Source organism: Henckelia pumila, chromosome 4, assembly GCF_033568475.1.
Source record: "Henckelia pumila isolate YLH828 chromosome 4, ASM3356847v2, whole genome shotgun sequence".
Classification (NCBI taxonomy): Eukaryota; Viridiplantae; Streptophyta; class Magnoliopsida; order Lamiales; family Gesneriaceae; genus Henckelia; species Henckelia pumila.
Window position 1 is genome coordinate 176,474,482 of NC_133123.1, and position 72,089 is coordinate 176,546,570.

Sequence of the window (72,089 nt, forward strand, 5' to 3'; positions counted from 1 at the left end):
AAAATATTTTGATGTTGTATGTGAATTTGTGGTAGCAAAATGAAACAGATAATGTAGGGTTTTGAATTTTCGGGTTGAACTCCGGAAGTTCCTTCCCAAAATATGTGCTCAAGAATGGAGGGTTTTGGATTTCCTGGATGAGCTCCGGAAGTGCCTTACCAAAATACGTGCTCAACGTAGGGTTTTAGATTTTCGAGTTGAGCTTCGAAAGTGCCTTCCCAAAACTATGTGCTCAAACGAAGGTTGCCATAAATGCATGCACTTCATTACCTAAGATGTCAAGTTTTCACTACATGTTCATGTTATGTCATAAATTTAAATCTCAAGCTTTTTATGAAAAGTTTTATATGTAGTTACGATGATATCGATGCCTTAATTGATGACTTTGTTGGTGGACCTGAGGAGGAGTAGGGGGTCGGTCTAATGAGCGATGCATGAGTGCGAGGCATAAGGATGAGAATTCATCAAACAATTATTTTGTTTTGAAGTTTGTTGAGAGAAAAATAAATAAAAAAACAAGTTTTATTATTATTTTTGATGGCCATGTTTGTCAAAGTTTGAAGAATTTTTATTTTATTATTTATGTTGCACTTTTTAATACCCTTATTTATTGAAGAAGATGTTTGCCTCGGCAAAATTTTTAATTTTCGCAAATTTTAAGTACAAATGTTTGAGTGGCATTCCGATAGAAATGTTGGGACGTTACAGCTAGGTATCAGAGAAATTTGCTCTGGGATTTATTGCACGCATGCATACCCACCACGACCCTATGCTTCGTCTTCATGTATGTATGTTTTTAATGTTATGGATTGTTTAAGATGCATGATAGTATATACGATTTAAGAGTTATGCATGTTGCAAGTATGTTGTTTATATTTAAAACGTGATTGAGTATTTGGACTATGTTGGACATCAGGAACATGACTACCCGTAGGAATTCGAACAATGATAGTGATTAGAACAATTAGTTTCTGGCCGGGTTGGCAAATCTGTTGCAAGAACAGAGTAGGACACAAGGGACACAGATTCAGCAGCTAATCCAGGCGCAGAAAGGTGGCAGGAATAACAATTAGCCCGGAATAACCAATCCGATCTTTAAACATTTTAAGGATCTAGGGCCACCAAAGTTCAAAGGAGGGGCTGATCCCATTGTAACCGAGGAGTGGGTGTAGTTGGTGGAGTCCATTCTTGATTACATGCAGCTCAGCGATGCAGATCGTGTGAGGTGAGCTATCTTTATGTTCCGGGATGATGCCCGGGTTTGGTGGAAGAGAACCTGTTCTACTGTGGATATGACTAATTTGACTTGGAATTGATTCAGAGATGTGTTCTATGAGAATTACTTTACTGTCAGTACCAGAACCAGACTTTCCAGGGAGTTTCTGGAGCTCCGCCAAGGGAGCATGTCCATTGTTGAGTATGTGAAAAAGTTTGAAAGAGGGCGATACTTTGTGCCCATGATCTCTGGAAATCCCGCAGAGGAGCTGAAGCATTTCAAGGAGGGTTTGAATGCCTCCATTCATCGTGACGTGAGATTAAGTGGGGAAACCACTTACCGAGCAATAGTCGACGAGGCTATGCTATCTGAGACAGACAAGAATGGAATTATTAAAGAATCACAGGTGAAGAGAGTTAGCTACCAAGGAAGAGACCAACAGGGGCCTAGTTAGAAGAGGCCGTACCAAGATCCAGCCCAGAGGAGACCGCTACAACAGCTGCACCAAAACCCCAATCAGGCACGACCTCGGGACAGAATCAGTTGACCACCAATGCTCCAAAGCCGGCGAATGTACCTATCTGTCAAAAATGTGGGAATCCACACTCAGGTCAGTTCATGTGGGGGACTAATGCTTGCTTTCTATGCAAGAAGCAGGGATACCATCAGAAGGACTGCCCTCATTCTAAGGAGCCAATCAAGGGGAGAGTTTTTACGATGACCCAGGTTAAGGTGGATCCAGACTCTGCTATCGTCACAGGTATGATTACTATTTCTCCAAGATTGCTCTACCATTGACATCTCTAACCCGGAAAGGCGTCAAGTTCATGTGGTTAGAGTAGTGTGAGAAAAGTTTCGTAGAGTTGAAGGAAAGATTAATGTCAGCACCAGTGCTAGCTATTCCAGAAGGCACATGTCGTTTTGTGGTTTATATCGATGCTTCTAAGAATGGATTAGGGGTTGTTTTGATGCAGGATGACAAGGTGATAGCTTATGCATCATGACAGCTTAATATTCATGAGAAAAACTACCCGACTCATGATCTTGAGTTGGCTGCAGTTGTATTTTCTTTGAAGCTATGGAGACACTATTTGTATGGTGAGAAGTGCCAGATTTTCACCTACCACAAGAGCCTAAAGTACTTATTCACTCAAAAAGAGTTGCATATGAGGTAGAGGCGATGGTTGGAAATGGTGAAGGACTACGACTGTGAAATTAGCTATCACCCAGGTAAGTCTAATGTAGTAGCAGATGCATTGAGTCGCAAATCTGCGACATTGAACCAGTTGACAATTCAAAAGAAGTTAATTGCAGATTTTGAGCAGATGAAATTGGAGGTATCTGAACCAATGGAGGTAGGCACTCTATCAGCCTTAACAGAAGTTCCAAGTTTGTTTGATAGAACTCGAGTAGGCCAAGCTTCTGATGAACAGTTGATGGAGTGGAGAAATAGAGATGAGGCTAAGGGTGGTACACTGTATATCGTCAAAGATGGAATTTTTCATCACAAAGATAGGAATTTGGTGCCAGCAGTAGACTCACTGAGAGTAGAGGGGATGACTGAAGCCCATACATTTCCGTGTTCCCTTCATCCAGGGAGTATGAAGATGTATAAGTACATTCATTCCTTATATTGGTGGCCATGTATGAAGAAGTATATTGTAAGATTTGTTAGTGAATGTTTGACATGTCAGCAGGTGAAGATTGAGCACCAGAAGCCAGTAAGACTTCTGTAACAGTTGCCTATAAGCGCATGGAAGTAGGAAGATGTCACTATTGATTTCGTGGTAGGATTTCAAGTTACACCGCATAGAATGAACTCGATTTGGGTGATAGTTGACAGGTTAATGAAGTCAGCACATTTTCTTACTGTCAGGAAAAATTTCTCGATGAATCAGTATGCAGAGCTGTACATTCGGGAAATTGTCAGATTTCATGGAGTTAAAGCGAGAATAGTGCGTGACAGAGATCCTAAGTTCACCTCGAACTTTTGGGGAAGTTTACACAGTGGTTTGGGAACGAAGTTAGCTTTCAACACAAATTTCCACTCTTAGACGGATTGTCAGTCAGAACGAGTGATCCAGATACTCAAAGACATGTTGAGGGCTTGTATGATCGACTTTGGAGGGAATTGGGAGTCGAAATTGCCCTTAGTGGAGTTCACTTATAACAATAGTTATCAAGCAACTATTGTCATGGCTCCGTATGAGGCATTTGTATGGGAGGATAAGTAGGATTCCCTTGAATTGGGATGAATTTGGAGAATAAGCTATTTTGGGGCCGGAGATAGTGACTCAGACAGTGGATTTGATAGCCAAGATGAGATACAAAATGTTGACAGCTCAAAGTCGACGAAGAGTTATGCCGATCAACAACGTAGGGATTTGGAGTTTTTAAGTAGGTGACCATGTGTTCTTGAAGTTGTCACCATGGAAGGGTGTTATGAGGTTTGAGAAGAGAGGTAAATTGTGTTCGAGATACATAGGACCTTTCGAGATCCTAGAGAAAGTTGGGGCTCGATCTTATCGAGTAGCTTTACCACCAAACTTGGAGGGTGTGCATAATGTTTTCCTTATCTCTATGCTAAGGAAGTATGTGGCAAATCCCTTGCATGTTAATCACCATGAGCCAGTGGAATGGACACTAGATTTGTCCTACGAAGAGATGCTTGTTCAAATCTTGGACATACATGTTCGTAGATTGAGTAATAGAGAGATCCCAATGGTGAAAGTCCTATGGCTCAACCAATTGGTTGAGGAAGCTACCTGGGAAACTGAGCAGGATATGCGAGCATGCTATCCTGAGCTGTTTGGTAAGTTGAATTTCGAGGACAAAATTCTTTTAATGAGGGTAGAGTTGTAAGGTCCAAAAATTTCACTAGCTTAATCAGGATAAACTAATTTAATTATATGATTTAATTCATGTTATTTTAGAAAAAAATTATTTGTTATGTGATTTATTTGAATGCTTGAAATTTTATGTGATGTGTATGATTTTAAAGTTTTCAGGTTGGTATTTAATTTTGGGTCGTAGGAACAAGTCTAGCCTTTGAACGAGTTAAGAAAAATGTTTTATTTAAATAAATTTAAGTTGGTGCAATGTGTTTTATTAATTGGGAGAGGTAAAATTTTTAAATACTTTTAATTGTAACTAATGGTCCGTGTTGAAAACCCATTAGTCACAATATAATTCAAGCGTTCAGTTCTTTTCTTTCTTTCATTTTGAACACTTCCACTTCCTTTTCTCCCAAAGTCTTTTCTCGCGTTCCAAACGCTGCGTCCAAGGCTAGGGTTTGTTTGTCTCAAGGCTAGATCGTCCTTCCGCCCAGGTTAATTCCAATCAAACATATCAGGCAAGTTTTTTTTTCAGTTTTTAAACCCATTCAAGACTATAAATATTTTAAAGGTTAACCCTAGGTGGTTTTAAGATGATCGATGCATGTTTTGTTGGAAAACGCGGCTCTCTGATCAATCACGATTGATACCCGGTGCAGCGGAAGTTTAAAATTTTTATCATGGAACAATTCCATGGTGTGGGTATCAACCATTCAACGATTAAATTATTGTGTGTGTAAAATTCAAATAACAATTAATTAAATTTTACCTCCAATCTCGCAACGAGATTAATGGACACCAACAGATTTGATCTGCTCTTGTTGTCTCTCCCTGGAACCGATGAACTCCTTCAATCAGGTCCACGAACAGAGGTTTAATCCCTCTGATAGATTGCACTAGAAAATCTATCAGAAGTTTTCTGCGAAGAGAATAAACGAATCTGATTCGCTATTCCTTACTGCGATTCAAAATCACAGACCGGAATTTTCTCGGGCAGAGCAAGGCAGGGGTTCGGCCGATTATTCTAGAGGAGAGGCTAGGGTTTCGATTTTTCTCTCTCAAAATAATGAGCTGATGTGTGTAATTTCTGTACTGAAATAACTTATTTATAATGCAGGCCACTAACACCTTAGGGCCCATTAATCATAAGCAGGGGCCCGACAAGCAAAGCCCGCTCGTTCAGAAATTAATATAAAATTCATCGTGACTCCGATTGATGAACTGATTTCACCAATGTGCACAGAAACCATTTCTGCACATTTTAAAGTCAAAATAAATTTTCCTGAATCCGAATTCAGTGGTTTCCAAAAATGTCCATCCCTATGTCATTTTAGGAAATCCTACTCCCTTACTCTTATTTAAGAAGTCCAACTCCTTAGTTCATTAAATTTAACTCTTTAAATTTAACTATCTCAACGGGGATTAAAACTCCATTACACTGTGTGACCCTCAATGGTTCAGGGATACAGCTAGCCGTGGGCTCACAACTCCTTGTGACTCGGAACAACACTTTCCGACTTGCCCAACGAATCATGGTAAAGCGCCTAGCAACATCGCCCCATGATTCCCTAGGTATCTCTGATAGTGCCTACAAGAACCAGTAGATTTTGGTTAGCGTACAGTACGGTCCCTTCATCCAAATATCCCGATCGAATCAACAACCATTGGTATATCGAGAGTCGCTCAAGATTCGATAACTATGCAATACATCTTGAAGATCAAATTAGTGACATCGCATGTGCTACTAAGAAACCATTTCTTAAATCACATCAAGTACTCTGGCCAGAGATTCGTCACACTAATATCTCCTCAGATCGCATAGGATATCCATACTCGCAAGTATGTGGTGAATCCTTGACAACAATGCATTGACTCCTATATGTGTCGTAACTGTACCCAATCTCGACACCTGATGACCCCCATAGAGTCGGTAAACGAGTCAAAGCACAGCACTAGCATATAGAGTCTCCATGATGTTTCAAGTCGTAAGGACTAATGGTGTACAACCAAAACCGCGGACTTAATCCACTCGATAAGTGATAACCACTTGGAAAGTCCGGATAGGGTAGTTCGATTATTCATCCTATGAATATCCATTTGCATGCTTCGAACATCTCCATGTTCCCTACCAATGAAACGTGGTACTCCGCATCGCAAATGCTAGTCTCAAACTCGAGCGATCCTTATCCTTATTATCGGACGGCTCAATCGACTAGGAACGGTTTTAGAACATACAGTGACTATAAGATGTATTTCATGATAGACATCTCCATGTTCTACCACATCTTACATACACTATAGTATATTCAAGGTCTTTATCAAAACAACAATAGTATATCATAATATAACAATATGAAGTAATATAAAGTCATTGCCATAAAAGTGTAAATAATATTAAACAAAAGATTGTTTATACAAAGAGTCATCAAAGCCCATAGCCACACAGTTGGCTCACTGGGCACCCACTCTTACATGTTTCTTGTAAAATTTCATGAGTATGATGTTTAAAAGTGATGTGTGAGGTGTTCTTGATGTCTAAGATGTAAATGTATCGAGGGTTTTATGGATTTTGAAACATAGTTGCAAAATTTTGATTTTAGTAGTTTTTGGGACAAATATTTTTTCTTGTTTTGAAGTTTTCCAGTCCAGGAATGATTTTTTTTCAAGTGTAAAATATTTGATGGTGAAAGAGAGTCGTTTAGATCAGAAAATCAGAAAGGGAGGGTGTATGAGCGACTGTGCGTCGCTGCTTAGGAATACCGACAGCAAGCCTCTCGCTTAAACGCAACTTGTTGCCGCTCGAGTGAGAGCGTTAACGCATGGCTCGCTCGAGCGGCAAGTTCCTACGCTCGAGCGAGCAGGGCTTTGTCTCAAATTTTAACTTTTCATGTGTTCAGTCCAAAATTCAAGTTTTTGACTTTTAAAGCTATTTTAAGAATTTTTAAGATGTTCCATCGGAAAAATTTTCAAATTTGAATGTCCAGGATGGACGGAACAACTCACGTTGATCGATTATGCTAAGTATTTCATGTTTATGTGATTTTTCCCCATGAAAGATATTTTATCATGAAATGTTTTGAATTATTTTATACATGATGTTTATCACGAAGTTTAAGAGCATGGTATGATGAAGTATGGAACACATGAGAAGTATGAAGATATGAGGGATGCACAAAAATATTTTGATGTTGTATGTGAATTTGTGGTAGCAAAACAAAACAGATAATGTAGGGTTTTGGATTTCCGGGTTGAGCTTCGGAAGTTCCTTTCCAAAACATGTGCTCAAGAATGCAGGGTTTCGGATTTCGGGGATGAGCTTCGGAAGTGCCTTACCAAAATACGTGCTCAACGCAGGGTTTTGGATTTTTGGGTTGAGCTCCGAAAGTGCCTTCCCAAACTATGTGCTCAACGACGGTTGCCATAAATTCATGCACTTCATTACCTAAGATGTCAAGTTTTCACTACATGTTCATGTCATGTCATAAATTTAAATCTCAATCTTTTTATGAAAAGTTTTATATGCAGTTTCTTGCTGAGTCTTTAGACTTACTATACTTGAATGATTTAGGTAACGATGATATCGATGCCTTAATTGATGACTTTGTTGGTGGACATGAGGAGGAGCAGGGGATCGGTCCATTGGGCGATGCATGTGTTCGAGGCATAAGGATGAGAATTCATCAAACATTTATTTTGTTTTGAAGGTTTTTGTAGCGACCCTACCCGGATCCGCTACCTAATCAGAGTTAAGAGCATAATTAAACATGCATTAAATAAATCACTGCGGAAGACTTAAATAAAAACAGACCGACAGAATACAACCGGTTAAACCAATTCGATTTATACAACCCAATCGAATAAATAGCCTAAAGGCAAAACCTACAGCTAATCCTGCTGTCTTCACTGGTCACTGGCTACTCCAAGCTCCGTGTGCTCATTCCTGCACCTACACCTGCCCCGTCGAATGGGGTGTCCAAATACACAGAAAATACTGGACGTGAGCTCTAAGCTCAATACGAAAGCACTGGGTAAAACATACAAATATGATGCATGCAAATGATAGGGTATCCATATCTGGGATAACTATATATAACTGCTCAGTAAAGGCGCCTAGGACATGAGTTGTACAACCCAGGGAGCAAACCCTGTCGACACTGCTCATTCCTATAGGACGTGGATTGTGTCCCCAGATTCTAATCACCCTGACCCGTCAGTCACTGGGCACTAGATATCACCCGTCCAGACAGGGCTGAGCGGCCCTACATGGCTCATCTCACAAGATGGACAGACACAATATTATATGCACATGTTGTATAATAATATGACACACAAATGCAACATATAAGCATGCAAAACCCGCTGGCTATCTCAGTCTGTACTTATGTACCTTACTACAGGCAGTCCTAGCAGTCCCACTCTAGGTTCTCAGCCTATCATCAACTCTACAATGCAAATATCCATGCATCATTATTTAAGCTCTAAAAGCCTTAACTAAGATATTGCATACTCCTAAATAATTTAAGGAGACCATAGCTATACCTACGTCCATCGTCAGCCCACTGATGGCAACTATCCCGCAACTAGGGCACACCCCTGCTGCAGCTCCACAGCCTCGAGCACTGCTCCACTACACGAGCACTGCTCCTCTACTATGTCAGACACTGTCTGACTATGCTAGAATATTTTCCTTACTCCAACTCTAAAATAAGAGTACCCAAAGCCCTAAAATAGAGCCACGTGGGCGAAGGAGAGGATTGAAAGAGTGGGTGCCCGGTGAGCCAACTTGTGGCTAAGGGCTTTTATGACTCTATGTATAAACAACCTTTTGTTTAATATAATTTACATTTTTATAATGGAATTTACTTTATCTTTTATCATATTATTATGTTGTGACATACTATAAGATGTTTAGATGAAGACCTTGAATATACTATAGTGTATGTAAGATGTGGTAGCACATGGGGATGGCTATCATGAAACACATCTTAAAGTCACTGTATATTCTAAACAGTTCCTAGTCAATTGAGCCGTCCGTTAATAAGGATAAGGATCGCTCGAGATTGAGACTAGCGTTTGCGATGCCGAGTACCACGTTTCATTGGTATGGAACATAGAGATGTTCAAAGCATGCAAATGGATATTCATATAATGAATGATTGAACTACCCTATACGGACTTTCCAAGTGGTTATCACTTATCGAGTGGATAAAGTCCGCGGTTTTGGTTGTACACCATTAGTCCTTACTACTTGAAACATCATTGAGACTCTATATGCTAGTACTTTACTTTGACTCGTTTACCGACTCTATTGGGGTCATCAGGTGTTGGGATTGGGTACAGTTACGACACATATAGGAGTCGATGCTTTGTTGTCAAGGATTCACCACATACTTGCGAGTGTGGATATCCTATGCAATCTGAGGAGATATTAGTGTGACGAATCTCTGGCCAGAGTACATGATGTGTTTTAGGTTACTTGGTTTCCTAGTAGCACATGCGATGTCACTATTTGATCTTCAAGATGTATTGCATAGTTATCGAATCTTGAACGACTCTCGATTTACCAATGGTTGTTGATTCGATCGGGATATATGGATGAAGGGACCGTACTGTACGCTAACCAAAATCTATTGGTTCTTGCAGGAACTATCAGTGATACCTAGGGAATCATGGGGCGATGTTGCTAGGCGCTCTTACCATGATTCGATGGGCAAGTCGGAAATTGTTGTTCTGAGTCACAAGGAGTTGTGAGCCCACGGCTAGTTGTATCCCTGAACCATTGAGGGTCACACAAGTAATGGATTTCTAATCCCCGTTGAGATAATTAAATTTAAAGAGTTAAATTTAGTGAATAAAGAAGTGGGACTTCTTATTTAAAAGTAGAGGGAGTAAGATTTCCTAAAATGACACAGTGATGGACATTTTTGGAAACCACTGAATTCGGATTCAGAAAATTTATCTTGACTTTAAAAGATGCAGAAATGGTTTCTGTGCACATTGGTGAAATTGGTTTATCAATCTGAGTCACGATGAATTTTATATTAATTTCTGAACATGCGGGCTTTGCTTGTCAGGCTTGAACTTATGACTAATGGGCCCTAAGCTGTTAGCAGCCCACATTATAAATAAGTTATTGCAGTACAGAAATTAAACAACATAGGTCATAATTTTCGAAAACCCTAGAGCACTCTCTCTAGAGAATTCGGCCGCCCCCCTCCCCTACTGTGTTCGAAAATTCAGTCTTTGAATTTTTGAATTTGCAGACTGATTTAACAGATCATATCTGTTCTATCTCTTCGTAGAAACTTCTGATAGACTTTCTAGTGCAGTCTATCAGAGGGATTAAATTTCTGTTCGTGGACCTTATTGAAGAATTGTTCGTTCATCAGTTCCTGGGATATACAACAAGAGCAGTTTAATCTGTTGGTGTCCATAATCTCGCTTCGAGATTTTAAGGTAAAATTTAAATTGTTTAAATTTTATATATTATCAATTTTAATCGTAGGAATTTGATACCCATATGGAATCGTTCCATATAAATTTTTAAAACTTCCGCTGCACCGGGTATCACTTTCTTTTTCAATCCGGAGAACGACCGTGTTCCAACAGTGGTATCAGAGCCAGGTTGCTCTCGGATCATACGATTAAAATTTTATCAAAATTGTACCATGCCTCAATTTTCAAATAATAAATAAAAAAAAAAAAATTTTTTGGGGTGGGGCTGCCGGCTGCCCGGAAGGGCAGCGGGCAGCCGCCGCCCGCCGGCCGGCGCGCAGCAAAGGCTGCGCGCCGCTGGGCTAGGGCAACAGTTGCCTTAGCCCATCATCCAGCTGGGCCGCGTAAGGCGGTCCAGCAGCCTGGCGGCTGGGCCAGGGCAAATGTTGCCCTAGCCCAGCGCGCAACTGGGCCGCAGGTGGCGGCCTAGTGGCCCAGCAGTTGGGCTAGGGCAAATGTTGCCCTAGCCCAGCGCGCAACTGGGCCGCAGGTGGCGGCCCAGTAGCCCAGCAGCTGGGCTAGGGCAACTGTTGCCCTAGCCCAGCGCTCGGCTGGGCCGAAAGCTAGGCTGGGCAGGGCGGGCTGCCCGGGATTGTCCCGGGCAGCCCCAAAAAAATTAAATTTAAATTTTTTTATTATTTTATAATTTTAGAAATTATAAATTTTAAACCAATTGAAAATTGTTTGGATTAGTCCATGAGGCAATGGGTCAAAATTGTTTGAGCCCAAAATTTTAAGAAAATTAATTTTTGGATAAATTTTGAATTTTGGAAATTTATAAATTTAATCCAATAAATTAAATCTTTAATTAATAATTTTGGTACAATTGATAATAAAATATGCTTTTATGTATAAAATTTGATTTTATATTTAAAATATGATTTTATGGATAAACTAGATAAAATATGATTTTGTATATAAAATAAGATTTTATATGTGAAATATGATTTTATCTATTTAAATTTATTGCCACTGCATGTTATCCAATTAAATTAATTTGGAATTAAATATTATTGGATAAGGATGATCGATTGCCATGACCAATATTATAGGTGTATGTTCGGTTGTTTACATTTGGCTTTATTATTGATTGTTGGGTTTTATTAATGGGCCTGGTTTATGGCCCAAATTTGATTTTATCATTTGTAATAAAAGTGAGCCTGGTTTATGGCCCGTTCCCACCCCTATAATGTATCCCTTTATTTGTCATAGTAATTTATTGTAAATTCACTAGAAATAGTGGGAGATTTTGAAGATGGAGGTGGGACCAGCAAGAAATGATAAAGACTGAAGAAATGTAAATTGGAAGCACAATGTAATAGGATTGCATTGCATACTTGCATATCACCTAGGATTGGACTTAGACTCGTGATTGACAACCACGGGTCGATTAGTAATGAAATCGATCATCCTAAAATATAATATATGATATTATCGTTGTATGCATGTTTAGACTAAATTGTATGAATCCCGCAAGCATACAAATTTTAAATGATGAGACAAATTTTCAAAATTAAAATCCCTCATTTTAAATATGATTTAAAATTGATATCAAGATAAATAAAGGAAATTTAAATATTGTTTAAATGTTCCTACCTTCCATCAACGATCAATGTATGAGATACTACCCGCGAATACGGTCCGGCTCATATTATTGGGGGGGCCCGTTCGTCGGAAAGCTGTACATTGGATCGACACATGTTGTAAGTTGGATGAAACTCTCATGGGATTGGCTCATATTATTGGGGATCCACATGGCGACCGTCCATCACAACTTAATATTGATGGGTCATCTTGACATGTCACAATAAACGGCGTCATATTATTGGGCCCTTATTGGACATGAGGTAAAAACATGGAGGTTACTTTGGAAGCAATTGGGCTCTACCTTTTGAAAATTATGGTTGGCTGATATTATTCGGGACTATAGTTTGTCAATTGGACTCCATGTTCCCACTAAAGAAAATGTTTCTCGTTTTCACTAGAGGGTAGTGAAATCGATAAAATAATGGGAGTGAGATTCATAAAATAAATTTCGCCTATTTTATGTCTTAGTAAATTAATTAAACAATCACTGATTATTGTCTGTTTTCTTTTCAGTATTTCATTAAGATGAATTTGCGCAATCCACTATTCTCTATTCTCGAACAAAACAAACTGACTGGCACAAACTATACGGAATGGTTCCGTAAGTTGAAGATTGTCTTGACCTCGGAGAAGATGTTCTACGTGTTAGAAAAATCTCCTCCGAAGGAAGCACCAGCTGATATAAGTCCGGAAGAGTTGGCCAAACTTGATAAATGGTGGGACCATGATATCAAGGCCAAATGCTATATGCAAGCTTCGATGTCTGATGAACTCCAGAGGCGATTTGAGGATACCGTGAATGCTGCTAAAATTCACGTACAACTCAAAGAACTTTTTGGGGCTCAATCGAGAGCTGAAAGGTTCGCTACTGTAAAAGAGTTAATGACGTGTCGCATGCGTGAAGGGACTTCGGTCCGTGATCATGGGGTACACGTGATTTGGCTCATTCAGAAGTTGGTAACGCTTGAATTGGTATTGGAGCATGAACTCAATGTGGACTTATTACTTCTCTCTCTTCCTTCATCGTTTGACGGTTTTGTGGTGAATTTCAATATGAACAAGATAGAGGCCTCCCTTGAAGAGATGGTCAATATGCTTGTAACTTATGAAGCCACTTTAAAGAAGGATAAACCGGTTCTCTTGGTGGGCTCCTCTTCTTCTGCTAAGAAGGGGCCAAGTACAAAGCGTAAGAAACGTTCTGCCCCATCCAAGAAAACCGGACCCGAGAAGAAGAACAAGACAAAGGCTTCAAACATGGAAAAGTCCAAGGATGTTTGCCATCACTGCAAGAAACCCTGTCATTGAAAACGTAACTGCAAGGAATATCTAGAGCAGTTGCGAACTGCAAAGGGTATGTTTTATATTGAAATAAATGTTTCACTTAATACTACTTCTTGGGTATTGGATACTGGATGTGGATCTCACATTTGCAATGATTTGCAGGTGATGACAAGAAGTCGCAAGCTTAGAATGGGTGAGACCCAGCTGAGGCTCGGAAATGGTTCTAGAGTTGAAGCCAAAGCTATGGGAGACGTTTATTTAATTTTGCAGAACGATTTTAAGTTACTTTTGAGAGATGTTTTATTTGTTCCAGACTTGATTAAAAACATTATTTCTGTTTCTATGCTTGATAGAGATGATTTTTCTTGCAATTTTGTGAATGGGATTGCAATATTTACAAGAATGAATGTTTTATTGGAAATGGACAACTTGAAAACGATCTATATAACTTAAAATTAAAAGACGTTCCAATAAATTATGTTGATAAACCGGTAACAACGAACAAAAGGAAAATCGATAGTCAAAACCCGGCAAACCTTTGGCATGCTAGGCTAGGTCATATTTCATCAAGGAGGATGAACAAGCTAGTGGGAGAGGGCATGTTTGATATGTCTGATATTAACTCTCTACCTACTTGTGAGTCCTGCTTGAAAGGAAAAATGACTAAATCTCCTTTCAAAGGAAAACCTGAGCGTAGTCAAAATCTATTGGATTTGATCCATACGGATGTTTGCGGACCATTTAGTATTGGTACAAAATTTGGTCACACCTACTTCATTACCTTTACTCATGATTATTCTAGGTATGGGTACTTATATTTGATGAAATATAAGTCTGAATCATTTGAAAATTTCAAAGAATTCAAGGCTGAAGTAGAAAACAAACTAGGTAAGAGGATTAGAGCACTTCGATCGGATTGAGGTGGAGAATACTTGAGTACCGAGTTTTTTGAGCTATCTAAAAGAGAATGGGATTCTCTCTCAGTGGACTCCTCATATGACACCTCAGCTTAATGGTGTTTCGGAGCGCCACAATCGAACTTTGTTGGACATGGTTTGATCCATGATGAGCTTCACTGAGCTCCCACCTTCGTTTTGGGGCTATGCTCTTGAAACGGCGGTATTGTTGTTGAACAACGTTCACACTAAAGCAGTGAACAAAACACCATACGAGTTATGGAATGGCAAAGCTCCTAAGTATTCGTACTTGAGGATTTGGGGATGTCCTGCTTACGTGAAGCAGACAGTGGGAGATAAGTTGGATAGTCGATCCACCTTATGTTATTTTGTAGGGTATTCGAAGAATTCAATCGGATATTATTTCTATCATCCTACTAAAACAAAAGTGTTTGTTTCAAGGAATGCCACCTTCTTGGAGAATGAGTTCTTATTGGATAAGAAAGGCAAGATGATGGAACTCAAAAAAATTCGAGAAGAACCCGAGATACAAAATAATGATCCTACACCTCAGGAACCATTGATTGACACGCCTATTACTAGAAGATCCGAGAGGACTTCTAGGCCTCCTATTAGATATGGTTTTCTTCTTGAAGGGGATCAAAGTGAACCCGACATTGGATGTGATCCAAGAAACTTCAAGGAAGCAATTTCTGATGCAGATTCGAATTTATGGCTTGAAGCTATGCCGTCGAAAATAGATTCGATGCATACAAACCAAGTTTGGACTTTAGTAGATCCTCCCGATGGAATTGTTCCAATAGGGTGTAAATGGATCTATAAGAGAAAACTTGGGCCTGATGGAAAGGTACTGACCTACAAGGCACGATTGGTGGCAAAAGGTTATACTCAAAGACAAGGAGTTGACTATGATGAAACTTTTTCACCAGTCGCAATGTTCAAGTCCATAAGAATTTTTATTGCCATAGCAGCATGGTATGACTATGAGATATGGCAAATAGATGTGAAGACTGCATTTCTTAATGGAAACATTAAGGAAGAAATCTATATGATGCAGCCTGAGGGATTCACATCCATGGGAAGCGAGCATAAGGTATGCAAGCTTCAGAGATCGATCTATGGTCTCAAACAAGCATCAAGAAGTTGGAACCAAAAATTTGATGAAACAATAAAGGATTTTGGTTTCATCAAGAACCCGGAGGAACCGTGCGTGTACAAGAAAGTAGTTAAGGATGCTGTGACATTCTTAGTACTTTATGTTGATGACATCTTACTCATTGGGAATGATGTAGGGATGTTACAGTGAACAAAGATATGGTTATAAGGTAGATTCTCGATGAAGGATTTGGGTGAGGCGTCCTATATTCTAGGGATACAGATCTATAGAGATAGATCTAAGAGAATGATAGGACTTACTCAAGCTACCTACATCGACACTATATTGAAAAGGTTTTCAATGGATGAGTCCAAGAGAGGACATCTACCTATGTGTCATGGAGTCTCTCTATCCAAGTCTTTGTGTCCCAAGACTGACGAAGAGATAGAGAAAATGACACACATACCATATGCGTCAGCCATAGGGAGTATCATGTATGGGATGATATCCACCAGACCGGATGTGGCATTTGCTCTGAGTGTCACGAGCAGATATCAAGCCAATCCCGGTCAAATGCATTGAAAAGCCGTGAAGGATATTCTTAAGTACTTGAGAAGAACTAAGAATGTATTCATGGTTTATGGAGGAAGAGAACTAAAATTGGAAGGCTATACCGACTCTAGCTTCCAAAGTGACGTGGATGACTCGAAGTCAACCTCTGGATTTGTGTTCATGCTCAATGGGGTGTTGTCTCTTGGAAGATTTCCAAGCAGGACACCACAGCGGATTCCACCACTGAGGCAGAATACATTGCGGCATCAGCTGCTGCTAAAGAGGCCGTTTGGATGAGGAATTTCGTCCAAGAGTTGGGCGTTATTCCTGAAGCTGTTGGTCCAGTCCCGGTGTACTGTGACAACACGGGTGTCGTTGCTCAGGCAAAGGAACCAAGGTCTCATCAAAGATCCAAACACATACTGAGGAAATACCACATCATCCGGGAGATCGTGGAAAGAGGAGACATCACTGTCGAGAGAGTGGCCTCTGCAGACAATATCGCTGATCCACTTACTAAGCCCTTGCCAGGACCATTATTTGACAAACATCGCGAAGCAATGGGACTACGTAGTATGACTAGTTGGCTTTAGGGCAAGTGGGAGATTGAAAGAGTGGGTGCCCGGTGAGCCAACTTGTGGCTAAGGGCTTTTATGACTCTATGTATAAACAACCTTTTGTTTAATATAATTTACATTTTTATAATGGCATTTACTTTATCTTTTATCATATTATTATGTTGTGACATACTATAAGATGTTTAGATGAAGACCTTGAATATACTATAGTGTATGTAAGATGTGGTAGCACATGGGGATGGCTATCATGAAACACATCTTAAAGTCACTGTATATTCTAAACAGTTCCTAGTCAATTGAGCCGTCCGTTAATAAGGATAAGGATCGCTCGAGATTGAGACTAGCGTTTGCGATGCCGAGTACCACATTTCATTGGTATGGAACATAGAGATGTTCAAAGCATGAAAATGGATATTCATATGATGAATGATTGAACTACCCTATCCGGACTTTCCAAGTGGTTATCACTTATCGAGTGGATAAAGTCCGCGGTTTTGGTTGTACACCATTAGTCCTTACTACTTGAAACATCATTGAGACTCTATATGCTAGTACTTTACTTTGACTCGTTTACCGACTCTATTGGGGTCATCAGGTGTCGGGATTGGGTACAGTTACGACACATATAGGAGTCGATGCTTTGTTGTCAAGGATTCACCACATACTTGCGAGTGTGGATATCCTATGCAATCTGAGGAGATATTATTGTGACGAATCTCTGGCCAGAGTACATGATGTGTTTTAGGTTACTTGGTTTCCTAGTAGCACATGCGATGTCACTATTTGATCTTCAAGATGTATTGCATAGTTATCGAATCTCGAACGACTCTCGATTTACCAATGGTTGTTGATTCGATCGGGATATATGGATGAAGGGACCGTACTGTACGCTAACCAAAATCTATTGGTTCTTGCAGGCACTATCAGTGATACCTAAGGAATCATGGGGCGATGTTGCTAGGCGCTCTTACCATGATTCGATGGGCAAGTCGGAAATTGTTGTTCCGAGTCATAAGGAGTTGTGAGCCCACGGCTAGCTGTATCCCTGAACCATTGAGGGTCACACAAGTAATGGATTTTTAATCCCCGTTGAGATAGTTAAATTTAAAGAGTTAAATTTAATGAACAAAGAAGTGGGACTTCTTATTTAAGAGTAGAGGAGTAAGATTTCCTAAAATGACATAGGGATGGGCATTTTTGGAAATCACTGAATTCGGATTCAGAAAATTTATCTTGACTTTAAAAGGTGCAGAAATGGTTTCTGTGCACATTGGTGAAATTGGTTTATCAATCTGAGTCACGATGAATTTTATATTAATTTCTGAACATGCGGGCTTTGCTTGTCAGGCTTGAACTTATGACTAATTGGCCCTAAGCTGTTAGCAGCCCACATTATAAATAAGTTATTGTAGTACAAAAATTAAACAACATAGGTCATAATTTTCGAAAACCCTAGAGCACTCTCTCTAGAGAATTCGGCCGCCCCCCTCCCCTACTGTGTTCGAAAATTCAGTCTGTGAATTTTTGAATTTGCAGACTGATTTAACAGATCATATCTGTTCTATCTCTTCGTAGAAACTTCTGATAGACTTTCTAGTGCAGTCTATCAGAGGGATTAAATTTCTGTTCGTGGACCTGATTGAAGAATTGTTCGTTCATCAGTTCCTGGGATATACAACAAGAGCAGTTTAATCTATTGGTGTCCATAATCTCGCTTCGAGAATTTAAGGTAAAATTTATATTGTTTAAATATTATATATTATCAATTTTAATCGTAGGAATTTGATACCCATATGGAATCATTCCATATAAATTTTTAAAACTTCCGCTGCACCGGGTATCACTTTCTTTTTCAATCCGGAGAACGACCGTGTTCCAACAAGGATTTCGGAATTTGCACCAAATGAGGATCTCGGACCTCATATTTCTAGAACACGTTCGGGTCGTCCGAACTGCTTCGAGCCATCCGATTGTCTCATCGGATCGTCCGATCTCCGCCATGTGTCAATCCAATTGCATGCAACCATGCACCTGTCCGATACACTGTTCGGATGGCCCAAAGCCACCCTTTGGGTCGTCCGAACTTACCCTGAATGACGTCACTGATGACATAATATATAGGACAGCTGGCTGGGTCATGGTTCGGATCGTCTGAACCCACTTCAGATCGTCCGAAGCCTTCAGAGCCTCCGAAGCCTGACTCCGTCCATGTTCGGATCCTCCGAACCCAAATTCGGAGCGTCCGAACCCCTCGAACCTTACCCACCATTTTCGAGTATTCTGAATCCATTTCTGGACTCCGTTAACCCATTTGGAATTTCCTTAATTATGTTTTACTTAATCTAAACATGATTACATGATTAATTATTCATTAATCGTTAATTCTGGATACGGGTCACTACAGTTTTTGAGAGAAAAATAAATAAAAAAACAAGTTTTATTTTTTTTTTTGATGGCCATGTTTGTGAAAGTTTGAAGAATTTTTATTTCATTATTTATGTGGCATTTTTAATACCCTTATTTATTGAAGAAGATGTTTGCTTCTGCAAAATTTTTAATTTCCGCAAATTTGAAGTACAAATATTTGAGTGACATTCCGATAGAAATGTTGGGACGTTACAGCTAGGTATCAGAGCAATTCGCTCTGGGAGTTATCACACGCATGCATACTCGCCACGACCTTATTGAAAGAGTAGGTGCCCGGTGAGCCAACTTGTGGCTAAGGGCTTTGATGACTCTATGTATAAACAATATTTTGTTTAATATAATTTACACTTTTATAATGGCAATGACTTTATCTTTCTTCATATTGTTATATTGTGATATACTATTGTTGTTTTGATAAAGACCTTGAATATACTATAGTGTATGTAAGATGTGGTAGTGCATGGGGATGACTATCATGAAACACATCTTATAGTCACTGTATATTCTAAACAGTTCCTAGTCGATTGAGCCGTCCGTTAATAAGGATAAGGATCGCTCGAGATTGAGACTAGCATTTGCGATGCCGAGTACCACGTTTCATTGGTATGGAACATAGAGATGTTCAAAGCATGCAAATGGATATTCATACGATGAATGATCGAACTACCCTATCCGGACTTTCCAAGTGGTTATCACTTATCGAGTGGATAAAGTCCGCAGTTTTGGTTGTACACCATTAGTCCTTACTACTTGAAACATCATTGAGACTCTATATGCTAGTACTGTACTTTGACTCGTTTACCGACTCTATTGGGGTCATCCGGTGTCGGGATTGGGTACAGTTACGACACATATAGGAGTCGATGCTTTGTTGTCAAGGATTCACCACATACTTGCGAGTGTGGATATCCTATGCAATCTGAGGAGATATTAGTGTGACGAATCTCTGGCCAGAGTACATGATGTGTTTTAAGAAATGGTTTCTTAGTAGCACATGCGATGTCACTATTTGATCTTCAAGATGTATTGCATAGTTATCGAATCTCGAACAACTCTCGATTTACCAATGGTTGTTGATTCGATCGTGATATATGGATGAAGGGACCGTACTGTACGCTAACCAAAATCTATTGGTTCTTGCAGGCACTATCAGTGATACCTAGGGAATCATGGGACGATGTTGCTAGGCGCTCTTACCATGATTCGATGGGTAAGTCGAAAATTGTTGTTCCGAGTCACAAGGAGTTGTGAGCCCACGGCTAGCTGTATCCCTGAACCATTGAGGGTCACACAAGTAATGGATTTTTAATCCCCGTTGAGATAGTTAAATTTAAAGAGTTAAATTTAATGAACAAAGAAGTGGGACTTCTTATTTAAGAGTAGAGGAGTAAGATTTCCTAAAATGACATAGGGATGGGCATTTTTGGAAATCACTGAATTCGGATTCAGAAAATTTATCTTGACTTTAAAAGGTGCAGAAATGGTTTCTGTGCACATTGGTGAAATTGGTTTATCAATCTGAGTCACGATAAATTTTATATTAATTTCTGAACATGCAGGCTTTGCTTGTCAGGCTTGAACTTATGACTAATGGGCCCTAAGCTGTTAGCAGCTCACATTATAAATAAGTTATTGCAGTACAGAAATTACACAACAGAGGTCACAATTTTCGAAAACCCTAGCTGTTTTTCTCTCTAAGTGGCCGCCCCCCTCTCCCTCTCTGCTCGAAAATTCCAGCCTGTGAATTTTGAATTTGCAGTCTGGTTTAACGGATCAAATTCGTTAATTCTCTTTGTAGAAACTTCTGATAGATTTTCTAGTGCAATCTATCAGAGGGATTCGAATTCTGTTCGTGGAACTGATTGAATAATTGTTCGTCCATCAATTCCTGGGATATACAACAAGAGCAGAGCAATCTGTTGGTGTCCATAATCTCGTTTCGAGATTGGAGGTAAAAATTTAATTGTGATTTAATTTTTACACGCACAATTTAATCGTAAAGTTTTGATACTCATTATGGAATCGTTCCATATAAAATTTTTAAACTTCCGCTGCACCGGATATCAATTTTGATTGATCTGATCGCCGTTCTCCAACACTTATGCTTCGTCTTCATGTATGTAAGTTTTAAATGTTATGGATTGTTAAAGATGCATGATAGTTTGTACGATTTAAGAGTTATGAATGTTGCAATTATGTTGTTTATGTTTAAAACGTGATTGAGTATTTGGACTATGTTGAACATCAGGAACATGACTGCCCGTAGGAATCCGAACAATGAGAGTGATCAGAACAATTAGTTTCTGGCCGGGTTGGCAAATCTGTTGCAATAACAGAGTAGGACCCAAGGGACACAGATTCAGCAGCTAAATAGGCGCAGGAAGGTGGCAGGAATAACAATCATCCCGGAATAACCAATCCGATCTTTAAATAGTTTAAGGATCTTGGGCCACCGGATTTCAAAGGAGGGGCTGATCCCATTGTAGCCGAGGAGTGGGTGCAGTCGGTGGAGACCATTTTTGATTACATGCAGCTCAGCGATGCAGATCGTGTGAGGTGCACTATATTTATGTTCCGGGATGATGCCCGGGTTTGGTGGCAGGGAACCCATTCTGCTGTGGATATGACTACTTTGACTTGGAACGGATTCAGAGATGTGTTCTATGAGAAGTACTTTACTGTCAGTATAACAACCAGACTTTCCAGGGTGTTTCTGGAGCTCTGCCAAGGGAGCATGTCCATTGCTGAGTATGTGAAAAAGTTTTAAAGAGGGCGATACTTTGTGCCCATGATCTTTGGAAATCCCGCAGAGGAGCTGAAGCATTTCATGGAGGGTTTGAATGCCTCCATTTGCCGTGGCGTGAGATTAAGTGGGGCAACCACTTCCCGAGCAACCGTCGACGAGAATTGTCAGATTTCATGGAGTTCAAGCAAGAATATTGCCTGACAGACATCCTAAGTTCACCTCAAACTTTTGGGGAAGTTTACATAGAGGTCTGGGAACGAAGTTAGCTTTCAGCACAGATTTCCACCTTTAGATGGATTCTCAGTCAAAACGAGTGATCCAGAACTCGAAGACATGTTGAGGGCATGTATGATCGACTTTGAAGGGAATTGGGAGTCGAAATTGCCCTTAGTGGAGTTCACTTATCTTTTACTATATATTAAGTTTAAGGGTTGTATAATAACTGTTTGGTGTCTTGGTCTGTATTTCATTTTACCAAAAATGCCCTCTGCCCTGAACACCGCATTCTCTCGGTTTCTTTCGCAAAATAAGCGTGGTATTTTTCTGTCAATGGCTTTACCCGTCTCCTACAGTTTTCCCACGTTCTCCACATTTCTCAAGTGGGTTATGGGCTTCAATTAGAAAATTGAAGAAACTCTTCATTCCAACCATTCGTACCAAATTTTTTGGTCAATCATTTCTACCACATTGCAGTCGAAATAACAGAATATAAAATTCAAATACAAGAGGTATGTTTAAATTTTCATATTTTCTGTTTCGTGTTATATTTTTAGTTTTTGTTTAACTCATTGTTAGGTTTCCTTTGTGAATTTTCACAAGAACAATTACGAAGATTAGCATGATGGGAAAAAGGTATCGGTATGCTCTTGACTATGATTTTGTGATTTGCTACATATTTAAGGATAATTTAGCGTTATCAGTTGTGAATTTATAATGGATGTGGTGTTGTTTCGAACACAAGTTCAAGGATGATATGAACCTTTATTTTACAATTTTGTTTTTCAGATTGTCACCACCAAATTTCAAATTTTAATAGGTATCGTTCTCCATTATATTTACAGTGTTATGGAAAATAGATATATTATGCCTATAATATGTTTGATAAAATGTCTAAAGACAATTATGCATTTTTACTTTTCATTTTACATTATGGCTTTGTCCTGAGAATAACAAATTTGTAGGATTGATGATTTTCATATAATAGTGGACTGTAGTTCCCTATATTTACAGATCTTGAACGCTAAATTTGAAAGAAAATGGCAAGAAGGCTTTAAGTTGTATGTGCTTTCCACCGTATTTATATGTTTTTCAATGCGTAGAACTCAAAATTCATTTATAAAAATGCCCTTCTGAAATTTTTTTTCTATGCAATCATGAGTTACTTTGGTTGGATAAAATATTGTGTTGCTTACAGAAATTCTTTTGGAATGCTATTTGCTTCATTGAATGTGTTTGTAATGGGATAAGAGCGTAAATGTTCAATTCAGTGCTTAATAGCTCTATAGTGTTTTTTTTATTTTGGTTATGTCAAGGGGCTCACGTTGTATATGCTAATTTATTTTGTCCAGTGATTATAATAGTCTATAGTGTATGATGTCATTATTATGTTATTATATTTGTGATGTAAATAAACTTATTTTGGTATATGAATTGAGTATCTTCAAATAGTGGAAACTTAATTCACATTGCATTATACTTATGATATTTTTATATTATTAATAGTCATCTATCTGGATTAAAAAAAATTATATGTTCTTTTGATTTAATAATAAACTCGAGGATATAACGGATTTGCTGTGGTTACTTTTATTGGTTTGTGTTTGTAGAATGAACACTAAAAAATGGAGACCTCTAAGTACCTCTTTTTCATGCAGGTCAATTCTTTTTCTTTGTATTGTGTGTTTTGTTTTAATTCTTTTTTTATTGTTTTGTTTTTTTTTATACATTACATTTACGTTGGTTCTTTGCTACATTTATTTGTAAGTTTGTTCTATCATTCGAACACATACATTCACCCTCCTATAAGCATGTTATTGTTGGTTAAGGAAGGATTGGAGAGAGAAGTTTTTAGGAAAGTGAATTAAGAGACATGGAAAATCATTCACTGCTATCACCATATTGTTACAAGTGAGTATTTTTGTTTGTGTTTGTCACCATGGTTTCCCACAAAAAATATTAACAGTATAAGAGACATGTATTGAGTTTTGTCCCGTTACAAAGATCTGTTGGAATTTTTGCTAGCTAAATCATGTTTTTTTTCCCTAATTTATGTTTCTAATTATAGTGAAGTCTTGGTTTTAGATCTATTGGTTTTGTTATGTTGGTTGCTTACTTCGCTTGCACATTTAAAGTAAGTTGTGACTTTGTAATGGTGGTCGATGAAATGGAAGTGGAGGTGCTATACATCGATGTTGTCCCGTGGTGGAATGGATAAAGAGAGTCGATAGAGGACAATGGGAATGGTTGTGACTATATCATTGGTTCAAGAAAAAAATTTTCAGAACACTGAGTTTGAAGTTTAAGTATGTATTGGTTTGTTGAATATTGGAAGACAATGCACAAGGTTAAATAATTTTATAAGTTCATTGAACGTGGCGCATTTAGATGAGATTGTTCAATACATTGGACAATTCTCAACCTTTGATATGTGGATTTATTCGTGCTCATGGTGATCCCGTAATGCTCCTAAAACACTTTGGAAGAAAAAGAGCTTGGAATTCGACAAGCGTGATGTAACTACGCATACAAGGCTTATATTTTAAGCCGTTAAATTCGTTGTTTTCATCACGATTATACCATGCATTACTTAGTTATTTAATTAATAATGGATTGTAATTTATGAGTATTGTTAGATGAACTTTGTGCTTTTACTAGCATGAATTATTTTTGGGTGAATTCTTAAAAGTTTTCAATTTTTTGCCGTTCTTTTTATCTCCCAATGATTTGTTTGTGTGCAATTATAGGCCTATTCTTTATATGCTAGAGAAATTGAGCGTACTATCGACTGCTTATACCATTGAGTTGCAAAATTGTATCTATTTTGAAAATTGTTATTTACTTTATATAAAAGTTGTATTATGGTAAAATTTTCATTTGATAGAATTGAATTGGCTATGTACTGATTCCTAATAAACCTGACCTGTTAGTCGTCAAAATTCATATACGCTGTGGTTATTATTTTACACACGCATCGCGTGTGCATTGTTGCTAGTAACAATAGTTATCAAGAAACTATTGCCATGGCTTTGTATGAGGCATTGTATGGGAGGAGATGTAGGACTTCCTTGAATTGGGATGAAGTTGGAGAACGAGCTGTTTTGGGGCCAGAGATAGTGACTCAGACAGTGGATTTGATAGCCAAGATGAGAGACAGAATGTTGACAGCTCAAAGTCGATAGAAGAGTTATGCTGATCAACGGCGTAGGGATTTGGAGTTTGAAGTAGGTGACCATGTGTTCTTGAAGGTATCACCATGGAAGGGTGGTATAAGGTTTGGGAAGAGAGGTAAATTGTGTCCGAGATACATAGGACCTTTCGAGATCCTAGAAAAAGTTGGGGCTCGATCTTATCGAGTAGCTTTACCACCAAACTTGGAGGGTGTGCATAATGTTTTCCATATCTCTATGCTGAGAAAGTATGTGGAGTATCCCTCGCATGTTATTCTCTATGAGCCAGTGGAATGGACACCAAACTTGTCCTACGAAAAGATGCCTGTTCAAATCTTGGACATAGAAGTTCGTAGATTGAGGAACAGAGAGATCCCAATGGTGAAAGTCCTATGGCTCAACCAATTGGTTGAGGAAGCTACCTTAGAAACTGAGCAGGATATGCGAGCATGCTATCGTGAGCTGTTTGGTAAGTTGAATTTCGAGGACAAAATTCTTTTAAGGAGGGTAGAGTTGTAAGGTTCAAAAAGTCCACTAGCTTAATCACGATAAACTAATTTAATTATATAATTTAATTCATGTTATTTTAGAAAAAAATTAATTTTTGTGTGAAGTTATGTGATTTATTTGAATGCCTGAAATTTTATGTGATATATATGATTTTAAAATTTTCAGGTTGATAATTAATTTTGGGTCAAAGGAACGAGTCTAGCCTTCAAACGAGTTAAGAAAAATGTTTTATTTAAATAAGTTTAAGTTGGTGCAGTGTGTTTTATTAATTGGGAGAGGTAAAAATTTTAAAGACTTTTAATTGTAACTAATGGGCCGTGTTGGAAACCCATTAGTCACAATATAATTCAAGCGTTCAGTTCTTTTCTTTCTTTCATTTTGAACACTTCCACTTCCTTTTCTCCCTAAGTCTCTTCTTGCGTTCCAAACGCTAGGGTTCGTTCGTCTCAAGGCTAGATCATCCTTCCGCCCAGGTTAATTCCAATCAAACATATTAGGCAAGTTTTTTTTTTTTTTTTTTTTCAATTTTGAAACCCATTCAAGACTATAAATATTTTAAAGGTTAACCCTAGGTAATTTTAAGATGATCTGCATGTTTCTTGTAAAATTTCATGAGTATTATGTTTAAAAGTGAAGCGTGAGGTGTACTTGATGTCTAAGATGTAAATGTATTGAGGTTTTTATGGATTTTAAAACATAGTTGCAGAATTTTGATGTTAGTAGTTTTTGGGAAAAATCTTTTTTCAAGTTTTGAAGTTTTCCTGTCCAGGAATGATTTCTTTTCAAATGTAAAATATTTGATGGTGAAAGAGAGTCGTTTAGATCAGAAAATCAGAAAGGGTATGTGTAAGGCCCGAAAATATTAAGTTATTAATTACGGGATTTAAGAGTTACATTCGGAATATGAGAAAATATGAATTTGAGAAATGTCCGAATTAGAAATTTAAATTTCGGGTCAACAATATTTAATTTGAGGATTTTTCGGATTTTAAGATTTTAATATCCGGAATTCTTAAATTAAAATATTAAAATTATTTGAATTGATATTTATGGAATTTTAGATGTGAATTCCAAGATTATAAATATCAAGGATTTAATTTGAGGATGAAATCCGAGCAAGGACCCATTTGCAATTATTGAGTAGTTCAAGGACTAAAAGGCGATAAGGTCCGAAATTATTCAATTTTAATCCGAGAATATTTAATTTGAGAATATTTAGAGTTTAGAATTAAATTATAATATTTTTAAATTATTTAGGATTAAAATTGAATAAAATCTCTTGTCCGGGGATCGCTTTGCAATTATGCCATTGTTCAGGGACTAAATTGCAAATAGGTCAATATATATCTTCTTTTCACTCTTTTCTTAGCAATTCACATGGGATAGAGAATCAATAAGGCAGAGAAGTCTGAAACTTAATTTTCACGCCATTTCCAACTTTTCTAAGCTTCAATATCTTTTGATTCACCCGGTAAAATTTTCGATTGATCGTATATTTTCGATCACAGCTCCGAGTGCCATGTTTTGACGTAAGTTTTATGAAGTTATACCATGTTTGAATTTTAAGATGTTAGAATTAATATTTTCTTGTATAAATATGTTCTAACATATACGACGATGACATATCTAAGACGGATCTTGAAAAGATCGTCATTTGAACATGTTTATGATTTTTGAAAGATTTATTAAAAATTTGATAATTATGGATTGATATTCACGTGAATATGCTGCTGAATATATTATGATAATATGTTGAGATGATGGTATGAATGATGTTTACGTTTTTGGAAATATCGAATTCGAACCGTTACGCCGTCGGTTTGTGTTTGTCGAATATTTGGAATACAAGCAGTTGAGTTCGAATTTGCAGCAATGAAATCATAATCATATGAGTTATATATCAATGTTTATATGATGATTAAGTTGTTGAAATTGTCGGTTTTGAATCACGGCATCATCGATTGGAATGTTGATCATTTGATCAACATTTGAAGTTGTTTAAGCCTTGATGAATTGAAATGAGTGTGGGAATTAATATGATATTGTTACATACTTCATTTCAGACTTGAATAGGTTATAACGAGATTGAATCAAATATTATCAAAGTCGAATCGACGAGTTAGAGCCGTTTGAACAATTAAAGTTGAATCAAGACTTTGATCAACTATCAACGTCGATGAGCAAGCGTGAAATGAACAGACGTTTAGATATGCCATCTGATTTGAAGCTAGCATGCTTGAATATGTCAACACTACTATTGAAAGGTATGATTCGACATTATCCTCGTCAGGTAAAACAGCTCGAGAACGTGGTGGTTTTCGAGTTTTCCTAAAATCACATACTTAATTGTTTACATGCTTTCATATGAACTATTGTTTGTTATTGCTTGGCTTGATTAAATGATTTGAGTATTCAAGATGTTTTACAGTATTAATGCATACAGATTATGTTGCATTCATCTTGAACCCTACCTTGAAAAGCACAGAGGGCTGATTGGCCTAGAGTGCATATGACGTTTGGAGGGCTGTAGTTGAGTGGCACGGAATGTAGATTTACTTCCAGAGCTAGAAAACTCACTATAGTTGCACCAAAGTCAAGGAAATTGAGATATTTAACGCCACCTCGATTGGGTAAGTTGGTGGTCAGTTAAAGATTTTATTTCCCCGAGATCCCAAAAACTAAGATTTATTGGTATCAGATTTGATAGCCTATTCCTTGAGACATGCATTGCATTTATGCATTAAACTAGAGATTTCTATGGTTTAGAATATGCAATTATAAATGTTAGAATGTTGTGATATGTCATTCTAGATATGAATGTATTGATATGCTTGATATGATATTGCTTTAGATGAATAGCTATGCTTTAAGGATTTAAGAATGGAGTATATTTCTATGATTACATGTTGTTACATGTTTTGATGATTTATAATTCTTATAGAATATAGATTCAATATGCTTATATGGTGTATATGCATGTCTTTCATACTGAGATTTATTCTCACCGGAGTTATCCGGCTGTTGCTTTTTTTGTATGTGTGCATTGCAACAGGTTTGGGGCATGAGCGAGTCAGAAGTGGCTTGGATAGCTCGAGATTGAGAAAGATTAGCATGTGGTGACTTCGGGCTAAGAATAGATTGTTGTCAAATGCATGTTAGAAGGTGTTGGTTTAGTTTGAGCTTTGAAAACTTAGAATTGAGTTTATTGTATTGCACCTTAGAAACATGTATGCGATTATTGTTATGTCTAGATATGCATGTGTTTATGCTTGGGACATGTTGAGATTATGTATGCAATTTTTCAGATTTGAAATAGCCCTAGCAACTTTGATCTTTGTTGTAGCCTTTGGTAATTTTTGTAAATTTTTGCACCAACCCTTCTTGGTAGAATGAGTATAACTCTTTACTGAAAATTTCGATTAGGATGCGGTTGGTGGCATTGGAAATCTAAGACAAAGATCTACAACTGTTATGTTTATTATTTTTCCAGATTCTGTACGAAACCAATGCGTGGGCATGCCTGAAGAGGGGCGCGGGCGCGCACGGGGTCCTAAAAAAAAATTGGTTCTTTCTGCGACGTGATTTTGCGTCGCCAAATTTTCTGGTTAATTTTATTCAGATTGAATTATTATTGTCTAATTAATGATGCTTATATATTAATTGCCCCTTAAGATGAGATTAGCACCCGAGGTCCCCAAAACAGGTGGTATCAGAGCATAAAGTCTTGGACTAAGATAGAAGTTGAGTGGGGTAGATTGAGTCGCATGCATTTATAGTATTGCATGATTATGCTTTACTTGAATTGAGAAATTGTATGCAAACATGATATATTGATTGAAAACTGCTTGCTTCATCGATATGCATACTGATATGTATGCATGATTTATTGAACTCATCAGAATAAGTGAATTCGTTGTAAGCATGCATTATTTGAAAAGCATGAGTATTTGCAAGTATGTGTTCTATTCAGAAGCATGAGATTATATGTATGTTATACTGACATTGTCTTTTATAATCTCTGCAATATATATTGCTTCTGTTATCGAATAAGACAGATTGTGCAGATAGCATGAGAACCTCAGACAGAACAGAACCTCAGACAGAACAAAACAGTGTTGAGGTAAGGTTTTGAGCCGATCGATATGATGATTGCCCTGAGGAGTATGTTAGTTGAACAACTCCAGAGCTATTAATCACCAACTCAGAAAGATAGAGAATATGCTATGTCTAGAAAGGGGTTGAGTTGAAAGGCTGGATCAGTTGTTCAAGTGAAGCATATTCAGATGAACATAAAACCAGCCTTATAGCAACTCCATGGCTTAGTAAGAAGTTGGTGAAGTATAGAGAAGAGCTTGTTGAAGAGCAGACGTACTGAAATGGTTTGGCAGGTAAGTAAACAGAATTGATTCTTTCCGTATATGATAAAGAAGATAGAAAATCAGACTTTGTAGAATAGAAGCATAACAACTTGAATGAGTTGATTTAAAGACAGTGATAGAATAACAAAACCACAAACCGGTTGTACGAGGCAGAGTTGAATTTTATTCACGCCTCTGTAGATGAGAAAACTATGATCATCACCTCTACTACAACTTCCATAGCAGTATAGCTATGAAGCAAGAGATAGTGACAACAACAGCAAAGATCGATTCAGCCTAAATGCCAGCAGATGAAGAAATATAAGCATAGATCCTCTAGCTGAAACATCAAGAGAAAATTTGAATGGCAGGTAATTTCATAGGCAATAAACAAGTACAGAAAATAAGGCTGAAGTTGCACCAGATAATGAGATTGCAGGTAATTGTGTTATTGACTGAATCTGCTTATATTTTGCTTGCATAACATATATTCATAGATCAATGATTTGTTATGCTACAATCTTTATCTGTTGAGCCTTTATTAATTGTATGTGCTGAGTCTTTGCCTTTGAGTAGATGAAAAATATTTGGCAGATGAGACAGAACAGATAAAATACGGATTTGAGGAAATAAGATTGAATGTGATAATATACGACTTGGGTAGTAAGCTAGCATGCATTATAGATATTAATGCAATAACTTAGTATCAATTAACAGCTGATTGAATCCGTGCACTAATTAAGCAATAGTTAAGATATAAGTTTCAAAAATTAGATTTTTGTTATTTCGGTACTGGTTATATAAAGATTAAAGTGGAAGAATGTCGGAAGAATTCTAGTCGATATACTGAACTTGTAGTAGCCCGGTTCCATTTTACAAGATTAAGTGATTTTAAATATGTTAGAAAATGACATATAATTTTAAAAGTGTCAAAACATGTTTAAGGAGTCCTTATTTGGTAAAAATAAGTGGAAAATCAGATCCGGAACGTCCGAAAATGGTGGGGTAGGTCCCGGGGGTCTTGGGGGCCCAAAACCAGTTCGGAAACATGAGAAACAGTTCGGAGCTTCCGGGCAGATCGGAGCTTCCGATCCTGAGATCGAAGCTTCCGATCTCAACCAGAAACAGGTTTCAAGGAGATTTAAACACGTGGCCAGATGCAGGAGATCGGAGCTTCCGATCCTGCGATCGGAGCTTCCGATCTCGGCCGTCCAAAACGTGGCAAACATGCACCGATCGGAGCTTCCGATCCTACGATCGGAGCTTCCGATCGTGGCCTATAAATAGGCCATCCGAGAGCCTCATTTTTCACACCAAATCATATTCTTTCTCTCTCGATTTTAGAGCATTCTAGGAGCTTTTTGGGGTGTTTCCGGCCTTCCTAGGCTTGGTCCGGAGGTTGGCGAGGCGCTCCAGGGTTACGGTGGAGTGGTGCCCAAGTTCTGGGGCAATCGTCATCAGTGGGCAGGCAACGGACGCAGGTATAGCTCTGGATCCTTATAGTAAATAGGGAGTATGCTATAGCGTAGTTAAGGCTTCTAGAATAAAGTGATAATGCATGAGTACTTTGCATTGTAGTGCAAACTGTAGGCTTGGACATAGTGCTGGTCTAGCTTGCCTAGTGTATGAGGTACGGAAGTATTATTCGAGATATCCAGATTGAGTATGCATGTATTATGTGTTTGCATGGATTATGTAATTGCATGTTTTATATGCCTTTATATATACAGCATGTCATGACTGTATGTTGCTTACATGAGCATATTGAGCTTTTACCTTAGAGGTATCCTGTAGTAGGGCGCTCACCCTACGAGTTTGTGGATGGTTAGATACGTAAGTCTTGTGTCAGGTCACCTTATAGTTGGACACATGTACTAGTATCAGGTCACCATTATCCACTGGGTATATGAGCCACCTCCTGATGCGACGGCGCAGCGTGCTATATACCCTGGGCCCGATCTATGATCTTGCTTCTTGACCTGAGAGTCTTGGTATCCAGTTCACTTGCATACATGCACACATAACACCGTATACTCATACTCTCATACTGAGCTTATCATGCTCACGTCCCGTACTTTGTTGTATTTGGACACCCTATTCCATGGGGCAGGTCTACGGCTGGACGATGCGGGTGGTTCCAGGAGAGCTTAGGCGATGGAGGACCAGCAGGGTTATTGTCTAAGCTTTTGTTTTAGTTGTATTTGGGTTAATACACTGGTTTTATTCGATATGGTTGTAAACAATATTTTTATTATTGTTTAAGTTTTCGCTGTTATTTCTGATATTTTATTTGATTAAGTTAAATGCATGCTTAAGCTTCTGATTAGTAGGTGATTACGGTGCGGGTCACTACAGAACTAGTATAGAATTAACCTAAAATTGACAGATATGTCAGTGGTTAGAATGTACAGAAATAGTTCAATGACATATTCCGACCTTTCTACGATATGAATGCAGTTCTATATAGAGTGGTGTCTATTAGGAAAATCTTATGACAACTCGTATAGAAAAGCAATACTTGAGCTGAAGAAATCCAAAAACAGCAGAATCTTGATTAGAAAAGAATTATTCTAGTACCGAAGTGATTATTAATTCTATGAGAACAAGTTAAGTCGAAAAGATAATATTCTACTATTGTCAAAAGGGAATTAATAGCTAAACTCATGTCAATAGAGAATAAGAAAAATCAATTACAGTCGAGCTTTTTCTTCAATGTTGTTGAAGCTATTACATCATAGAAATCATGATTCTTGAATTTCTTGATATCGATTCTGAGGTTGTGTTATTTGACCTCGATCGATTTTGATTGACTCTTATTCTTTTGCTAGAGTCTGCTTTGATTCACTCACTGTAATTCAAAATATTTGATTTTGACTGACATTTCCTTGAGCGAGTTCCTTTGATTCGAATTTGAGAGTCATTGATTATTTGATGTGTATATTCAGTATATGTTGAAGTTTTTGGCTCGTAACTGATAGATATTTTGATTTCAAATAGCATCAAGATTTATGGGTTGATTGCATAAGTTGTCAATAATTGGGAAATAGAAAGAAGAAATTAGCTACTTACTTGATCGATTGAGTACAGATATGTAATGTTTGTACTTTTTGTACTTGAGTTTCTAGACAGATACTCACACAATCAGAATTGTTGCAATCCACGCTAAGATAGATTAGTTTGGAAAGATTAAAGCAACATTGATAACATTGATATTAGATCAAGCAATGAAAATTCGATTGAGAATGCTAGATTAAGATATGAGACAAGAAACCAGATCAGAGTAGATGAATTTTGCGATGAATAATCGTTTGAGGATGCCAGATTTTCTAAATATGGAATATCAGATTTTGAAAGAGGCATATGACAACATATTTAATATCCATTCAGTTGTCTAAACATGTATGACTTACATGTAGTCATTACTTGGAAATCAGTATTGGTGAAAGAAATGAAAGCAGATACGACAAAATTAACATTACCAATACTACAATTCCAGTAAAAGAAGCAGAAAAGAAGAACTCAAGTGGCTTCTGTAACAGCGTAGTTACATAAGAGCTGAAAGAAGATCAACTTTGTGAAAGATTTTTGTTCGAATCTACTCAAATCATCATGATTTTGCTATTTAGATTGTAGTAGATTTCGACAGATTCAAGAATATGTTGTATTAGATATGATACAAACATAAAGAGATACTTGTTACGAAGTTAGCAAGATGATCTGATTGCAAAAATTATTGAAATCTATTGTCGAGATAGAGTGGAACTTATTGTCAGATGTTCTGAGTGTTTGGTTGTATGAGATTTCATTATACCATCCTCTGATTAGTGGACTATCAGATGTGATTATCCAGATTTCCGAGGATATTTTCAGAACTATAGTACTAGATTCGGTACTAGTTGATTGATTATTTGCACTTGATTACTATAATTCCTGTGACAGCTATCTAATAGATACAGAGACAGTATTTTGATTTTTAGATGATAAGAAAAGCAGAATTATCTTTAGATTGAAATGATATTTCAGAAGTATCAGCTATCAGACCAGATATGAGTCAAGAAAAGATAGAGAATGTGAAGAATGATTGAACAGAATAAGAACAGAGCAGCATAGACAGAGTTAGAAGACGAATACGAAATACAAATTTTGATCTATGAATAAAATGATCAGCAAGAAAATTCGTCACATAGCACTATCCAATTCAGAAAGAGATTTCAGAAGTGGATCAATAATTGATTCTTGTGAGTATTTGATCTAACTTATTGATTAATACTTAATCTCGAATTGTCAGAAAGATGAATTGTGATCCATATACATTGACTAAAGAATATCAGCTAGAATATGTATGTGCATTCAATTCAGATAAAACAGAAGCAGAAAAGATTTTAAGAGAAGCCGACTAACCTATGCAGAGTTAGATCACGAGAAAGAGCAACTTAGATATAAGTTGACTCAGTGATTATATGTTCATGAGAATAGATATGATTGCAGAAGCGATCAGAAAGAAGAATAAGATACTATAGAAGAGACGATATTAGACTAGAGATCTAAAGCTCACAGAATTGAAGTAAGTATTACTTCAGTTAGCTATACATCTTACGAGAATCAGCAGTAAGAAATGCGATTTCGAGGATGAAATCATTCCTTAGAGGGGAGGAATTGTAAGGCCCGAAAATATTAAGTTATTAATTACGGGATTTAAGAGTTACATTCAGAATATGAGAAAATATGAATTTGAGAAATGTCCGAATTAGAGATTTAAATTTCGGGTCAACAATATTTAATTTGAGGATTTTTTGGATTTTAAGATTTTAATATCCGGAATTCTTAAATTAAAAGAATAAAATTATTTGAATTGATATTTATGAAATTTAAGATGTGAATTCTAAGATTATAAATATCAAGGATTTAATTTGAGGATGAAATCCGAGCAAGGACCCATTTGCAAATATTGAGTAGTTCAAGGACTAAAAGGCGATAAGGTCCAAAATTATTCAATTTTAATCCGAGAATATCTGTAGTGACCCTTACCCGGATCACCTACTAAACAGAACTTAGGAATGCAATTAACTTAATAAAACAGATATCAGAATAAAACTGCGGAAATCATAAACATTATACAATCCCAAGAATAGGAATCTGTAATTTATCCAATAATATACAACCAAATCGAATAGCTGTATAAACCCAAACAACAGTAATAAAACCTAGACGAAGCTCCAGCTGGCCAACCACTGACTAGCCCCTCCTGGATCCACCCTCCTCGTCCAATCGCAAACCTTCCCCATGGAATAGGGTGTCCAGAAAATACAGAGTACGAGACGTGAGCATAAAACGCTCAGTGCGAGAGTATGAATATACATGCATGCAAAGTGAACTCCCTATAGACTCGAGGTCAAAGATCAGATAACAGAGACAGACCGGGCCCTGGTATGTAGCACGCTGTGCCGTCGCTTCAGGAGGTGGCTCCCATACCGAGATAACCGTGGATACGCCAGACCCAAATCGATGGAAGTCCATCCACTAACAGGATAGGGTACAACCCTACTACAGACATCTCGAAGGAGATAAAGCAAGATGCAAATGAATGCAGCATAATATCATGGCATATAAATCATGCAGTCATATAATACATGCATACTCAGTCAGGATATCTCGAATAGTACTTTCGTACCTCAAAACAGTGAAAGCTCTACCAACTCTAGGTCCACGCCTATAGTCTGCTCTACACTGCCAAATGATACTACTATCATTAAAGTGCTCTAAAAGCCTTAACAGGGACAGAGACTTTTAGAAGGTGCATAAGCACCGGGGAATGCTTAAAGGCTTTGGATAGTCGACTGGTTATACCAGCCAACACTCATTTTTAAAATATTGTAACGTCTAAGCTATTGCATACTCCTAAATATTTATAGGGAGCAAAGCTATACCTTCGTCCGTCGTTAGCCCTTTGATGTCGATGCCTCCAGAACTTGGGCACGACTCCGCTACGACTACCGAACGCCTCTCCGACCTCCGGACCAAGCCTAAGAAGACTAGAACAGCTCCAAAAGGACTAGAAAGGAAAGGAGAACTCGGAATTGGCAAATGAAAGTGAAGCCTCGGCCTTCTATTTATAGACAATGATCAGAACTTCCGATCCTTGATCGGAACGTCCGAACCTCGATCGGAACGTCCGATCCTGCCATCGGAGCTTCTGAAGATCCTGATCTGCCACATGTCAAAATATCACTTGTTGACTCCGGATAGGGGTGATCGGAGCTTCCGGTCCTGATCGGAGCTTCCGATCCAACCACACGTCATGCCTGACGTAATAACATCGGTGCCTCTGATCGCTCATCGGAGCTTCCGATCGTGCCTTCGGAGCTTCCGATCCATCCGATACCTAATTCAATTAATTAGCATTAATCCTTTAATTACTCAATTAGGGCACGGGCTACTACATTCTCCCCCACTTAAGATATTTCGTTCTCGAAATCAGATCTTAAGTACCGAATGGAAATACAGAAATCAGAAACATTCTTTATTCAAATCAAACGTTTACAGAGTTTGCAACTGAATACAACTTAAAGAATGAAATCAAAACAACTCAGGATGGTCTTTACGCATCCTGTCCTCAAGCTCCCAAGTAGCTTCTTCAGTGCCTCGGCGCTGCCACTGAACTAAAACCAAAGGAATGACTTTGTTCCGTAAAACCTTATCCTTATAATCCAGGATACGAAGAGGTTTCTCAACATAAGTCAAATCCTTGTCTACCTGAACCTCAGACCGCTGCAGAATATGAGATTCATCCGCCACATACCGTCGCAACAGAGATACGTGGAACACGTCGTGAATGCTGGATAGATGCGGTGGCAATGCTAGTCGATGAGCCAAATCGCCAATACTCTCCAAGATCTCAAACGGACCGATAAATCTGGGAGACAACTTGCCCTTAAGGCCAAATCTGAGAATCTTGCGGAAAGGTGACACTCTCAGAAACACTTTCTCCCCGACCTCGAACTGCAAAGGCCTACGCTTGATATTAGCATAACTGGCCTGACGATCCTGTGCAGTCTTAATCCGTTTCTTGATCTGATCAACAATGTCTATCGCCTGCTGGATAAACTCCGGTCCTTCAGCCTGTCTCTCCCCCACTTCTTCCCAGAAGAGTGGAGTACGACAACGTCGCCCATACAACGCCTCAAAAGGTGCCATCCCAATACTAGTATGATAGCTGTTGTTGTAAGCGAACTCGATCAACGGCAAATGATCCTGCCAGGCTGAACCAAAATCCATGACGCACGCTCTAAGCATATCCTCTAACGTACGGATAGTGCGCTCTCACTGACCATCAGTCTCCGGATGATAGGCTGTACTCAAACTGAGAGTAGTACCCATCGCACGCTGAACACTCCCCCAAAACCTAGAAGTAAACCTGGGGTCCCGATCGCTGACAATGCTCACAGGCACTCCATGAAGTCGGACGATCTCCTGAATGTACATCCGTGTCATGCGATCCACAGAGTACTCTCGGCTATAGGCAATGAAATGCGCTGACTTGGTGAGTCGGTCCACCACAACCCAGATAGCATCACAGTTCCTCGGGGATAGCGGCAAATGGGTCACAAAGTCCATTGTGATAAACTCCCATTTCCATTCAGGAATAGGCAGACTGTGAAGCAATCCTCCAGGTCGTCGGTGCTCTGCCTTGACCTGTTGACACACCAAACATCTCGAAACAAACTGATAAACACTGCGTTTCATTCCCTTCCACCAGAAACGAGTACGTAGGTCCTTGTACATCTTGTTGCTCCCAGGATGAATACTCAACTTAGTGCGATGTGCCTGAGATAAAATCTCCTCTCGCAACTCTTCATCCTGTGGAATCACAAGCCTACTAGACAAACACGGAAAGCCATCTGACTGATAATGAAATCCAGACGAGCTACCCTCGTTAGCTAGACGAGCTAAACGCTGGGTCTTCGAATCAGACATCTGAGCATCTCGGATCCGCGAGTACAAGGCTGGCTCAGATAATATCGTAAACATCTGGATACTCTGCATACCTTTCTTATGCTTGAAGGTATAACCTGAAGTACAACAGTCACTGATCGCACTAGACATCGAACAAGTCTGAAGTGCGGATAATCACACCTTGCGACTCAAAGCATCAGCGGTGAGATTAGCAGCTCCCGGATGGTACTTAATCTCGCAATCATAGTCCTTAAGAAAGTCCATCCAACGTCTCTGCCTCATGTTCAACTCCGCCTGAGTGAACAAATACTTGAGACTCTTATGGTCGGTGAAGATCTCAAATTTCTCGCCATACAGATAATGACGCCAGATCTTCAAAGCGAACACAATGGCTGCTAACTCCAAATCATGGACTGGGTAGTTGTCCTCGTGAAGCTTCAGCTGTCTAGAAGCGTATGCGATCACATGCCCATTCTGAGTCAGGACACAACCTAACCCCTGAAGAGAAGCATCCGTGTAAACTACATACCCTCCAGATCCTGACGGTAATGCCAACACCGGCGCAAAAGTCAACCGCCGTCGAAGCTCACGGAAATTCTCCTCACACTCGGAGGACCACTCGAAATCCACACCCTTGCGGGTAAGCTGCGTCAACGGTCGAGCTAACTGAGAGAAGTTCAGAATGAAGCGACGATAATACCCTGCTAGACCCAGAAAACTACGGATCTCAGCAACCGTCGTCGGACGCGACCAATTAAGTACCGCTTCAATCTTGCTTGGATCAACAGAAATCCCTTTCCTGGATATGATATGGCCAAGAAAGACCACTCTATCCATCCAGAACTCACACTTGCTCAGCTTGGCGTATAACTGCTCATCTCGAAGAGTCTGTAGTACCAACCGCAAGTGAGAAACATGCTCTTCCGTATTACGCGAATAAACCAAGATGTCGTCAATGAAGACCACGACAAACTTGTCCAAGTACTCCCTGAAGACACGGTTCATCAAATCCATGAATATAGCCGGCGCATTAGTCAAACCAAATGGCATCACTAGGAACTCGTAATGCCCATAGCGAGTACGGAATGCAGTCTTGGCTACGTCTTGATCACGGACTCTCAACTGATGATACCCAGATCTCAAGTAAATCTTGGAGTAAACTGATGTGCCCTGCAGCTGGTCAAACAAGTCATCAACACGAGGCAACGGATACTTGTTCTTCACAGTGACTCGATTCAGCTGCCGATAGTCAATGCACAGCCGCATCGACCCATCCTTCTTCTTCACGAAGAGAACAGGAGCTCCCCAAGGAGATACACTAGGACGAATATACCCCTTGTCCAAAAGATCATGTAGCTGATTCTTCAACTCACGCATCTCTGACGGAGCCAGACGATACGGTGTTCTAGAAATAGGCGAAGTACCCGACATCAACTCTATGCCAAACTCAACTTCCCTAGCAGGAGGAAAACCCGAAATCTCATCAGGAAATACATCTGGAAATTCATCCACAACAGGAATGCTCTCTATCCCAATACTCTCAGCGGACAAATCAACTGCATAGATAAGGTAGCCTTCCCCGCCAGACTCTAGAGCTCGACAGGCTCTCAAAGCTGATACCAAAGGCATCGGGGGTCGCGGTCCCTCACCATAGAAAAACCAGCTCTCACTCCCCTCCAGATGAAAGCGTACTAATTTCTGATAGCAGTCCACTGAAGCTCGATAGGTAGTCAACACATCTATTCCCAGAATGCAATCAAAGTCGTCCATCGCCAGGACCATGAGATTCGCTAACAGAATGTTCCCTTTGAACTCTAAAGGGCAACCCATCACTAGACGCTTAGCCAAAGCAGATTGGCCCGTCGGAGTAGAAACAGACATCACTACGTCTAGTGCAATGCATGGTAACTTATGCCTCTTAACAAAACGTGCAGAAATGAAGGAATGAGATGCACCAGTGTCAATAAGTACAAGAGCAGGTATACCATAAAGAATAAATGTACCTGCGATGACTTTCTCATTCTCCTCCACAGCCTGATCATGTCTCAGGGCAAACACCTGGCCAGAAGCTCGTGGCCTCATATGAGAACTCCCAGCAGACTGTCCCTGCGACCTCTGCTGAACGGTGTCCTGAGAACCCGATCCTGAACCAGAACCAGAACCGCCTCCCCCAGACAGTGGACAATCCCTCCGGATATGACCAGTCTCTCCACAACGGAAACAAGCTCCAGAAGCTCTACGACACTTGTCAGATGGATGGTTCTTCCCACAGTGATCACACTTATCCTTCTTACCATAACGGACAACACCTCCCGAACCAGAGGAAGAAGAAGATCCAGACTTCTTGAAAGTTTGGGCACGGGGACCCAAAGAACTAGCAGGCCTCAACTGAGGGAAAGACCTGTTCCGCCGAATGCTGTCCTCTACCTGATGACAACGGCTCACCAAACCCTCGTAGGACATGTCGTCACCAACCGCCACACGGTCATGGATCTCAGGGTTAAGGCCCTGAAGGAACAGATTATACTTCATCTCTGAGCTATCAGCAATCTCGGGGCAATAAGATAGCAGATCAAAGAACCTCTGCTGATACTCATCGATAGACATGGCTCCCTGTCGCAGACTCAGTAGCTCGCCTGCCTTCGACTGACGGAGTGCCGGAGGAAAATACCGCTTTTGGAAAGCTGTGCGGAACTCGGCCCAGGTGGCCACTCCTCTCGCCGTAACAAAAGGTTTAGAAGTAAACCTCCACCACCTGCGCGCACGCCCATCCAGAAGATAGCCAAGGGTCTCCACCTTCTGCTCATCGGTGCATTGGAAAGTCTGAAAAGTCGTCTCCATGCGGTCTAACCAGTTCTCCGCATCCTCCGGAGACTCACCTCCAACTAAGGGCTTGGGACCCATAGCTAAGAATCGACGCACAGTGAAACGCTCGTCGTCATGATGACGATGACGCCGTTCTCGACGAGGCTCCCGGTCGGCATCACCCCAACGCCCACCAACACTGCCATGAGAACTCTGGTCGTCACGATTTGACATCTACAAAAATACCTCAAGATGAGACTAAATCCCAAGAATTCTTTTGCATGCTCTGATACCATAAATGTAGTGACCCTTACCCGGATCACCTACTAAACAGAACTTAGGCATGCAATTAACTTAATAAAACAGATATCAGAATAAAACTGCGGAAACCATAAACATTATACAATCCCAAGAATAGGAATCTGTAATTTATCCAATAATATACAACCAAATCGAATAGCTGTATAAACCCAAACAACAGTAATAAAACCTAGACGAAGCTCCAGCTGGCCAACCACTGACTAGCCCCTCCTGGATCCACCCTCCTCGTCCAATCGCAAACCTGCCCCATGGAATAGGGTGTCCAGAAAATACAGAGTACGAGACGTGAGCATAAAACGCTCAGTGCGAGAGTATGAGTATACATGCATGCAAAGTGAACTCCCTATAGACTTGAGGTCAAAGATCAGATAACAGAGACAGACCGAGCCCTGGTATGTAGCACGCTGTGCCGTCGCTTCAGGAGGTGGCTCCCATACCGAGATAACCGTGGATACGCCGGACCCAAATCGATGGAAGTCCATCCACTAACAGGATAGGGTACAACCCTACTACAGACATCTCGAAGGAGATACAGCAAGATGCAAATGAATGCAGCATAATATCATGGCATATAAATCATGCAGTCATATAATACATGCATACTCAGTCAGGATATCTCGAATAGTACTTTCGTACCTCAAAACAGTGAAAGCTCTACCAACTCTAGGTCCACGCCTATAGTCTGCTCTACACTGCCAAATGATACTACTATCATTAAAGTGCTCTAAAAGCCTTAACTAAGCTATTGCATACTCCTAAATATTTATAGGGAGCAAAGCTATACCTTCGTCCGTCGTTAGCCCTTTGATGTCGATGCCTCCAGAACTTGGGCACGACTCCGCTACGACTACCGAACGCCTCTCCGACCTCCGGACCAAGCCTAAGAAGACTAGAACAGCTCCAAAAGGACTAGAAAGGAAAGGAGAACTCGGAATTGGCAAATGAAAGTGAAGCCTCGGCCTTCTATTTATAGACAACGATCGGAACTTCCGATCCTTGATCGGAACGTCCGAAGCTCGATCGGAACGTCCGATCCTGCCATCGAAGCTTCCGAAGATCCTGATCTGCCACGTGTCAAAATATCACTTGTTGACTCCGGATAGGGGTGATCGGAGCTTCCGGTCCTGATCGGAGCTTCCGATCCAACCACACGTCATGCATGACGTAATAACATCGGTGCCTCCGATCGCTCATCGGAGCTTCCGATCCTGTTCGGAGCTTCCGATCCTGTTCGGAGCTTCCGATCGTGCCTTCGGAGCTTCCGATCCGTCCGATACCTAATTCAATTAATTAGCATTAATCCTTTAATTACTCAATTAGGGCACGGGCTACTAAAATATCCTTTTATGTAATGGGCTGGGTGCGTCCCTCTGCTTTTGGCCCATCTGTCCTTCTGATCTGGGGGCCCAGACCTATACTCATGGCCTTCTCTCCACCTGGAAAGGAGAGTTTTTTCCCTCCCCAGGATTTGAACTTGGACCACCAGGCATATAACCAAATTCAACTCAATCCTGTTACCACTATCGCGCATACAAAATGCGCCTCCCCATGCGCTATCGCACAACTCAGCAGCGCAAATATTAAGCGCGATAGATCTACTTAACCGTGCAACCCCAAGTGCAAACACGCATCTGAACCGCGCAATCCATGCACCATCGAGCTCCTGAAGGGCTCTACTCATAGTGCTATCGCGCTTTTGACCCCCATATATTAAGATCCATATACTTCATTCAGCGATTGAATTGGGCTTCACCATTGTACCTTTCCAAGGACATGATGATGACACCGAGTCCTGATGCTTGGTGTTCAAGGTATGAGTCTCTTATTCTTTTTATTGAATAATCATTGGGGACAATGATTGTAATAATTTTGGGGGGGGGGGGGGGGGGTTTAATTCAAATTTTGTGAATTTATGCGTAGTTGTTCTCACTTGATTGGGATTAAGGATTTTATTATATGTTGTTTGATGTGTTATGGTTTGAATTGAGTCAAGAAAGAATTGGAAAAATGGCCAATGATAAGAAAAAAAAAAATTTGTTCAGTAATTGATGTGCACGACTATCTACCTATCTGACCAAATTTTCAACTGATGAAAATGAAACCAATTAGATGAACAAATTCTTATATACTATGTGATTTGTGCTTGAATATGAATTTTGAAACATACAGACATAGACATGATTGAGAAATTGTTTGGCATCTTTGGGCCTGATTTTTGTTGAAAAATTATTTTTCCTTAGTTTCCATGTTGAGCCTACACGTATATGAGTACATGAGGTACAAAATCTGAAATTTGTTGAAAATCATCGTTTACTGTTGATGATTGTTATTTCTGCATTGATTGAAATTCGTATGATTTAATTGTGGATTGAGACTTGTCTAGAACTAGTTCGGACACTCTTCGAGGCGAAATACCGGTAAACTGTGACTTATGAATGATTTAGGAATTTTTATGAAAATCGTTTGTGCCTTTCAAGCTAACCATCGATGCATGTTATCCCTAGTACCTTGTTTGAGCATAATTGAAAAACGAATGGCATGCGTGCAAACATGTGATAAACCCCCATTCGACATCATTTTAAGGTCCTATATTTACTACCTATGAATAGCCTAAACACTATTTCCTACCTTTAATGAAGTAAGTTTTATGTGACAATTTTATATGCTCCTAGTTTATATTTATGAATATGGAATGGTGTGGTGGAAGAATTGAAAAAAAAAGGGCAGTAGTGAAAAAAAAATATGAATGAAAAAGTTGTGAAAAAATGTTGGTGGAAAGAGAAACATGATTGAAAAATAAAGAAAAGATGAAAAATCAATGGAGTAAAGAAGAGATGTGAAGTTTGAATAAAAAAGAGTGTAAATTAGAAATAGAGCATAATTTACTTCCTCTTTTGAATTCTTATTCCTTCGTTTATAGCCATGAGCCAGGTCTAACATTATAAGCCGATAAAGTCCTATTAACCGAGTCACAGTTGCCCAATATACTAGTGGAGATGAGTTGCAAGAGTCTAGTCTATGGACTGTTGATTGAAACTTTTAATGAGTGTGAATTTTTGATCAAAACATGCACACACTACTTTTCTTTGAACTAACCTGATTGTGAGTGTTTTTGATTTAATATCCTTAATTTTGATACTGTAATACCTTGAAAAGTCCTCATGATTTGTGAATGTTTGAATTGAATTCGGAGAAGAGTATTTTGAAACGTGAGTTGCGGAGTTTATAAGTTTATAAGGTTGAGATATTTCTCTTGTTAAACAATTTTTCAAGTGTTAGTAGGTTTGATAAGATTGGATATGAAAGTTTTTGTAATCAACGCTGAGACCATTGATCCATAGTTTTTCTTGATTATTCTTGTTGTTGCGTATGTGTTATGAAGTTTTGTAGTATTGTGTTAGTTTTGTTCGGGACGAACAAAAGTCTATGTTTGGAGGTATTTGATAAGTGCATTTTGTGCACTTAATTTGTTTATATTTTTACTTGGCTTTTGTGGTTTATTGGGAGATATTGAGTGAGTTTGTTGTTGCTTTTGTGTTTGTAGGAAAGAATGTAGTTGATGAGTTACGTTCAAGTAAAAATAAGCCAAAAGATTGGAGAAAAAGATCGGAAATCTAGACTTGAACAAGTGGGAAAAAAGCTTAAATTCGAGCCTGAAGCTCACCCACGCTGTGAAGAATATTTTGAAAGATTGTTGTGTGTGAGTGAGGTGCGCCCACGCCATACCTGTAGCGCGCCCGCGCGACAGGAAAATTTGAAGTCGATAATTTGATTATACAAGGAAACTCGGGTATTTTCGTGGGCTTTTTCTTGGACGATTTGAAGGCCATATATAAAGGGATTTTTTTGATTGAAACAGAGATTAGCAGCCGCCACAACATAAGGGAGAAATCTGAGAGCTTGAACGTGAGACTTTGGAGAAGAGAAATCTGCTGAAGACGTGAAGAACATCAATCAACAAATACGGAGCTCGATCGACTGGACACAGAAGAACAACTACGAATTTTCTTTCTTGCTTTGAATTATTTATTTACTGAATTGATGTCTGGATTTTTGAATATGATTTGTGTTTATCAGAATTCGATCATGAACTAAATTTTTTAGAGTCTAGAGGTTGATGTAGCCTGGTTGAGACACTTTTATAACTTTTTAATTTTATTGGATTGAATTCTCCTAGATTAATTATTTTTCTAGTTTCGATAGTCTTTTCAATTACTTGATCAATAATTGAACTGTCATATTTATTCGAAATCATTGCTCGGGAGAGGAGATTTTGGATAGGATCAATAGAATTTACACCGTTAATCATTTATATAGCTCGAGAGAGTGTATTGTGTTAATGGAGCCTTTGGAAGAACATCATTTTACATATATCACTAAGATTAGATTTTTAATAGGGATATTGGAATTGAATCTTAGTTGATACATATTATTTGTTGCTCGAGAGAGGGAAATAATACACATAAGTGTTCATGGTTATTAATTGAATGGAATTCATGAAAATAAATTAATTAGGAGTAATTATTTTTGAAACCAGGTAAAATCAATACCTCTAGACCATATTCTCTCATTGAATTAATCTCTGATTTTGTGTGCTCGGTTTGATAGAATTGATAAATTTTTTTAATTTATTTAAGTTAAAACAAAACTCTTTATTGAATTTTCTAAATAAAATTAGGACTACTTTAATTACAAGCACTGAAGAATTTTCAATACTACTCCTTGTGGGAACTATACTTGATTCATCACTTCATTAAAACTTGACACTCGTACGCTTGCGAGGAGAATTTTCACAAGAAGTTTTTGGCGCCGTTGCCGGCGAGTAATTTTTGATTTTGTTTAGTCTTGTTACCAATTAGTCTAGATTTTAATTTAGGGCTTTTATTTATTTTATTTTATTTTTAAGTTTCTAATTGATCTCTTTTTTTCTTCATTGTAGTTTATGAGAAGATCTCAAAGAACGAATTCTTTTTTCTATGATCCAGAAATCGAACGAACTGCACGTGCTTTGAGAAGATCTAGAAGAGAAGAACAAAAAAATATGGCTGAAGAAAATCAAGCTCACTATTCTGAAATCGCTCGAGGGACGATAAATGCCAACAATTTTGAACTGAAACTGGCATTGATCAATATGGTTCAGCAGAACCAGTTCAATGGGAGTGCCACAGCTGATCCTCATTTACACTTGCGAACTTTCTTGGAGATTACTGATACGCTAAAGATAAATGGTGTTCCTGAGGTTATTATTCGCTTACGATTATTTCCTTTTTCTCTCAGGGATCAGGCTAGAAGTTGGCTACAATCACTGCCGCTGGGAAGCATTACTACATGGGAGGAGATGTCAGTCAAGTTTCTTGCAAAGTACTTTCCACCTGCCAAGTCCACCCAGTTGAAAATCGAAATCAGCACCTTTCATCAGCATGATTCAGAACAGCTATATGAGGCATGGGAAATGTATAAATTTTTTTGAGGCATTGTTCTAATCATAATTTTGCAGATTGGGAAGAAATCGAGCTTTTCTACAATGGTTTGAACACGCCTACAAGGATGTCAGTGGATTCTGCTGCTGGTGATACCATATTTTCAAAGGATACCATTCAAGCCTATGAGATGCTGGAACAAATGACCATCAATAGTTGTCAATGGCCATCTGAACGCATGAGCGTAAATAAAAGTGAAACGACCCTAACTCTACTTTAAATTAAAATAAATAAAATACGGATTTTTTTTAAAAAAAACAAAATATTAAAAATTTTATTAAAAATTTCGGCATGAGCTCTCTGTTTATATTACAACCAACCTGTCTCAAACAGCAACCAAAATAAAATAAAAGAAATAGACGACTGACGACACAAGAAACTAGACCGAGACAAGAACGAGGCCCAAGAGAGAGGTTCGACATATCAAATATCCACAAAATTAGAAATTTATTGTTTACATGACCAAAACAATTCTAACTAAACATTACATATAAATTTGTCAAATAAGCAAAATAAATGCTTCATAACATATAAATTCGAGTAACTATGCGGAAGACGAGCATAGGTCGGAGGGATGTGTCGTGCCCGCATCGCAGTCCACACAATAGTCTTTCCCCTCGATCTAAATGAAATACTCCTCACCTGAAAACAATAAGTGTAGCGAGTCTAAAAGACTCAGCAAGAATATGAGGGGGTGGGATAACGAGTACTACGTAAATACAAGCACATGTAGATTAAAAAATAGTTTGATAATAAAATACTTTGTTTTGTGCCCCTTAACTTAAATAAATGATTTCTTAAATAATAAAGTGAACATGAATGAAACATATGCATGGCTAAGTCGAACATAAATAACTGAATAAATAAACTGAAACATCGTCATAAATATTTGAACTCAGATCCTTGAATTGTGACTCTATTATTTAGATCATGATCATGGCTGCAGTGCACTATGCCGCAAGGAGGTCAGGTATTTCCCAACCCATCTTGCCCATACTTGGTAAGGGAGGCCAAGATTTCTCTCAACCCCACACATACACGTAAATAATTGGTAAGGTAGGCCAAAACGTCTCTCATCCTCATACATACACGTCAGGTGGTAAGGTAGGCCAGAACGTCTCCCAACCCCACACATACACGTAAATAAATATAGTCACAATCATCTCACTTTGTTCGTAAAAAAAATATTTTTCCTTTCATTGTTGAATTTCACTTACCTTGTCCTCATTAACTCTGACACCTTGGGGACTCACAACAAAATCAAGAAACACAAATTCTTTTGTACAAAACACACACTTCTTCAAGTTAGCATACAATTGTTCAGCTTTTAGTGTGATTAGCATAATTCTCAAATGTTCGACATGCTCATCCAAATTTTTGCTATATACCAAGATATCATCAAAATATACCACAACAAATTTTTCAATATAAGCACGCAACACATGATTCATCAATCTCATAAAAGTGCTAGGTGCATTAGTTAATCCAAAGGGAATAACCAACCACTCATACAAGCCGTATTTGGTTTTAAAAGCAGTTTTCCACTCATCACCTTCTCTCATCCTAATTTGATGGTAACCACTTTTTAAATCAATTTTACTAAAGACGCTAGAACCATGCAACTCATCCAACATATCATCTAGTCTAGGAATAGGATGCCTATACTTGATGATAATGTTATTAATGGCTCTACAATCCACACACATTCTCCATGAACCGTCTTTCTTAGGGATTAACAAAACAGGCACAACACACGGTGACATGAACTCATGCACAAAACCTTTATCTAAAAGTTCACTTACCTGTATTTGCATCTCTTTTGTTTTCTCCGGGTTGCTCCTATACGCTGGACGGTTTGGCAATGCACTTCCGGGCACAAAATCAATTTGATGTTCAATCCCCCTCAAAGGTGGTAATCCTTGAGGCAAATCCTCCGGAAATAAATCTTCAAATTCCTGCAAAAGAGAAACAACAGTGCTCGGAAGATTTCCGGCTATATCACTTGTGTTAAGGAGAAACTCCTTATAGAAAATCAACACCAGTGGAGTATGCACATGTAAAATCTCTCGCAACTCACTCTTTTGGGCCATAAATATTTTTTTATCGGCCTCTTTTCTCTCAATTTCTTTTTCATCTTTTTTTCTTTCAATCTTTTTTTCTAAGGCCATCTCACTTTTTTGTTCACTCTTTTTTTCGGCCTCTTCTTTCTTTTTCTTTTTCAGATGGTCCTCCAACACTTTCTTTGGAGTCATAGGTAATAATACAATAGGCTCCTTTTTCAAGGTAAAAGAATAACAATTTTTAAAACCGTCATGTATCACCTTTCTATCAAATTGCCACGGCCTACTCAACAGAATATGACAAGCTTGCATAGGCACCACATCACACAACACTTCATCTACATACTTACCAATGGAAAATGGTACCACCACCTGCTTATGTACTCTCACCTCCAAACTATCATTAAACCACTGCAATTTATAGGGTTGAGGATGCTTTATAACAGGCAAACTCAACTTTTCCACCAACTCATAACTCGCTACATTAGTGCAACTCCCACTATCAATAATAACACTACATACTTTGTTATTCACAAAGCATCTAGTATGGAATAAATTTTCTCTTTGAGTTTCTTCCTCCTCCTTTTGTTGTACATTCAACACTCTCCTAGTCACTAACAATTCTCCAACCACCGCATCATATCCCTCTTCATCGGGATCCTCCAACGCAGGCATAACATCATAATTCTCCTCCTCACTCTCAGACTCAATATCACCACCAGCATTCATAATCATAATTTTTTTATCAGGACACTGACTAGCAATATAACCAAGTCCTTGACATCTAAAACATTTAATATCTCTAGAGCGAGTATTAGTGGTTTCAGGTGTACCTTTACCCACTTGTTTTGGTGCCTCCAATTTGGTGTCAAATTTTGGCTTGGACACCGACTTGTTGTCCTCCCGTTTTGCAACGTTTGGACGCCAAGGAGTCGACGATCCTCCACCGGTAGGAAGTCGACCAGCTCCTCTCCTCTTGAGCTGCTGCTCCACTTTCATGGCCGTCTGCACCATCTCATCCAAATCAAAACAGTGGCAAAGCTCCACTTGATCTTGGGTTTCTCTATCAAACCGCACAAAAATCTGGCCATTGTAGCTTCATTATCCTCCTCAATGTTGGTTCGGATCATCGTGGTTTCCAACTCCTTGTAGTAATCCTCCACGCTTCTTGGACCTTTCTTCAGAGTTTGTAATCTCCTGTACATGTCACGATAATAATAGTTAGGCACAAACCGCTTCTTCATGACACGCTTCATCTCCTCCCATGTCTCAATAGGCGGCTCTCCACACCTCCTTCTAGTGGTCACTAATTGATCCCATCAGATTAACGCATAGTCTACAAACTCAACCACTGCCAACCTCACTTTGTTAAGGTCAGAATACTGATGGCAATCAAACACAAACTCCACATGCTTCTCCCATTCCAAATACACCTCCGGGTCAGACTTCCCATGAGACGCTGGAATTTTCATCTTAATACTACTAATATTTCCATCATCCTTACTGCACTCCGTATGTTTTCCTCGTACTGCTTCACGCCTATGTCTACCCCCATGTACTCTTCTCTCTCCATCCCAATTCTCATCAAAACTCTCCTCATCTCCTTCAAAATTATTCCCCTTCCTATCTTTAATTTTTTTTTCACTACCACTACTCTCCTCCAATCTACTCATCCGCTCATGAAGAGGTTCGAACTCCGACCTCATCACCCTAGTAAATTGCCCCATCAACGCCTCCATCTGAACCTTGGAAATTCCTTGTTCACACTTTCACTAGCATCTTTATTAGGATTCATGGTACCTGCAAGAAAAAAGTTAGTAGTAAAATTCCTCACACAAGTTCTCACAGATCACTCCAAACGAATCACTCCAACACTCGTTTTCTTTCCACTCAAAATTTATGTAGGTTTTTGCTTTGTGTAAAAGTGAATCAAACTCTCAAGTTCACAACTTTTAGACGCTTGAAGATCGACTCTTGAAGATTGACAAAACAAGAAGAAGAAATTTAGGGATGCTCGAATTTTGACGTGCACCCAAGGATGAACAAGAACGAAAATTGTCCACAAGTTATCTTGCTTCTTCTATTATTTTTTTTTTTTGAAGATTTTTCGGTCTTTACTTTTTTTTTGACCGATTTCAACTCTCTATTTTTTTATTTTTATTTTTTTGAATTTTTTGAGATAACTTGAAGAAGGACGAAGAACGCGAAGAACACGAAGAACAGATAGCCACAAAGATGTGAAAACTTACTTGTTTCAAACCTTTGCTTTGATACCAACTGATATGAATCTTATGTATGAAAGGCAACACGACTACAATGAATCGCACCTCAATTCTATAACAAAAGAATTCAAAGATTTTGTCCCGACTTTGAAACAAGTAACATATTCTGGAATCTCCACCTCTAGTTGAACCTGTAACTAGCAATAGAGAATTCACGATAGAAAACAATCAAAGATTCAATTAGACCTTCAAAGGAACCTGTCTTTGACAACCCAATTGAAAATCGATTGACAAACGCCACAAAGCTATGAAACTTTGATAAGTTTGATTTTGGGTAAAGCAAAAGCTTTGATAAAATTTTAGAGAGAATTTTAATTGATAAATATCAAAATCTGAATTCTATATCAATAATGAATGTTTTTGTTGTATTTATAATACAACTATAAATAATAAAAGATATCGCAAAATAACTTAAAAAATATCTCCAAAGATATGATAATATATTCCTAAAAGATTCCTAGTAGGAATAAAAGACTCAAAATAAGAAAATAATGCCAAAAATATCAAAAGTTTCGTACACACACAAACACGCCGAACTATGTATAAAAACACAAGACGCGGGCGCGCGTGGAATGGCGCGGGCACGCATGGCTCTCTGGATCGACGCGCGGGCGCGCGTCAAGGAGGCGCGGGCGCGCATACGTCACTGTCCATGACACATATTTTTGTGTTTTCTTTGATATTTTCTCCACTCTCTTGACTTCTTTGGACTTCAATAACATTGTAGCATCCTTCAAAGTAATCTTCAAGCATTCCAATACCTTCTTGACAATTCACCATCAATGATTGAAGTGCTTCCTTGAACTTATGAGCTCGGCCTCTTGTAACTGGTCCTCTTGGTAACTCCAACGGATCCTTGGCCACTTGAACAACATGTGAGCCATCCATGTTCGCATCAGAAAGACTTCTGGCAGTATTCGAATCACGAGCATTGAAAGAAATCTGGGCAAAAGCTCGAGCACAAGCATGAAGAGGAGCTGGAAAAGTGCTCGAACAATATGCAATAAAATCCTGGAAACTTTCGAACATCACAAGACTCTCATGCCAACCAAAATCGAATGCAACACATTGAACTATAAATCCTAGCAGTTAACCGATCCAAGCTAATGCAAAAACTTCTGAGATTATTTCAAAGGGCAGGGGTCATGAGCTTTCGAACAGGGCACTCCATTTTCGAGTAAAAATCATGAAATGCATAAATACAAGGTATGCTAGTCTATATAGAGAGGAAATAAACCACATCCTTGCCTTAGCTACCAAAAAACATCTGAATAAATGAAGGCTGGAGCGAGCTATGGCCGATCAAAGGGGAGCTGGAAATCGATTCCGAAAGCTTCACAAGCTGAAGCCGAGCTCCGGGAAGAGAAAGCAACTTCGACCAGCTTGCAGGAGAAGAAGATTGGGAGAGCTGATGCGGCCAAACTTGGAGGAGAAATGGATATGGGAACCCGACGGTTGCAAGGCGTGAGAGAAAGTAGGGGAATGTCGTGAAGTGTGAGTGTGTTCTTGGCGTGAGTTGTGTGTGTGATTTAGGGGTTAGGGTTATGTATTAAAATTGAGTGTGTAGGAGAAAAAGTGTTATGCACTTTTAAAAAGTGCCAATCCCAAATAGCAACTGAGTCCATAAATTAAATTGCACTAAATAAAACACAAGCTTGAAAATCCAAGAATTACACACTTTAAATATTTTGATGTCACGACAACGAGTAAAATGTTTAAATAATAAGCAGAGCAATTAAAATAATTTAAAAAGGCTAAACTAATGTTTAAAAGAAATTTGAATAGATACATAGGCGAAAGTAAAAATCTTCAAAACGATTTGAACAATAATAATAATTAAAAAAAGATTTAAATAAATAAGCTAGAAATTTAAAATAATTTAAAGTAATTCAAAATAACTAATCGCTAAACTTAGGGTATTTAAAATAAATAAGTTGGACACTCAAAATTATTTAAACAAATAAGCTAAACAGTTGAAATCTTTTAAATGAATAAAGTAAATAATTTAAATAATTTAAATATGCAGAGCATAAACTTTTAAAATATTAAAATAATTTAAATTGCACAATAAAATCATTTAGATAGATAAACTTAAACAATTAAAAACATTAATTAAATAGATAGTACAATAAAAAAATTATTTGAATAAATAATAAAAATATTTTATAAACACATAATTCACATAAAGAATTTAATCAATTAAACTTAAAAATAAAAATCCTAATATTTATTAAATTTAATGCATGCAATTTTGTAGATTGGGTTTTAGGTACTACAAAAAAAGTGTATAACGTTGATCCTCTCACTTCCACCACTGCACAATTATCTGCGTTGACTACACAAGTTTTTGCGTTGAATAAGGTGAACGTTGCAGATTCAGCTGGATTTTCAGTAGCCATTGAAGGATCTCATACCCCAGAGGAAGAGAATTATCTCAATCCTAATGGCTACCAACGATATGGAGGCTATAGAGATAATCCTGTTCCCAAAACTTATCACCCAAGTTTGAGAAATCATGAAAATTTTTCTTACGCTAACAATAAAAATGTGTTGAATCCTCCTCTGAGGTCAATACAATTAAGGATGAGGGTAAGCCATCTTTAGAGGATGTTTTTAGTAATTTTGTGCAGGAATCGAGCAAGAGGATGGCGAGAACTGAGTCTCTCCTTGATAGCTTGAAGACTCATATGGCCAATATGGGCGTTGTGCTACAATCTATGGAGACTAGTATTTGGAAGCTGGCGGATGCCTTGAAAGATAACAACCGAGGCTAGTTTCCGAGCAATATAGAGATAAATCCAAAGGAGCAATGCAACGCTATCACTTTGAGGAGTGGGAAGCAAGCAGATAATGAAGAAGACAACAGTGAGAGCAAAGCATCTGATAGGAATGATAAAGCTAGTTTTGAAGGGAAAAAAGTCGAGGAGAAAAATATTGAAACTTAGCAGAAACCGATTTACAAGCCTCAACTCCCATATCCTCAAAGGTTCAAGAAGAAAGCATTGGACGAGCATTTCTTAAAGTACTTGGAGATTTTCAAGAAAATTCATATCAATATACCCTTTGCTGATGCTTTGGAGCAAATGCCGAACTACGCGAAGTTTATCAAAGAGGTGATGTCCAAGAAAAGGAGGCTGCTAGAGAACGAGGTGGTCAACTTAACCGAAGAATGTAGTGTCGTGCTACAAAAGAAGATGCCACAAAATCTGAAAGATCTAGGTAGTTTTACTATTCTTTGTTCAATTGGTGGATCTCATTTGACTACTACATTGTGTGATTTAGGGGCCAGTATTAATTTAATGTCATTGCCTATTTACAGGGTCTTGGAGTTGGAAAAGATGAAATCGACCATGATCACATTGTAGTTGAGGGATAGAAGCATCACATATCCATGGGGTATTGTTGAAGATGTGCTAGTCAAGGTGGATAAATTCATATTTCCTGCTGATTTTGTGATCTTAGACATGGAAGCGGATCATGGTGCACCATTGATTTTCGGAAGACCATTTTTGGCTACTGCTGATGCCAAAATAGATGTCAAGAATTACGAATTGTCAATGGGCGTGGAAGGTGAAAGAGTGATTTTTAATATATTCATGAAGACACGTAGCCCACCCATTGAAGAATTATGCATGATTGAGCGAGTTGTGAAGCTGGAAAATCGCCAAAAATCCGTTATTGCGGCTGAATCGCCAAAAGAGAGAGAGCTAAGGTTATCAAAGAAGAAAACCACGAAAAAGAAGGTGAAATTTAAAAAGCGGTTTGTGGAATACATTTGGCGTGTGAAAGAAGGGGAAGACCGCATAAGACAGGTGAAAGTCGGGCTGACGACTATAAACAAAACGCTACTTGGGAGAAAACCCAAGCTTTTTCCTTTATTTTATTTACTTTGTTTTAATTTTATTTAATTTTTGTTATGTATTTTCAGTATATTTTGGTCAATTTTTGAAGCCTAATTCTTGTCCATTTTCAAAAAATTTCAGGCTTAAGAATTTCAATTTCGAGATTGAGGCGCGCCCACACTACGTCTGGAAGAAATTTATTTTGACGTGCGCACATAGCGCCATTCATCTTGAGCGCCCGCGTCCTCTCTACGCTGCACTGATGCAAAAATAGCGCTAACACATGCGCTATCGCGCTTCCAAAGGGCTCCTCCCAGGCGAAATCGCGCTTTCCCACTCAACCGCGCTCAAACATGCGTTATCGTGCATACAAACTGCGCCTCCCCATGCGCTATCACACAAATCAGCAGCGAAAATATTAAGCGCGATAGCTCTACTAAACCGCACAACTCCAAGTGCAAACACGCATCTGAACTGCGCAATCCATGCGCCATTGAGCTCCTGAAGGGCGCTACTCATAGTGCTATCATGCTTTTGACCCCCATACATTAAGCGCCATATACTTCCTTCAGCTATTGAATTGGGCATCACCATTGTACCTTTCCATGGAGATGATGATGATCCCGAGTCCTAATGCTTGGTGTCCAAGGTATGAGTCCTATATTATTTTTATTGAATAATCATTGGGAACAATGATTATAATAAGTTTGGGGGGGAGTTTAATTAAAATTTTGTGAATTTATGCGTAGTTGTTCTTACTTGATTGGGATTAAGGATTTTAGTATATGTTATTTGATGTGTTATGGTTTGAATTGAGTCACGAAAGAATTGGAAAAATGGCCAATGATGAGAAAAAAAAATTTTTTTGTTCAGTAATTGATGTGCATGACTGTCTACCTATCATACCAAATTTTGAACTGATGAAAATGAAACCAATTAGATGAACAAATTTTTACATACTCTGTGATTTGTGCTTGAATATGAATTTTGAAACATACAGACATAAACATGATTGAGGCATTGTTTGGAATCTTTGGGCCTGATTTTTGTTGAAAAATTATTTTTCCTTAGTTGCCCTGTTGAGCCTACACGTATATGAGTACATGAGGTACAAAATCTGAAATTTGTTGAAAATCATTGTTTACTGTTGATGATTGTTATTTCTGTACTGATTGAAATTCGTATGATTTAATTGTGGATTGAGACTTGTCTAGAATTAGTTCGAACACTTTTCGAAGCGAATTACGGGTAAACAGTGACTTAGGAATGATTTAGGCAATTTTTATGAAAATCTTTTGTGCCTTTCAAGCTACCCATCGATGCATGTTATCCCTAGTACCTTGTTTGAGCATAATTGAAAAAAAAATTGCATGCGTAAAAACATGTGATAAACCCTCATTTGACATAATTTCAATGTCCTATATTTACTACCTATGAATAGCCTAAACACTATTTTCTACCTTTAAGAGAGTAGGTTTTATGTTAGAATTTTATATGCTCCTAGTTTATATTTATGAATATGTAATGGTGTGGTGGAAGAATTGAAAAGAAAAGGGTAGTAGTGAAAAGAAAATATGAATGAAAAAGTTGTGCAAAAAATGTTGGTGGAAAGAGAAATATGATTGAAAAATAAAGAACAGATGAAAAATCAATGGAGTAAAAAAGAGGTGTGAAGTTTGAATAAAAAGGAGTTTAGATTAGAAATAGAGCATAATTTACTTTCTCTTTTGAATTCTTATTCCTTCGTTTATAGCCATGAGCCAGGCCTGACATTATAAGCCGATAAAGTCCTATTAACCGAGTCACAGTTGCCCAATATACTAGTGGAGAAGAGTTGCGAGAGTTTAGCCTATGGACTGTTGATTGAAACTTTTAATGAGTGTAAATTTTTTATCAAAACACGCACACACTACTTTTCTTTGAACTAATTTGATTGTGAGTGTTTTTGATTTAATATCCTTAATTTTGATCATGTACTACCTTGAAAAGTCCTCATGATTTGTGAATGTTTGAATAGAATTCGGAGAAGAGTATTTTGAAATGTGAGTTGCGGAGTTTATAAGTTTATGATGTTGAGATATTTTTCTTGTTAAACAATTTTTCAAGTGTTAGTAGGTTTGATATGATTGGGTTTGAAATTTTTTGTAATCAACGCTGAGGCCATTGATCCATAGTTTTTCTTGATTATTCTTGTTGTTGCGTATGTGTTATGAAGTTTTGGAGTATTGTGTTAGTTTTGTTCGGGATGAACAAAAGTCTAAATTTGGGGGTATTTGATAAGTGCATTTTGTGCACTTAATTTGTTTATATTTTTACTTGGCTTTTATGGTTTATTGGGAGATATTGAGTGAGTTTGTTGTTGTTTTTGTGTTTGTAGGAAAGAATATAGTTGATGAGTTACGTTCAAGTGAAAATAAGCCAAAAGATTGGAGAAAAAGAGCGGAAATCTAGACTTGAACAAGTGGGAAAAAAAGGCTTAAATTCAAGCCTGAAGCGTGCCTACGCTGTGAAGAAAATTTTGAAAGATTGTTGTGTGTGAGTGAGGTGCGCCCGCGCCATAACTGTAGAGCGCCCGCGCGACGGGAAAATCTAAAGTGGAGAATTTGATTATACAAGGAAACTCGGGTATTTTCGTGGGCTTTTTCTTGGACGATTTGGAGGCCATGTAAAGGGATTTTTTTGATTGAAACAGAGATTAGCAGCCGCCACAACATAAGGGAGAAATCTGAGAGCTTGAACGTGAGACTTTGGAGAAGAGAAATCTGCTGAAGACATGAAGAACGTCAATCAACAAATACGGAGCTCGATCGACTGGACACATAAGACCAACTACGGATTTTCTTTCTTGCTTTGAATTATTTATTTACTGAATTGATGTCTGGATTTTTGAATATGATTTATGTTTATCAGAATTAGATCATGAACTAAATTTTTTAGAGTCTAGAGATTGATGTAGCTTGGTTGAGACACTTTAACAACTTTTTAATTTTATTGGATTGAATACTCCTTGATTAATTGTTTTTCTAGTTTCGATAATCTTTTCAATTACTTGATCAATAATTGAACTGTCATATTTATTCGAAATCATTGCTCGGGAGAGGGGATTTTGGATAGGATCAATAGAATTTACACCGTTAATCATTTATATAGCTCGAGAGAGTGTATAGTGTTAACGGAGCCTTAGGAAGAACATCATTTTACATTATCACTAAGATTAGATTTTTAATAGGGATATTGGAATTGAATCTTAGTTGATACATATTATTTGATGCTCGAGAAAGGGAAATAATACACATAAGTGTTCTTGGTTATTATTTGAATGGAATTCATGAAAATAAATTAATTAGGAGTAATTGTTGTTGAAACCAGGTGAAATCAATACCTCTAGACCATTTTATCTCATTGAATTAATCTCTGATTTTGTGTGCTCGGTTTGCTAGAATTGATAAATTTTTTTGAATTTATTTAAGTTAAAACAAAACTCTTTATTTAATTTTCTAAATAAAATTAGGACTACTTTAATTACAAGCACTGAATAATTTTCAATACTACTCCTTGTGGGAACGATACTTGATTCATCACTTCATTAAAATTTGACACTCGTACGCTTGCGAGGAGAATTTTCACAACAAGTTTTTGGCATCGTTGCCAGCGAGTAATTTTGATTTTGTTTAGTCTTGTTACCAATTAGTATAGATTTTAATTTAGGGCTTTTATTTATTTTATTTTTAAGTTTCTAATTGATCTCTTTTGTTCTTCATTGTAGTTTATGAGAAGATCTTAAAGAACGAATTCTTTACTCTATGATCCAGAAATCGAACGAACTGCACGTGCTTTGAGAAGAGCTAGAAGAGAAGAACAAAAAAAATATGGCTGAAGAAAATCAAGCTCACTATTCTGAAATCGCTCGAGAGACGATAAATGCCAACAACTTTGAACTGAAACCGGCATTGATCAACATGGTTCAGCAGAACCAGTTCAATGGGAGCGCCACAGCTAACCTCATTTACACCTGCGAACTTTCTTGGATATTACTGATACAGTAAAGATGAATGGTGTTCCTAAGGATATTATTCGCTTACGGTTTGTAACACCCGGTATTTTAAATACGTGAATTCGCATGCATAATTAGGAAATTTATTTATTTAAAATTTTAGATTATGGGTTAAATTATTATGTGAATTATTTGTGCATGATTTAAATTATTTTCAAGCATTTAACCCATAATTAGTGATTTTTATGAATTATTGGTATTTGAATTATTTATCGCGTAGACGGGACCGTGGACGGACGGGATGACAACTTTCTATCCAATTTATTTCATGAGCCTTTTAAGAGCCCAAAAATACTATTTTGAGTTTTATTACCTCAAAATTTTTAGTATTTAATTTTATATAATTTTAGGAGTCCGTTTTTTATTCAAATTTAGCCAAAATAGTGACTTTAAATTATTTTTAAAATTCCCTTAATTATATATTTCGGGATTTTAATTTTAGTTATCAGATTTTACTTCTTAATTAGAGTTTTTAAGTTATATATTTTATATTTAAAAACCCTTATTAATATTTTAATTATCCTAAAACCTACTTTTAATTAAATTAAAAACCTAAACCTTTTCTACCCAACCCTCTCACCCGATCACTCTCACACAGCCGCCACCCCCTCTCCTTCATTTCTTCTTCGACCGATCAGCAGCCTCCAAGAAGACTCCATAGCCCCGGTTCTTGAGGTTTTCAAGTTAAATCATCGCCCCGTCGTCCCGGAATCGTCCCACGCGCCTACTTCTCTTCAATCTACGGTGCAAGGCATGATTTTCCTTCCTTTTTAAACACCATATCAGTATGTATTATGTAGGTGAAGTGTATGCATCGAAACTTTTCTTTATTTTTCAGAAAATGGTTTGGCTTTGTTGTTTGCACCATATTCATGTATTTCTTCCATCTATACTCACGTTTTTTCATCCATGGTGCGCCCAGCTGCTGGTCGGGGGTCCCTAGGTCGAGAGAGGGTGGTCTGGACTCGAGTGGCTTGAGTGGTTTGAGCCAAAAGATCCCAGGAAACAAGCTAGGTCGATCGGGTTCCAGGAGTGCGCAGGTTTAGGGTTTTGGAGAAGGAGGTTCGGTGATGGGGGTCCAGGCTGCATGGGGCTGGGGGCTGGTGCAGGTTAGGTCCGCCCAGACATGGGCTACGTCTGGGCGGTGGCGCTCCGGCCAGGGGCGGCTGGAGCTGGCCGGCAGCAGCCAAGGAGTGGCTGCTGCTCGCGGTCGCAGCCGAGACGGGAATAGTGGGCGACGGGTTTAGGGTTAGGGTTGGTTCCGGGTCGGGTCTATGGCCTGGGTCGGGTCAGTAGGGTAGTGGGTCGGGTTAAGTTGGTTCGGGTCTGGGTTAGGTGGGCCGGACTCGAGTCTTTTTAATTTTAAAGTATTTTATGATTTAATTGGTTTTTGGTCCAATTAATTGGAAATAAAACGATTTGGGTTCCATTTAATTATTTGGGTTAAATTTAATTATTATTGGGCTTAATTAAATTAATTAAGTGAGTCCACTAATTTTTATGGGCCTTGGGGGCCCATGGAAGTTATTGGGCCAGTCTTTCGGCTTTTGGGCCCATTGGGCCAGAATAGGTCGTTAATTGGGTCAGGAATGTTTTAATGGGCTTTAATTATTTAATTGGGCTTAGAATATTTTTTATTGGGCTTAAGTATGTTAATGGGCCAGTCTCAGTGTTAATAGGCCAGATTTAAGTAAATGGGCTTGAGTGTTAGGGCCAGCAGTCAGTACAATCTAAGATAAATTTGCATGTGTCCTGAATATATATTTAATTATTTTTATGCATTGAAGTTATTTTTTTTATATTTATATGTTAGTATGAAATTAAATTAAATATATATGAAGGACACACATTTTATTTAAGTGCATGCATTCATGAAATAATTTTATGCATGATTTAATGTTTAAGGTTGAGCAAAAGAAAATATTTTATGTTGGAAGTTGAAGTAGTGTGACAATTTGAGGGGGATACGTCCTCATATGTGAACTATTGAAGGGCAGTTTACTGCCAATTTAAGAGGTGATTCGTCACCGCCACGTACGTTGGTTTCCACGCTGATCAGTATTTAATGTATGATTTAAGGTTACACTATGGATACAACCATGCGATGTTAGAAAATACTTTGCTCAACAATGTATGTATTATTCATGTTATGATATTTAAGTTAATTTAAGTTATGTGATGTCAATGATATTATTTTAAGCATGCTCATTCATGTATATGGTATGTATTAGTATTAAAGTGATTTAAATTATTTTAAATCCTTGTTATGTTAGCATGTTGGGCTTCTAGGCTCACTACACTGGTATTGTGCAGGTGAGTACGTAGAGGACATAGTACCCACCGGAGCCGAGGACATATGAGTGGGCATGCAGTGATCCCCCGCGGCCGTCGTCTGAGTTTTTATGATTATGTTTTTATGGAATATTAAACATGTCGTTCTTTTTATTCATTTTCAGTGGTTGGTACTAGTATATATATTTTTATTGAAATATTTTCAGTGCATGCAAACTTTTATTCAATTGTTTAGAACATCATTTTTATTTAATGCATGACTCAGACATTTACTTTATTAAACGTTGCATTTTATTTTTGCTATTTTTAAATCTGTTTATTTTTGTGCATATATGTATGGGCATGTATGTACATCTATTTTAATTAGTATTTTTTATAAAAAAAATTTCCGCATTTATTATTAGTAGTAGTTGTTTCAATTGGTATCAGAGACGCGTTCTTGGTGGGGTCATCACTGCTATGAGAGCTCAGAAATCCACGCTACCGGTCTGTAAGTTTTAATTGCTTTTAGTATGATCTAGTAGTATCATGTTTAAAACTTAAGCATTTATGTTAGCAGAAAATTTTTAATTACTTAGTTATGCATGGCGATTTACGTAAAGAAATATGTGGTGGTGCAGAATGCCTCCCAGACCGATTCACAGACGTGGGGAATCTACACCTCCACCTCCACCTCCACCTCCGCAGAACCCACTTGCAACATTGGAGCAGGCCAATGCTACTTTGATGGCAGGGGTTACTGCTCTGTTAGAGCAGCAGGCTTCACGTCCCAGAATGTCCCATGAGGAGGACGTAGCTGAGCGGTTCCAGAAGAAGGGGCCGAAAGAGTTCCTTGGTACCACCGATCCATTGGTGGCTGAGGGGTGGATTCGTTCTTTGGAGTCCATCTTTGCATATATGGGGATCACAGATGCGGACAGGGTGAACTGTGCGACGTATATGTTGAGGGGAGACGCAGCTCTTTGGTGGGAGGGTGCTGCCAAGGGAGTACACCTCCCTACACTGTCTTGGGCGGAGTTCAGGCGTGTCTTCTACGCCAAGTATTTCACGGAGGATGTGAGGAGTCGCATGATCCGGGAGTTTATGAGTCTCCGGCAGGGGGACAGTTCAGTGGTTGAGTACGTGAGCCAGTTCGAGAGGGGCTGTCATTTTGTGCCCCTGATTGCAGACAGTCCACCGGAGAAGATGAGGCAGTTTTTGGAGGGACTGAGAGCGGATATCAAGCACGACGTACGTATGATGGACGTTGCTACATATGAGGCGGCAGTTAGTAGAGCACTGAGGTCAGAAGAGGGTAGGAGAGAGATGCAGCGAGAGCAGCAAGGGAAGAGACAGATTCAGTCGGGGTATCAGCGACCATCTTCGCAGCCTCCTGCGAAGAAGCAGTTTACTGGGCCGGCTAAGGGCCCGAATCCGTAACAGAGGCCGCATCAGCAGAGGCCACAGAAGCAGAGGGGCGGGGCCCCTAATGCTATAGGTTTTCCTACTTGCCAGAAGTGTCAGAAGATGCATTCGGGACCTTGTCTGTTGGGAGCAGGAGTTTGTTACCACTGCAGAGAGCCAGGGCATCAGATAGCTAACTGCCCGAGGAAGAAGAACACGGCTGGTAGAGTGTTCGTCATGCAGGCAGAGGAGGCAGATCCAGACACCTCCTTGATCACCGGTATATCTTATCCCTAGTATTTTATGATTTTCCCTTTGGTTAAGAATCTCGTTTCTTGCGAAATTGTTGTTATTTGGGTTATCTATCTGCATGTTAGAATAAGAAGCATGTTTTACTTGTGATTAGAATTAAGGGTTAGTAGTGACTCGTTGGGGAAAAGTTTAGTAGTGGTATGAAATTGTTGGGAATTTTCTGCGTGCAGGGAGAATTCTAGTTGGAGGCAACTCCACGTTTGCGTTGCTAGATTCAGGGGCTACACATTCGTTTATCTCCCTGGAATTTATCAGGTGGATAGGCATCACACCTGAGATTATTGACAGTGGGTATGATGTTACTATGCCGTCAGGGCAGATTATTACTACCTCTAGTATCATCCGAGAGCTGGAGTTAGAGCTACAGGGACACTCCATTCGCGCAGATGTAGTGGTTTTGCCGTTAAGCGGCTTTGATTTGATATTGGGTATGGACTGGTTGACAGTCAATGGAGCTTCGATTGATTTTTGTCGGAGGTCAGTGTCAGTGAAACCGTCAGGAGGCGACCCGTTTACTTTCCATGCATCTCAGAGCAGTGATTTTCCTCAGGTGATATCTCTTATTTAGGCGAGGAAGTTGTTGAGACGGGGTTGCCAGGGGTTTCTAGCGAGTATTGTCACGGCCTCAGAACCATCTAGCAGATCATTATCAGAGATAGAGGTGGTTCGTGACTTTCCAGATGTCTTTCCGGAGGATGTTGCAGGAATTCCACCAGTGAGAGATGTGGAGTTCAGCATTGACTTAGTGCCAGACACCGTGCCTATCTCTAAGGCGCCATACAGACTTGCTCCTACCGAGATGAAAGAGTTGAAGGAGCAGATACAGGAATTATTAGAGAAAGGCTTTGTTCGTCCTACATTTTCTCCATGGGGAGCTCCAGTGTTATTTGTGAAGAAGAAGGATGGCAGTATGAGACTGTGCATCGATTATCGAAAGCTCAATAGGGTCACAGTGAAGAATAAGTATCCATTGCCGAGGATAGAGGATTTATTTGATCAGTTGCAGGGAGCTTCAGTGTTCTCCAAGATCGACCTGCGATCTGGTTATCATCAGCTGCGGGTTAGAGATGCAGATGTGTCCAAGACTGCTTTCCGGACACGGTATGGGCATTACGAGTTCCTAGTGATGCCATTTGGGATGACCAATGCTCCAGCGGTTTTCATGGATCTCATGAACTGAGTTTTTCAGCCGTATCTAGATCAGTTTATCATAGTCTTCATTGATGATATCTTGATCTACTATAGGAGCATTGAGGAGCATAGACAGCATCTACAGACGGCCTTGCAGACTTTGAGGGAGCATCGTTTGTATGCCAAGTTCAGCAAGTGCGAGTTTTGGCTCGAGCAGGTGGCATTTCTTGGCCACATTATTTCGAGAGATGGGATTGCAGTTGATCAGTCGAAGGTTGAGGCAGTGCAGAATTGGGGTATTCCGAAGAATGCTTCGGAGATTCGCAGTTTCTTGGGTTTGGCAGGATATTATAGGAAGTTCATCAAGGGTTTTTCCTCTATTGCAGTACCCTTGACTTCCTTAACCAAGAAGAATGCGAAGTTTATTTGGAGTCCAGACTGTCAGAGGAGTTTCGATCAGCTGAAGGAAGCACTCACTACCGCACCGGTTTTAGCGATGACAGTACCGCACGAGGAGTTAGTGGTGTACACCGACGCGTCTAAGCTAGGTTTAGGCGCAGTACTTATGCAGTGTGGTAAGGTTATTGCTTATGCGTTGAGACAGTTGAAGATTCACGAGCAGAACTACCCGACGCATGATTTGGAGTTAGCAGCAGTGGTCTTCGCTTTGAAAATCTGGAGGCACTATCTGTATGGTGAGAAGTGCAAGATTTTCACCAACCACAAGAGTCTCAAGTATTTCTTCACTCAGAAGGAATTGAACATGAGACAGCGCCGATGGTTGGAGTTAGTGAAGGATTATGACTGTGACATTAGCTACCATCCAGGTAAAGCTAATGTAGTGGCCAATGCTTTGAGTCGGAAGTCGTCAGTGGTATCGTGTTTGTCAGTACAGCTACCACTGCAGAGTGAGATTCAGAGGTTTGATTTGGAGTTTTACTCGAGTGGTCATGCACCGAGCTTGTCAGTGTTGACGGTGCAGCCGATTTTGCGAGATCGGATCAGAGTTGGACAGACTACTGATGAGGAGTTACAGCGTTGGAGGCAGAGAGATAAGGCCAAGGGGGGTCGTCTTTATACAATTGTGGATGGCATTGTTCAGTACCGTGGTAGGATGTGGGTACCGAAAGTCAATCAGTTGAGAGCTGAGATTTTAGCAGAGGCTCACACATATCCGTACTCCATTCACCCCGAAAGTACGAAGATGTACAGAGATTTGTAGCTATTGTATTGGTGGCCCGGGATGAAGAGAGACATCGGGAGAGTGGTGTCAGAGTGCTTGACTTGTCAGCAAGTCAAGGCAGAGCATCAGCGTCCAGCAGAACTTCTTAGACCTCTTCCTATTTCGGAATGGAAATGGGAGAATATTACGATGGACTTTGTGGTTGGCTTACCGAGGAGTGCCAGAGGTTGCACAGCGATTTGGGTGATTGTGGATAGACTCACCAAGTCAGCTCATTTCTTGCCGGTGAGGACTACTTACTCATTGACACAGTATGCAGAGCTTTACATCAAGGAGATTGTTAGGTTGCATGGCATACCAGTGTCGATTGTGTCAGACAGAGATCCGAGATTCACATCCGCGTTTTGGAAGAGTCTGCACACAGCTTTGGGGACTAGACTTTTGTTCAGCACAGCATTCCATCCCCAGACAGATGGTCAGTCTGAGAGAGTGATCCAGGTTCTCGAGAATCTTCTGAGAGCTTGTGTCATCGATTTTCAGGGCTCGTGGGAGACGAGACTGCCATTAGTGGAGTTTACCTATAACAACAGTTTTCAGTCGTCTATAGGTATGGCTCCTTATGCAGCATTGTACGGGAGGAGGTGCAGATCTCCTGTGCATTGGGATGAGGTTGGTGAGAGGATTTTACTTGGACCTGAGATTGTGCAGCAGACAGCTGATATTGTGACACAGATTCGGGATCGCATGAGGACTGCTCAGAGTCGTCAGAAGAGTTATGCAGATACTGGACAACGAGATTTGGAGTTCGCTGTAGGTGATCACGTATTCCTGAAGGTGTCACCTATGAAGGGAGTAGTGCGGGTTGGCCAGAGAGGCAAGCTTAATCCGAGATATATAGGGCCATTCGAGATCTTGGAGAGAGTTGACACGTTGGCCTACCGTTTAGCTCTACCACCAGGGCTAGCGGCAGTGCACAATGTATTCCATGTATCCATGCTTCGGAGATACATCTCGAACCCGTCACATGTGTTGGATTTTGAGCCTCTTCAGTTGACACCGGAGTTAGTATTTGAGGAGAGGCCTATACGGATCTTGGCTAGGGAGGAGCGGAGGCTTAGGACGCGTGTCATACCGATGGTCAGAGTCCAGTGGCTGAATCACTCGGAGGAGGAAGCTACTTGGGAGACCGAGGCAGATATGAGGACTCGCTACCCGAAGTTGTTCGGGTAAGTACTTTAATTTCGAGGACGAAATCCAATTTAAGGGGGGGAGAATTGTAACACCCGGTATTTTAAATACGTGAATTCGCATGCATAATTAGAAAATTTATTTATTTAAAATTTTAGATTATGGGTTAAATTATTATGTGAATTATTTGTGCATGATTTGAATTATTTTCAAGCATTTAACCCATAATTAGTGATTTTTATGAATTATTGGTATTTGAATTATTTATCGCGTAGACGGGACCGTGGACGGACGGGATGACAACTTTTTATCCAATTTATTTCATGAGTCTTTTAAGAGCCCAAAAATACTATTTTGAGTTTTATTACCTCAAAATTTTTAGTATTTAATTTTATATAATTTTAGGAGTCCGTTTTTATTCAAATTTAGCCAAAATAGTGACTTTTAATTATTTTTAAAATTCCCTTAATTATATATTTCGGGATTTTAATTTTAGTTATCAGATTTTACTTCTTAATTAGAGTTTTTAAGTTATATATTTTATATTTAAAAACCCTTATTAATATTTTAATTATCCTAAAACCTACTTTTAATTAAATTAAAAACCTAAACCTTTTCTACCCAACCCTCTCACCCGATCACTCTCACACAGCCGCCACCCCCTCTCCTTCATTTCTTCTTCGACCGATCAGCAGCCTCCAAGAAGACTCCATAACCCCGGTTCTTGAGGTTTTCAAGTTAAATCATCGCCCCGTCGTCCCGGAATCGTCCCACGCGCCTACTTCTCTTCAATCTACGGTGCAAGGCATGATTTTCCTTCCTTTTTAAACACCATATCAGTATGTATTATGTAGGAGAAGTGTATGCATCGAAACTTTTCTTTATTTTTCAGAAAATGGTTTGGCTTTGTTGTTTGCACCATATTCATGTATTTCTTCCATCTATACTCACGTTTTTTCATCCATGGTGCGCCCAGCTGCTGGTCGGGGGTCCCTAGGTTGAGAGAGGGTGGTCTGGACTCGAGTGGCTCGAGTGGTTCGAGCCAAAAGAGCCCAGGAAACAAGCTAGGTCGATCGGGTTCCAGGAGTGCGCAGGTTTAGGGTTTTGGAGAAGGAGGTTCGGTGATGGGGGTCCAGGCTTCATGGGGCTGGGGGCTGGTGCAGGTTAGGTCCGCCCAGACGTGGGCTACGTCTGGGCGGCGGCGCTCCGGCCAGGGGCGGCCGGAGCTGGCCGGCAGCATCCAAGGAGTGGCTGCTGCTCATGGCCGCACCCGAGACAGGAAAAGGGGGCGACGGGTTTAGGGTTAGGGTTGGTTCTCGGTCGGGTCTATGGCCTTGGTCGGGTCAGTAGGGTAGTGGGTCGGGTTAAGTTGGTCCGGGTTCGGGTTAGGTGGGCCGAACTCGAGTCTTTTTAATTTTAAAGTATTTTATGATTTAATTGGTTTTTGGGCCAATTAATTGGAAATAAAACGATTTGGGTTCCATTTAATTATTTGGGTTAAATTTAATTATTATTGGGCTTAATTAAATTAATTAAGTGAGTCCACTAATTTTTATGGGCCTTGGGGGCCCATGGAAGTTATTGGGCCAGTCTTTCGGCTTTTGGGCCCATTGGGCCAGAATAGGTCGTTAATTGGATCAGGAATGTTTTAATGGGCTTTAATTATTTAATTGGGCTTAGAATATTTTTTATTGGGCTTAAGTATGTTAATGGGTCAGTCTCAGTGTTAATGGGCCAGATTTAAGTAAATGGGCTTGAGTGTTAGGGCCAGCAGTCAGTACAATCCAAGATAAATTTGCATGTGTCCTGAATATATATTTAATTATTTTTATGCATTGAAGTTATTTTTTTTATATTTATATGTTAGTATGAAATTAAATTAAATATATATGAAGGACACACATTTTATTTAAGTGCATGCATTCATGAAATAATTTTATGCATGATTTAATGTTTAAGGTTGAGCAAAAGAAAATATTTTATGTTGGAAGTTGAAGTAGTGTGACAATTTGAGGGGGATACGTCCCCATATGTGAACTATTGAAGGGCAGTTTACTGCCAATTTAAGAGGTGATTCGTCACCGGCACGTACGTTGGTTTTCACGCTGATCAGTATTTAATGTATGATTTAAGGTTACACTATGGATACAACCATGCGATGTTAGAAAATACTTTTCTCAACAATGTATGTATTATTCATGTTATGATATTTAAGTTAATTTAAGTTATGTGATGCCAATGATATTATTTTAAGCATGCTCATTCATGTATATGGTATGTATTAGTATTAAAGTGATTTAAATTATTTTAAATCCTTGTTATGTTAGCATGTTGGGCTTCTAGGCTCACTACACTGGTATTGTGCAGGTGAGTACGTAGAGGACATAGTACCCACCGGAGGCGAGGACATATGAGTGGGCATGCAGTGATCCCCCGCGGCCATCGTCTGAGTTTTTATGATTATGTTTTTATGGAATATTAAACATGTCGTTCTTTTTATTCATTTTCAGTGGTTGGTACTAGTATATATATTTTTATTGAAATATTTTCAGTGCATGCAAACTTTTATTCAATTGTTTAGAACATCATTTTTATTTCATGCATGACTCAGACATTTACTTTATTAAACGTTGCATTTTATTTGAGCTATTTTTAAATCTGTTTATTTTTGTGCATATATGTATGGGCATGTATGTACATCTATTTTAATTAGTATTTTTTTTTTAAAAAAATTTCCGCATTTATTATTAGTAGTAGTTGTTTCACGGTTATTTCCTTTTCTCTCATGGATCAGGCTAGAAGTTGGCTACAACCACTGCCGCTGGGAAGCATTACTACATGGGAGAAGATGTCAGTCAAGTTTCATGGAAAGTACTTTCCACCTGCCAAGTCCACCCAGTTAAAAATTGAAATCAGCACCTTTCATCAGCATGATTAAGAACAGCTATGTGAGGCATGGGAAATGTATAAAGATTTTTTGAGGCATTGTCATAATCATAATTTTGCAGATTGGGAAGAAATGGAGCTTCTCTACAATGGTTTGAACACGCCTACAAGGATGGCAGTGCTGCTGGTGGTACCATATTTTCAAAGGATCTCATTCAGGCCTATGAGATGCTGGAACAAATGACTATCAATAGTTATCAATGGCCATCTGAACGCATGAGCGTAAATAAAAGAGTGTATAGCGTTGATCCTCTCACTTCCACCACTGCACAATTATCTGCGTTGACTACACAAGTTTTTGCATTAAATAAGGTGAACGTTGCAGATTCAGCTAGAGTTTCAGTTGCCATTGAAGATCCCATACCCCAGGGGAAGTGAATTATCTCAATCCTAATGACTACCGAGGATATGGAGGCTATAGAGGTAATCCTGTTCCCAAAACTTATCACCCAGGTTTGAGAAATCATGAAAATTTTTCTTACGCTAACAATAAAAATGTGTTGAATCCTCCTCCGGGGTACAATACAATTAAGGGTGAGGGTAAGCCATCTTTGGAGGATGTTGTTAGTAATTTTGTGCAAGAATCGAGGAAGAAGATGGCGATGACTGAGTCTCGCCTTGACAGCTTGGAGACTCATGTGGCCAATATGGGTGATGTGCTGCAATCTATGGAGACTAGTATTGGGCAGTTGGCAAATGCCTTGAAAGATAACAACCGAGGCCAGTTTCCGAGCAATATAGAGATAAATCCAAAGGAGAAATGAAATGCTATCACTTTGAGGAGTGGGAAGCAAGCAGATAATGAAGAAGGCAACAGTGAGAGCAAGGCATCTGATAGGACTGATAAAGCTGTTGTTGAAGGGAATAAAGTCAAGGAGAAGAAGATTGAACCTGAGCAGAAACCGAGTTACAAGCCTCAACTCCCATAACCTCAAAGGTTCATGAAGAAAGCATTGGACGAGCAGTTCTTAAAGTTCTTGGAGATTTTCAAGAAAATTCATATCAATATCTCCTTTGCCGATGCTTTGGAGCAAATGCCAAACTACGCAAAGTTTATCAAAGAGGTGATATCCAGGAAAAGAAGTCTGCTAAAGAACGAGGTGGTCAACTTAACTGAAGAATGTAGTGTCGTGCTACAAAAGAAGATGCCACAAAATCTGAAAGATCCAGGGAGTTTTACTATTCCTTGTTCTATTGGTGGATCTCATTTGACTACTGCATTGTGTGATTTAGGGGCCAATATTAATTTAATGTCATTGTCTTTTTACAGGTCCTTGGAGTTGGGAAAGATGAAATCGACCATGATCACATTGCAGTTGGCAGATAGAAGCATCACATATCCATGGGGTATTGTTGAAGATGTGATTGTCAAGGTGGATAAATTTATATTTCCTGCTGATTTTGTGATCTTATACATGGAAGCGGATCATGGTGCACCATTGATTTTTGGAAGACCGTTTTATGCCTACTACTGATGCCAAAATAGATGTCAAGAATGGCGAATTGTCGATGGGTGTGGAAGGTGAAAGAGTGATTTTTAATATATTCATGAAGACACCTAGCCCACCCATTGAAGAATTATGCATGATTGAGTGAGTTGTGAAGTTGGAAGACCGCCAAAACGCCGTTATTGCGGTTGAATCGCCAAAAAAGAGAGAGCTAAGGTTATCAAAAAAGAAAACCAAGAAAAATAAGGTGAAATTTAAAAAGCGGTTTGTGGAATAAATTTGGCGTGTGAAAGAGAAGGGGAAGACCGCATAAGATAGGTGAAAGTCGGGCTGACGACTATAAACCAAGCGCTACTTGGGAGAAAACCTAAGCTTTTTTCTTTATTTTATTTACTTTGTTTTAATTTTATTTTATTTTTGTTATTTATTTTCAGTACATTTTGGTCAATTTTTGAAGCATAATTCTTGTCCATTTTCAAAATTTTTCAGGCTTAAGAACTTCAATTTCGAGACTGAGGTGCTCCGGCTCGTTTTAAGAAGCGCGCCCGCACTTCGTCTGGAAGAAAGTTATTTTGACGTGCGCACACATGGCATTCCCGCGCCATTAATCTTGAGTGCTTGCACCCTCTCTACGCTGTACTGATGCAAAAACAACGCAAACACATGCGCTATCGCGCTGCTGAAGGGCGCCTCCCATGCGCAATCGCGCTTTTCCACTCAACCGCGCTCAAACATGCGCTATCGCACAACTTAGCAGCGCAAATATTAAGCGCGATAGCTCTACTTAACCGCGCAACTCCAAGTGCAAACGCGCATCTGAACCGTGCAATCCATGCGCCATCGAGCTCCTGAAGGGCACTACTCAAAGTTCTATCGCACATCTGAACCCCATACATTAAGCGCCATATAGTTCCTTCAGTGATTGAATTGGGCTTCACCATTGTACCTTTCCATGGAGATGATGATAACATCGAGTCCTGATACTTGGTGTCCAAGGTATGAGTCCTTTATTCTTTTTATTGAATAATCATTGGGGACAATGATTGTAATAAGTTTGGGGGGGAGTTTAATTCAAATTTTGGGAATTTATGCGTAGTTGTTCATACTTGATTAAGATTAAGGATTTTAGTATATGCTGTTTGATGTGTTATGGTTTGAATAGAGTCAAGAAAGAATTGGAAAAATGGCCAATGATGAGAAAAAAAAAAGTTTTGTTCAGTAATTGATGTGCATGACTGTCTACCTATCTGACCAAATTTTGAACAGATGAACAAATTCTTATATACTCTGTGATTTGTGCTTGAATATGAATTTTAAAACATTAGACATAGACATGATTGAGGCATTGTTTGGAATTAATCATTGGGCCTGATTTTTGTTGAAAATTTATTTTTCCTTGGTTGCCCTGTTGAGCCTACACGTGTAT